The sequence below is a fragment of the Arachis hypogaea genome, chromosome 2, assembly GCF_003086295.3.
Source record: "Arachis hypogaea cultivar Tifrunner chromosome 2, arahy.Tifrunner.gnm2.J5K5, whole genome shotgun sequence".
Classification (NCBI taxonomy): Eukaryota; Viridiplantae; Streptophyta; class Magnoliopsida; order Fabales; family Fabaceae; genus Arachis; species Arachis hypogaea.
Window position 1 is genome coordinate 34,064,096 of NC_092037.1, and position 72,089 is coordinate 34,136,184.

Consider the following 72,089-nt stretch of genomic DNA (forward strand, 5'->3'; position numbering starts at 1 on the left):
CCATCCTCTCAGTGGAAATGTTCAACGCACCCTGTCACGGCACGGCTATCCATCTGTCGGTTCTCAATCAGGCCGGAATAGAATCCAGTGATTCTTTTGCGTCTGTCACTAACGCCCCGCCCTCAGGAGTTTGAAGCTCGTCACAGTCATTCAATCATTGAATCCTACTCAGAATACCACAGACAAGGTTAGACCTTCCGGATTCTCTTGAATGCCGCCATCAGTTCTAGCCTATACCACGAAGACTCTGATCTCACGGAATGGCTGGCTCGGTTGTCAGGCGAGCGCTCGGTTGTCAGGCGATCAACCATGCGTCGTGTATTAGGAATCCAAGAGATATTCACCCAATCTAAGGTAGAACGGAGGTGGTTGTCAGGCACATGTTCATAGGTGAGAATGATGATGAGTGTCACGGATCATCACATTCATCAAGTTGAAGAACAAGTGATATCTTAGAACAAGAACAAGCGGAATTGAATAGAAGAACAATAGTAATTGCATTAATACTCGAGGTACAGCAGAGCTCCACACCTTAATCTATGGTGTGTAGAAACTCCACCGTTGAAAATACATAAGAACAAGGTCTAGGCATGGCCGAATGGCCAGCCTCCCAATGATCAAAAGATCTAAAGAACAAATGATTCCAAAGATCCGAAGATTCTCAATACAATAGTAAAAGGTCCTACTTATAGAGAACTAGTAGCCTAGGGTTTACAGAGATGAGTAAATGACATAAAAATCCACTTCCGGGCCCACTTGGTGTGTGCTTGGGCTGAGCATTGAAGCATTTTCGTGTAGAGACTCTTCTTGGAGTTAAACGCCAGCTTTGGTGCCAGTTTGGGCGTTTAACTCCCATTCTTGTGCCAGTTCCGGCGTTTAACGCTGGGAATTCTAAGGGTGACTTTGAACGCCGGTTTGGGCCATCAAATCTTGGGCAAAGTATGGACTATCATATATTGCCGGAAAGCCCAGGATGTCTACTTTCCAACGCCGTTGAGAGCGTGCCAATTGGGCTTCTGTATCTCCAGAAAATTCACTTCGAGTGCAGGGAGGTCAGAATCCAACAGCATCTGCAATCCTTTTTAGTCTCTGAATCAGATTTTTGCTCAGGTCCCTCAATTTCAGCCAGAAAATACCTGAAATCACAGAAAATCACACAAACTCATAGTAAAGCCCAGAAAAGTGAATTTTAACTAAAAACTAATAGAAATATACTAAAAACTAACTAGAACATACAAAAAACATACTAAAAACAATGCCAAAAAGCGTACAAATTATCCGCTCATCAGCCTCCCAACACGAAACTTTGAGTTTGAATGTGGGGTCTTTTCAACACCAAACTTAGAGTTTGGTTGTGGCCTCCCAACACCAAACTTAGAGTTTGACTGTGGGGGCTCTTTTTGACTCTGTACTGAGAGAAGCTTTTCATGCTTTCTCTCCAGTGTTACAGAGGGATGGCCGTGTGCCTTAAACACAAGGTAGTCCCCATTCGATTGAAGGACTAATTCTCCTCTGTTAACATCAATCACAGCTCCTGCTGTGGCTAGGAAAGGTCTTCACAGGATAATGCATTCATCCTTCTCCTTCCTAGTGTCTAAGATGATGAAATCAGGAGGGATGTAAAGGCCCTCAACCGTTACTAACACGTCCTCTACTAATCCATAAGCTTGTCTTACTGACTTGTCTGCCAATTGTAATGAGAATAAGGCAAGATGTACCTCAATGATCCCCAGCTTCTCTATTACAGAGAGTGGCATAAGATTTATGCCTGACCCTAGGTCACACAGAGCCTTGTTAAAGGTCATGGTGCCTATGGTACAGGGTATTAAGAATTTACCAGGATCTTGTTTCTTTTGAGGTAAAGTTTGCTGAACCCATGTATCTAGTTCACTAATGAGCAAGGGAGGTTCATCTTCCTAAGTCTCATTACCAAACAACTTGGCATTCAGCTTCATGATAGCTCCTAAATATTGAGCAACTTGCTCTCCAGTTACATCTTCATCCTCTTCAGAGAAAGAATAGTCTTCAGAGCTCATGAATGGCAGAAGGAGATTTAATAGAATCTCTATGATCTCTATGTGAGCCTCAGAGTCCTTTAGGTCCTCAATAGGGAACTCCTTCTTGTTTGAGAGACGTCCCATGAGGTCTTCCTCATTGGGATTCACGTCCTCCCACTCCTCCTTAGGTTCGGCCGTGTTGACTATGTCAATGGCCTTGCACTCTCTTTTTGAATTCTCTTCAGTATTGCTTGGGAGAGTACTAGGAGGAGTTTCAGTGATTTTCTTACTCACCTGGCCCACTTGTGCCTCCAAATTTCTGATGGAGGATCTTGTTTCACTCATGAAACTTAAAATGGCTTTAGACAGATCAGAGACTAAGCTTGCTAAATTAGAGGAGCTCTGTTCAGAATTCTCTGTCTGTTGCTGAGAAGATGATGGAAAAGGTTTGCTATTGCTGAACCTGTTTCTTCCACCATTATTAAAGCCTTGTTGAGGCTTTTGTTGATCCTTCCATGAGAAATTTGGATGATTTCTCCATGATGAATTATAGGTGTTTCCTTAAGATTCACCCATGTAATTTACCTCTGCTATTGCAAGCTGTATGTAGGGCATCACCATTGTCAATGGCTACATCACATCCTCTCAGTGAAAAAGGTCCAAATGCTCTGTCACAGCATGGCTAATCATCTGTCGGTTCTCGATCATGTCAGAATAGAATCCATTGATTCTTTTGCGTTTGTCATCACCCCCAACAATCGCGAGTTTGAAGCTCGTCACAGTCATTCAATCCCTGAATCCTACTCGGAATACCACAGATAAGGTTTAGACTTTCCGGATTCTCATGAATGCCGCCATCAATTCTAGCTTATACCACGAAGATTCTGATTAAGAAATCCAAGAGATATGCGCTCGGTCTAAGGTAGAACGGAGGTGGTTGTCAGTCACGCGTTCATAGGTGAGAATGATGATGAGTGTCACGGATCATCACATTCATCATGGTGAAGTGAAACGAATATCTTAGAATAGGAATAAACTGAATTGAATAGAAAATAGTAGTAATTGCATTAAAACTTGAGGTACAACAGAGCTCCACACCCTTAATCTATGGTGTGTAGAAACTCCACTGTTGAAAATACATAAGTGATAGTGGTCCAGGCATAGCCAAATGGCCAGCCCCCAAAACGTGATCACAGGATCAAAAATATAATCCAGGATGTCTAATACGATAGTGAAATGTCCTATTTATACTAGACTAGCTACTAGGGTTTACATAAATAAGTATTTGATGCAGAAATCCACTTCCGGTGCCCACTTGGTGTGTGCTTGGGCTGAGCTTGAGCTTTGCACGTGCAGAGGCTTCTTTTGGAGTTGAATGCCAAGTTGTAATGTGTTTTTGGCGTTCAACTCTGGTTCGTGACATGTTTTTGGCGTTTGACTCCAGAATGCAGCATAGAACTGGCGTTGAGCGCCAGTTTGTGTCATCTAATCTCGAATAAAGTATGGATTATTATATATTGCTGGAAAGCTCTAGATGTCTACTTTCCAACGCCGTTAATAGCGCGCCATTTGAAGTTCTGTAGCTCCAAAAAATCCATTTCGAGTGTAGAGAGGTCAGAATCCAACAGCATCAGCAGTCCTTTGTCAGCCTGAATCAGATTTTTGCTCAGGTCCCTCAATTTCAGCCAAAAATTACCTGAAATTACAGAAAAACACAAAAACTCATAGTAAATTCCAGAAATGTAAATTTAGCATAAAAACTAATGAAAACTTCCCTAAAAGTAGCTAGATCCTACTAAAAATTATCTAAAACCAATGCCAAAAAGCGTATAAATTATACGCTCATCACAACACCAAACTTAAATTGTTGCTTGTCCCCAAGCAACTGGAAATCAAGTAGGATAAAAAGAAGAGAGTATACTATAAATCCCAAAACATCAATGAATATTAGTTTTAATTAGATGAGCGGGACTTGTAGCTTTTTGCCTCTGAACAGTTTTGGCATTGAAGTTTAGAATGATTGGCATCTCTAGGAGCTTAGAATTTCAGATAGTGTTATTGATTCTCCTAGTTAAGTATGTTGATTCTTGAACACAACTACTTTTATGAGTCTTGGCCGTGGCCCTAAGCACTTTGTTTTCCAGTATTACCACCGGATACATAAATGCCACAGACACATGACTGGGTGAACCTTTTCAGATTGTGACTCAGCTTTGCTAGAGTCTCCAGTTAGAGGTGTCCAGAGTTCTTAAGCACACTCTTTTTGCTTTGGATCACGACTTTAACCACTCAGTCTCAAGCTTTTCACTTGGACCTGCATGCCACAAGCTCATGGTTAGGGACAGCTTGATTTAGCCACTTAGGCCTGGATTTATTTCCTTGGGCCCTCCTATCCATTGATGCTCAAAGCCTTGGATCCTTTTTACCCTTGCCTTTTGGTTTTAAGGGCTATTGGCTTTTTCTGCTTGCTTTTTCTTTTTCTTTCTAATTTTTTTCGCCACTTTTTTTTCGCAAGCTTTTGCTTTTTCACTGCTTTTTCTTGCTTCAAGAATCAATTTCATGATTTTTCAGATTATCAATAGTATTTCTCTTTGTTCATCATTCTTTCAAGAGCCAACAATTTTAACATTCATAAACAACAAGATAAAAAATATGCACTGTTCAAGCATTCATTCATAAAATAAAAAGTATTGTCACCACATCAATATAATTAAACTAAATTCAAGGATAAATTCAAAACTTATGTACTTCTTGTTCTTTTGTATTAAAACATTTTTCATTTAAGAGAGGTGAAGGATTCATGGAATTATTCATAGCCTTAAGACATAGTTATTAAATACTAATGATCATGTAGTAAAGACACAAAACATAGATAAACATATAGCATAAAAATCGAAAAATAGAGAATTAAGAACAAGGAAGTTAAGGAATGAGTCCACCTTAGTAAGGGTGACACCTTCTTGAAGGACCAATCGTGCTTTTTGAGCTCCTCTATGTCTCTTCCTTGCCTCTGTTGCTTGATCCCTAGTGATTTTGGTGCTCCTATCCTTAGTTGCTCCCAATAATTGTGTGGAGGAAAATGTATCCCCTGAGGTATCTCAGGGATTTCTTGATGAGGGAATTTCTCATGCTCTTTATTGAGGTCCATGAGTGGGCTCTCTTGATGTGCAGTCAAATGCTCTACTACTAAGCTATGGACCCTTGAAATGAATTTCTCCATCTCTCATGGCTCAGGATTGGAAGCAATTGTCTTTCCTTTCCTCTTTCTAGAGGTTTCTTCGGCCTTAGGTGCCATTAATGGTCATGAAAAAACAAAAAGCTATGCTTTTACCACACCAAACTTAGAATATTGCTCGTCCTCAAGCAAAAGAAGAAAGAATAGAAGAAGAAGAAGAAGATATGGAGGAGAGGAATAGAGGTTTGTGTTTCGGCCATTTAGGGTGGGTTTGGCTGGGAAGGATGGATGGATGTGAGTAGTGAAGAGGTGATGAGGAAGAGAGATTGAGGTGATTGGTGACGAAGAGAGAAGGTGAGTTGAGGTAGGTGGAGATCCTGTGGGGTCCACAGATCCTGAGATGATCCTGTGGGATCCACAAATCCTGAGGTGTCAAGGATTATCATCCCTGCACCAATGAGGCATGTAAAACACCCTCTGCATGCAATCCTGGCGTTCAATGCCAGATTGATGCTTGTTTCTGGCGTTGAACGCCAGCTTCATGCTTGTTTTGGGTGTTCAACGCCCATTTGCAGCATGTTTCAGGCGTTGAACGCCAGTTCCATGCTTGTTTCTGGTGTTCAGCGCCAGCTCTCCTCAAGGTGTATTCCTGGTGTTTAAACGCCAGGATGCTGCTTGTTTCTGGCATTTAACGCCAGATCCATGATATGTTCTGGCGTTGAACGCCAGCCAGATGCTCCTTACTGGCGTTTAAACGCCAGTAAGCCCTTCCTCCAGGGTGTGCTTTTTCTTCTGCTGTTTTTGATTCTGTTTTTAATTTTAGTATTTATTTTATGACTCCACATGATCATGAACCTAATAAAACATAAAAGAATAATAAAAATAAAGATAAAAATAGATAAATAAAAACTGGGTTGCCTCTTAATAAGCGCTTCTTTAATGTCAATAGCTTGACATTGGGCTCTCATGGAGCCTCACAGGTGATCAGGTAAATGTTGTAAACTCCCAACACCAAACTTAGAGTTTGGATGTGGGGATTTAACATCAAACTTATAGTTTGGTTATGGCCTTCCAACACCAAACTTAGAGTTTGATTGTGGAGGCTTTGTTTGACTCTGTACTGAGAGAAGCTTTTCATGCTTCCTCTCCATTGTTATAGAAGAACACCCTTGGGTTTTAAACACAAGGTAGTCCCCATTCAATTGAAGGACTACTTCTCCTCTGTTAACATCTATCACAGCTCCTGCTGTGGCTAGAAAAGGTCTTCCAAGGATGATGCATTCATCCTCCTCCTTCCTAGTGTCTAAGATTATGAAATTAGCAGGGATGTAAAGGCCTTCAACCTTTAATAACACGTCCTCTACCAATCCATAAGCTTGTCTTACTGACTTGTCTGCTATTTGTAATGAGAATATGACAGGTTGTACTTCAATGATCCCCAGCTTCTCCATTACAGAGAGTGGCATAAGATTTATGCCTGACCCTAGGTCACACAGAGCTTTCTCAAAGGTCATGGTGCCTATGGTACAGGGAACTAAGAATTTGCCAGGATCTTGTCTCTTTTGAGGTAAATTTTGCTGAACCCATGTATCCAGTTCACTAATGAGTAAGGGAGGTTCACCTTCCCAAGTCTCATTACCAAACAACTTGGTATTCAACTTCATGATGGCTCCTAGATATTGAACAACTTGCTCTCCAGTTACATCTTCATCCTCTTCAGAGGAAGAATAGTCTTCAGAGCTCATGAATGGCAGAAGGAGATTTAATGGGATCTATATGGTCTCTATATGACCTTCGGATTCTTTTAGGTCCTCAATAGGGAGCTCCTTCTTGCTTGAGAGACGTCCCATGAGGTCTTTCTCATTGGGATTCACGTCCTCTCCTTCCTCTCTAGTTTCGGCTGTGTTGATTATGTCAATGGCCTTGCACTCTCTTTTTGGATTCTCTTCAGTATTGCTTGGGAGAGTACTAGGAGGAGTTTTAGTAACTTTCTTACTCAGCTAGCCCACTTGTGCCTCCAAAATTCTGATGGAGGACCTTGTTTCACTCATGAAACTTAAAGTGGCCTTAGACAGATCAGAGACTAAGTTTGCTAAATTAGAGGTGCTCTGCTCAGAATTCTCTGTCTGTTGCTGAGAAGATGATGGAAAAGGCTTGCTATTGCTAAACCTGTTTCTTCCACCATTATTAAAGCCTTATTGAGGCTTTTGTTGATCCTTCCATGAGAAATTTGGATGATTTCTTCATGATGAATTATAGGTGTTTCCATAAGGTTCACCCATATAATTTACCTCTGCTATTGCAGGGTTTTCAGGATCATAAGCTTTTTCTTCAAAAGATGCCTCTTTAGTACTATTGGATGCATTTTGCCATCCATTCAGACTTTGAGAAATCATGTTGACTTGCTGAGTCAATATTTTGTTCTGAGACAATATGGCATTCAAAGCATCAATTTCAAGAACTCCCTTCCTCTGAGGCATCCCATTATTCACGAAATTTCTCTCAGAAGTGTACATGAACTGGTTATTTACAACCATGTCAATAAGTTCTTGAGCTTCTGCAGGCGTTTTCTTTAGGTGAATAGATCCACCTGCAAAATGGTCCAGTGACATCTTAGAGAACTCAGATAGACCATAATAGAATATATCTACCATGGTCTACTCTGAAAACATGTCAAAAGGACACTTTTTGGTCATCTGCTTGTATCTTTCCCAAGCTTCATAGAGGGATTCACCAACTTTTTGCTTGAAGGTCTGAACATCCACTCTAAGCTTGCTCAGCTTTTGAGGAGGAAAGAACTTAGCCAAGAAGGCCGTGACCAGCTTATCCCAAGAGTCCAGGCTATCCTTAGGTTGTGAGTCCAACCATGTTCTAGCTCTGTCTCTTACAGCAAAAGGGAAAAGCATGAGCCTGTAGACTTCAGGATCTACTCCATTAGTCTTAACAGTCTCACAGATCTGTAAGAACTCAGTTAAAAACTGGTAGGGATCTTCTGATGGAAGTCCATAAAACTTGCAGTTCTGTTGCATTAGAGCAACTAATTGAGGTTTCAGCTCAAAATTGTTTGCTCTAATGGCAGGAATTGAGATGCTTCTTCCATCAAACTTGGACGTAGGTGTAATATAATCAGCAAGAATCCTTCTTTCATTATTGTTGTTGGGTTTGGCTGCCATCTCCTTTTCTTGTTCGAAAATTTCAGCAAGGTTGTCTCTAGATTGTTGTAATTTAGCTTCTCTTAGTTTCCTCTTCAGAGTCCTTTCAGGTTCCGGATCAGCTTCAACAAGAATGTCTTTTTCCTTGTTCCTGCTCATATGAGAAAGAATAGAACAGAAAAGGAAGAGAAATCCTCTATGTCACAGTATAGAGATTCCTTTATGTTAGTAGCAGAAGAAAGGGAATAAGAGTGAGGAAGAATGAAGAATCCAAACAAAAGGGTGAGGATAGGTTCAGATTCTTGAGATGAAGAGAAGTGTTAGTAAATAAAGAAATAAATAGAATAAGATGAGAGAGAGAAGTTTTCGAAAATAAATTTTGAAAAGGAGTTAATGATTTTCGAAAATTAAAGGGGAAATAAAATTAAAATTAAAAATTAAAACAATTAATTAATTAAAGAGAATTTTTGAAAAAGAGGGAGGTATTTTCGAAAATTAGAAAGAGAAAAGTTGTTAGGTGGTTTTGAAAAAGATAAGGGATAAACAAAAAGTCAAATAGTTAGTTGAAAAAGATTTGAAAATCAATTTTGAAAAGATAAGAAGATAAGAAGTTAGAAGGGATATTTTGGAATCGAATTTTTGAAAAAGATATGATTTAAAAAGATATGATAAAAAGATATGATTAAAAAGATAAGATTAAAAAGATTTAATTTTTAAAATTAAAATTAATTACTTGACTAACAAGAAACTAAAAGATATGATTCTAGAATTTAAAGATTGAACCTTTCTTAACAAGAAGGTAACAAACTTCAAATATTTGAATCAATCACATTACTTATTAGTTAAGTTTTGAAACAAAATTAAGAAAAAGATTTTGAAAATGTTTTCAAATTTTCGAAAACCATAAAAAAACGAAAAAGATATGATTTTTGACAAAGTTTTTGAAAAGATAAGATTTTTTTTTAAAATTGAAAATTTAGCTTGTTTATTTGTTTCTTCTTTTCCCCCTTATTTCTGATAACTACTATGAATTCTCACCCCTCTCACTTTGAGTTTGGTTCTACTTTTGTTGCAAGGAATGAAAGCTATAATAGGACTATGCATCATGGTCAAGGCAATCAAAGATGGATAGAGCCAAGAGGATCTGATCAACCCTTTAGGCAACAACACCCTCCTAGATATCATGGACAAAGACCATTCTATAATGCATACCAAGCTGATAGATATGGTGGACCACCTTGTAGCTACCAACAAGCCCCACCCTATGCTCAGAGATCATCCTCTCAACATAACTTTGAACCACCACACTCACAAGCCTCTCTTCATCATTCGCCACCGTATGATCCTTATCCGCCCCAACACCAATCCAATTACTCCCAAGACCCACCACTCCCCTATGCACCATGCACATATCTATCAAGCCAAGAATCACAGGTTCGCTTTGAAGAATTAGTAAACCAATTTAATGCAACCCTTCATCAACTAGAGTAAGCAATAAATCAATTATCTTCCAGACGTTCAGTCACTCAACAGACTCGTATGGCTTCATGTGGAGAATCTAATGAAGAACGTAGCATGAAGAAGCCACAAGAAACTCCAGTGGACAGCATAGAGCATAACTTCGTACTAGAACAAGTAGAGGACGCTGTCATAGTAGAAGAAGAAGAGTTGGTTGAAGATTTAGGAGATGCTGAACCTCCGCAGGAACCCAGAGTTGTGGAGAATTCCATCGAAGACGTTACAATTGATTCTAAGGAGGATAGTGCACAACCCCAAGGCAGATATCTTATGAAGAATTGGACGGAATAACACAAGACGCAAGTTTCCTGGATGATGATGATCACAAGTCGAGTTCTCTTAGCAATGAGCTTGCATCCGCAAGTGAATTCTTTGAGACAGAAGAACCTTCCCCAAGTGAATACGAAGATGATGCATAGGTCGACTTCTCTTAAACTCCCAATTATGACTCAAGTGATGAGGAAGATATCGAAGACTTTGATCAAGACATGGTTGAATTTGAAGAGATTTGCAAAGAAGTGGAGGAGTTCATTGAAGACCATAAGGGAGTAGAGCTTGCAAAACCATTGGAAACACCTATCCCAAGGCCACTACCACCCAATACAAACCTTAAGTGGGTAAAATCCTTAGCTTTTATCTTTACTTTTCCACTTGAATATGGTTTACTTGAAACAGATGGCCAGCTTAGAGCTCCTTGCGGCTTTAAGAGTAAAAGGGAAATGACTCGCACTCAGATTTGGTGTACAAGATTCAATGAGGCTTCGCACTTCAATTTAAGGTGCAAGGATTGGTGTCAAGCTTAATTGAAAGGATCTCGGAAGCTGTTTGGTCACTGCAGTGAGAATTTAGACTACTCACCACCCGGCTAAAAAAATGCAGATCAAGACAAAGACGGGTGTAGAAGAAAAGTTTGGGATCCTGGAGTCTGTTCTGACATTCAACACCCCGGGAACCTTGAAGCCTATTTGAACTCACCTAAAGGCTTTACTTGCCTCGTTTAGGACCCCAGAGGCTGTTGGAATTCCAAACATTGGTGGAGATTCCTGGATCGGTACAAGCATAAGCCACCATGACAGGAAGCTCATCAAATGTCCAACTTAAGGACTTTAACTAAAAGTGCTAGGTGGGAGACAACCCACCATGGTATAATCGTTCCTCTTTTTTTTCAGTTTAAATTTTAGCCTGTTTTTGAATTTTGACTGAACCTAAAAATTTTGCATAGCATTCATATTAAACATTGCATTCTGCATACTGCATCAAAAAAAATATTAAAAAAAGAAAAGAAAAGGGCATGTGACACGACATTGTTGCCAATGCGTCCGCATCCCCTGTGCCTTAGGAAGAAAAGAGACTTTACAAAGAGTCACACGAGAGCGTGGTTGGAGGCGTGCCTTTGGCACAACTTGATCTACGCGTCCGCGTCGCTAACGCGTCCGCGTCATGTCGGAAAAATGCCTACCACGCGTTCGCGTCACCAACGCGAACGCGTGCCCTATAAATCGACGTAAAAAGGGTGTATGGTCGAAAGTTGAGCTGGAATTGGGCTGGACTCGTGCTAGAAGCACAAGCCCTACTACGCGAACGCGTGCCCCACGCGTCTGCGTCGTTCTTTAAAATAGGCCAACCACGCGATCGCGTCACCCTAAAATTTGGCAATATGAGTTTCAAACAGAGAGTTGCGCGACCGCTAGGCAGCCCTCGCGCTAATGACATAAATCGATCCACGCGACCGCGTGGATGACACGTCCGCGTCGTTTCATAGAAGCGCTATCCGCGTAAATGCGTCACTCACGCGTCCGCGTCACATGCGGCACACAGCTTATCCAAATCAGCCAAATATCTTATCTTTTTCTTCCCCATATCTAAATCTTTTCCTTCCTTCTTATTTCTTTCTTCCTCCTTTCTTACTTTCTTTTTATTTTACATTGGTTTTAAATTTTCTCATTCAACTGTTACATCTTTTCTTGAATTATTTTGGTGCTTCATGACTTGTTTTATTCTGATTGGGTAATATTATTTAAATCAATGCCAATCTTTTATGATACTTGTACCCCTCTTGCATTGATATGCACTTACACTATCTTGCATTACCCACACTCTCCTCCCCATTGTTGCAACTTTTGCACTATTGATATGCCATTTGCTTCCACTATTTTCTCACTTGCATGTTGTAGCTACCATGTACTTGAGACCTTTATTATTTGGCATTAACACCCATATTTTCTTTATGTTCTTATCTTTATTTTTTTGTTACTTTCCTTCCTTTTTCTCTTCTTTCAGGATGGCCACCACGAAGAGAGAGAAAAAGATTCTTAATGGGAAGACAGGCAAGTCAATCTGCACAATCTACAGAGAAAAGCATCAGTTGGAGCAGCCGTCTACTTGTACATCTTAGCATGCACCGAGGACGGTGCAATCTTTAAGTGTGGGGAGTTCGATACTAATCTCCATGGGTTAGTTACTCTTTTATCTCAACACCAATGGTTTATTTTCCTTGTTAGTTGTTGCAGTTGCATGTTTGTTTGATTTTGTGCATATTTTACCACTTGGTTGAAGTAATATTTTCTTTTTCAAGAAAACTTTTTATAGTATTTCAGTAATTTAAATTAAAAACTTTTTGAAAAAATTGTATGAAGAAATATTATTTTGGAACATGGTTTAGAGCTCGAACACACAAAATCAGTGAGATTTTGAGCCTATTTGATTAGTTGCATCTTATCAACCAATATTTTATTTTTGGTTTGTGTTTTTCTCTCTAAAATTGTGATCTTTGTCTTGCTTGATTCTATATTCCCATTGTTTAATGTATGCATACACTTATATGATTGAGGCCTTGTTTCACTAAGCTTACATACCCATATGGCCTTACCTTTTATTATCCTTTGCAAACCAATGTTGAGCCTATTTTACCCCTTTGTTCCTTACTTTAGCTCATCACTAACTCTAAGCGAAAAACAATAATATCCTTAATTTGAATCCTTGATTAGCTTAGACTAGTGAAAGTGCTCATGAATTAAGTGTGGGGAAAGTGGGTTTGGAAACGTTTGGTTTGGGAATTGAGTATGTTAGACTTTGTGTGAAAATGTGAAAAATGTTAAGAACATGTTTATGCATTCAATACCTTAATCATATGCATTGAAAAAAAATTTATTAAGAAAAGAAAAATAAAAAAAGAGAAAAAAAGGAGTGTACTGTACTCAAAAACTTGGAATGCATAAATATGTAGTAAATGTAGTTAATGGGTAGTTATTGATTTTGTATTATGATTACATGGATTGTCCTAAGTTAGGTGGAAAGTTTAAGTTAATTAAGGATTCAGATTTTAGTTCACTTGGCCAAATACAATCCTACCTTGACCCTTTCCCATTACAACCCTTAAAAGACCTCTTGATATGTGTATCTGTGCATTAATTTTTGTTGATTGTTAGATGAAGAGCAAGCTATAGAAAGCAAGATTAGTAGAGAATTGAGAGAATTGACCCTAGACACTTGAGAGTTAGAATGATATACACTACCAGTAAGGGTTCAGTGCTTAATTCTATGTTCCCTGCTTTCATGAGCTATCTTCTTCTTGCAAGTTATTTGTATTGTATTTTGTGATTTGAATTAGTAAAATCCAGTTCATATTTGTTCTTAAAAGATTTATTTACTTTTTCACCAATTAGGTAGAAACATTTTGCATTTAGTTGCATTCATATAGATAGGTTGCATTTCATACATCCTACCATTCTTTCTTTACTCCTTTATAGCTTTTCTTGAGCTTAGTGGTGCACGAATTTGTAATCCGTACAATAACCAGCAAGTGCACTGGGTCGTCCAAGCAATACCTTACGTGAGTATGGGTCGATCCCACGGAGATTATTGGTTTGAAGCAATCTATGTTTATTTTATTAATCCTAGTCAGGATGCCAATAATATTAATTGGATTTAATTGTAAGAAGTCAAAGTATTTGGAATAAGGGATTGTTACTTTATTAATGAAGAATATGTTGGAGCTTTGGAGATGCTTTGTCCTCTGAATTTCTACAATGTAATATTCAACTCAATTGTTTGTAAAGTTCCATCCATGGCAAGCTGTATGTAGGGTGTCACCGTTATCAGTGGCTACTTCCCATCCTCTCAGTGAAAACGGTCCAGATGCTCTGTCACAGCACGGCTAATCAGCTGTCGGTTCTCGATCATGTTGGAATAGGATCCATTGATCCTTTTGCGTTTGTCATCACGCCCAGAAATCGCGAGTTTGAAGCTCGTCACAGCCATTCAATCCTTGAATCCTACTCGGAATACCACAGACAAGGTTTAGACTTTCCGGATCCTCAAGAATGGCCGCCATCAATTCTAGCTTATACCACAAAGATTCTGATTAAAGAAGCTAAGAGATGCTCATTCAGTCTGATGTAGAACAGTGGTGTTTGTCAGACACACGTTCATGGATTGAGGAAGGTGATGAGTGTCACGGATCATCACCTCCTTCACAATTAAGCGCGAATGAACATCTTAGATAGGAACACCCACACGTTTGAATGAAATAGAAACAATTGCATTAATTCATTGAGACGCTGCAGAGCTCTTCACCCCCAACAATGGAGTTTAAAGACTCATGCCGTCAAAGTGTATAAAATTCAGATCTGAAAATGTCATGAGGTACAAGATAAGTGTCTAAAAGTTGTTTAAATAGTAAACTAGTAACCAAGGTTTATAGAATATGAGTAAACTAAGATAATTGGTGCAGAAATCCACTTCTGGGGCCCACTTGATGTGTGCTGGGGCTGAGACTAAAGCTATCCACGAGCTGAGGCTTTACTTGGAGTTGCACGCCAAGTTATAACGTGTTTTGGGCATTCAACTCCGGATCATGACGTGTTTCTGACGTTTAACTCCAGACAGCAGCATGTACGTGGCGTGCAACACCAAGTTACATCGTCTATCTTCGCGCAAAGTATGAACTATTATATATTGCTGGAAAGCCCTGGATGTCTACTTTCCAACGCCGTTGAGAACGTGCCAATTGGACTCCTGTAGCTCCAAAAAATTCATTCCGAGTACAGGGAGGTCAGGATCCAACAACATCAGCAGTCCTTTTTCAGCCTAACTCGGATTTTTGCTCAGCTCCCTCAATTTCAGCCAGAAATTACCTGAAATCACAGAAAAGCACACAAACTCATAGTAAAGTCCAGAAATATGATTTTTGCCTAAAAACTAATAATATTCTACTAAAAACTAATTAAAACATACTAAAATCTACGTGAAATTACCCCCAAAAAGCGTATAAAATATCCGCTCATCACTTAGCATGAGGACATGCTAATGTTTAAGTGTGGGGAGGTTGATAAACCACTATTTTATGGTTCATCTTGTGGTCAATTGAGTAGATTTTATCAATCTTTCATACACTTATTCATACTAAATGCATGAGTTTACGTTTTCCTTCCGGATTTTGTGCTATGATTGAAAACATGATTCTTTGGCCTTATATTTGCTAATATTAATCCTCTCTTATTATCATTAGATGCTGTGATATGTATGTTAAGTGATTTTAGGAATTACAGGGCATGAATGGCTCAGAGGATGGAAAGGAAGCATGCAAAAGTGGAAGGAATACAAGAAGTTGAAGAAACTACTAAGCTGTCCAGCCTGACCTCTTTGCACTTAAATGGTCATAACTTGAGGTACAGAGGTCCAAAGGAGATGGTTCTAGTTGCGTTGGAAAGCTAACATTCGGGGCTTCACAACGATATATAATTTGCATAGCTTCCCCAAAGTTAGGCACACGAATGCGTGAATGACGCACTCGCGTCGCATCTACGAATCTCATTCCACGCAAATGTGTGGACGACGCTTCCGCGTCACTTTCCCACGACCTCTACGTACCAGATTTCGAAATCAGCGATTTCTGGGTTGTTTCTAACCCAGTTTTCAGCCCAGGAAGCACATATTAGAGGCTATAAAGTGGGGGAATGCATCCATACTTCTGACATATATCATTCATTCATAATACACTTTTTTTATAGTTTTAGATGTAGTTTTTAGAGAGAGAGGTTCTCTCCTCTCTCTTAGGATTAGGATTTATATTAGGATTAGGATTTATCTCATCTTCATATCAGGTTTAATATTCCTTTATTTTGAATTCTCTTATTTTTAATTACATATGTTGCCAATTTGGCTTAATGACATTCATGTTATGATTTTCTTAATTAATATTATTTGAGGTATTTCAGATTTAAGATTTCTTTCTTTTATTTATGTTACTGTTGCTGCCTATCTGAAGGCATTTTTATTCAAGTAGATTTTTTCTCTCTTTTAGCTTTGGTTTAGTGATTGGTAACACTTGAGTTATCAAAATCAGTAGTGGTTGAAATTGGCAGATTACTGATTGATCTGGATTGCTCTAAAGCTAGTCTCTCCATAGGAGTTGACTAGGACTTGAGGATCAAGCTAATCAGTCCATTTGACTTACCTTTGCTTTAGTGAACGTTAAATAAGTGGGATTAAAACCCAATTCTCATCACACATGATAAGGATAACAAGGACAGGATTTCCAGTTCTAATACCTTGCCAAAAGTTTATTTTATTATTACTATTTTAATTTTCTTATCATTCAACATACTTCTTTCTTACTTTCAAAACCCCCAATTTACAAGACTCATAACCAATAAATAGAACATACCTCCCTGCAATTCCTTGAGAAGACAACCCGAGGTTTGAATACTTCGGTTATCAATTTATTTAGGGGTTTGTTACTTGTGACAACCAAAATGTTTGTACGAAGGGATTTTCCGTCGGTTTAGAATCTATACTTGCAAACGTGTGCCTTATTATTGGTTATTGTAAATATTTTTCATTTATTTGTTTTTGTTTTCCCTTCTTATTTCTGATAACTACTATGAATTCGCACCCCTCTCGCTTTGAGTTTGGTTTTACTTTTGTTGCAAGGAATGGAAGCTATAATAGGGCTATGCATCACGGTCAAGGCAATCAAAGATGGATAGAGCCAAGAGGATCTGATCAACCCTTCAGGTAACAACACCTTCCAAGATATCATGGTCCGAGACCATTCTACAATGCATGCCAAACTGATAGATATGGTGGACCTATTGTAGTTACCAACAAGCGCCACCCTGTGCTTATAGATGATCCTCTGAACATAGCTTCGAACCACCACACTCACAACCTCCCTTTCACCATTCACCACCGCATGATCCTTATCCACCCCAACGCCAATCCAATTACTCCCAAGAACCACCACTTCCCTATATACCATGTCCATATCCATCAAGCCAAAAATCACAGGTTCGCTTCGAAGAATCAATAGACCAATTTCATGCAACCCTTCATCAACTGGAGCAAGCAATAAATCAATTATCTTCTAGATGTTCGGATACTCAACAAACTCCCATGGCTTCATGTGGAAAATCTAATGAAGAACACAGCACGAAGAAGACACTTGAAACTCCAGTGAACAGCATAGAGCATAACTTCATACTGGAACAATTAGAGGACGCTGTCATTGTAGAAGAAGAAGAGTTGGTTGAAGACTTAGGAGATGTTGAACCTCCGCCAGAATCCAGAATTATGGAGAATTCCGTCGAAGACGTTACAATTGCTGCTAAGGAGGATAGTGCACAACCCCCGAAGCAAGTATCTTATGAATAACCTAAGACATAAGTTTCCTTGATGATGATAATCACAAGTCAAGTCCTCTTAGTAATGAACTTGCACCTGCAAGTGAATTCTTTGAGATAGAAGAATCTTCCCCAAGTGAATGCGAAGATAATGCAGATGTAGACTTTTCTCAACCTCCTAATTATGACTCAAGTGATGAGGAAGATATCAATGACTTTGATCAAAACATGGTTGAAATGGGAGAAATTTGCAAAGAAGTGGAGGAATTCATTGAAGACCACAAGAGAGTAGAGCTTGCAGAACCACTGGAAACACTGATCCCAAAGCCATTACCACCCAACACAAACTTCAAGTGGGTAAAATCCTTGACTTTCATCTTTACTTTTCCACTTGAATATGGTTTACTTGAAATAGATGGCCAGCTGAGAGCTCTTTGCGGCTTTAAGAGCAAAAGGGAAATGACTTGCACTCAAAGCTGGTATGCAAGATTCAATGAGGCTTCGCACTTCAATTTGAGGTGCAAAGATTGGTGTCAAGCTTAATCGAAAGGATCCTGGAAGCTGTTTGGTCATTGTAGTGAGAATTCAGATCACTCATCACCCAACTCGAATAATGCAGATCAAGACAAAGATGGGTGTAAGAGTAGAGTTTGGGATCCTGGAATCCACTCCGACATTCAATGCTTCGGGAGCCTAGAAACCTGTTTGAAAATGCTCAACAGCTTTAAGTGCCTTATTTGGGACCCCGGAGGATGCTGACATTCCAAACATTGGTGGAGATTTCTGGACGAATTCAAGCACAAGCCACCATAGCAGGAAGCTCATTGAATGTCCAACTTAAGGACTTTAACTAAAAGTGCTAGGTGGTAGACAACCCACCATGGTATGATCGTTCCTTTTCCATTTTGCTTTATTTTCGAATTTTGTTTAAACCTGGTATTTCTGCATAACATTTATTGCATTTTGCATTCTACATACTGCAAAAAAAAAGAAAAGAAAAGAGAGAGCGACGCGACAGCATCAATGACGCATCCGCGTCACACGTGCATTAAAAAGAAAAGGAAAGTGAACAGAAAGTCGCGCTAAAGCAAGGCTGGAGGTGTGCCTTTGACACAATTGTCCACACGACCACGTACCCCATGCGATCGCGTCAGTTGCAAAAAAGGCCTCCCACGTGTCCGCGTCACTCACGCGAATGCGTGATCTGGATATCGATGTAAAGATTCAATGCCCAGAAAGTTGGGCTGGAATCGTGCGGCTATGGTGCGTATAGCCCCAAACAACCCATGCGTACGAGTCCTTGACGCGAACGCGTCACCTACATAACACCCACACCACGTGAAAGCGTGAGCGACGCGATCGCGTCGCGCGGATATTATGACCCCCAAACAAAATAGAGAGTTGTGCTGAAACGACGCTGGAATCATGCGTCTAGAACAAATATCAGCGACGCGTTCACGTGCTTCACGTGTCCGCGTCACCTATCTTATACTCAACCCACGCGATTGCGTCGACCACGTGCATCTGTGTCAACCCCATTTCATCCTAGTCACGTGATCGCGCGCCTCACGCATTCGCGTGGATTCGCGATCGCTAACCCCATGTCACGCGAACCCTTCCCCGTCGCGTCCCCAAACCCCAACCCCTCTCTCTCTAACCTCTGCAACTCTCTCTCTCAACCACCCCAACCACTACCTCCGACCACCAAGACCGCCGCCACGCTACCCCTGACCACCCAGACCCGCCGGGACACCCAACCCTCTCTTCTTTCCTCCTTCTTCTCCCCCTCTCTCACTCTCCTCCACTACCGCCCCCACCGCAGCCTACCTCCGATGGCCACTGCCCCACCGCCACGACGCCATGCTTCACTCAGCGCCACCGCATCATCACCCATCTGCCCTCATCTCTGCTCCATCTCATTGCTCTTTACGCACCAGGTTCCGCCATACAGCGATTCATACTTGCGACTCATTAGTTCGTTTTTCAATTTTTGTTCTGCATAGGTTAGATAGAGATACATGTTTGTAGTGGATTCTAGGTGGTTAGGTAGCTAGGATATGGTTAGTGGATTTAGGCCTGATAATTGCACCGTTCCTGTTACCTGTTTATCTGTTCTGCAATTTTATTCTGGCTGTGTTATTGGTGCACGAAATTGTGATCATCAATGGCGCCATCAAAATGGTACGCTCAATTGCAATCTCAACTCTTTATCACAACTTCGCACAACTAACCAGCAAGTGCACTGGGTCATCCAAATAATAAACCTTACGCGAGTAAGGGTCGATCCCACGGAGATTGTTGGTATGAAGCAAGCTATGGTCATCTTGTAAATCTCAGTCAGGCGAATTCAAATGGTTATAGAGGATTAATGATTAAAAGATAAATAAAACATAAAATAAAGATGGAGATACTTATGTAATTCATTGGTGAGAATTTCAGATAAGCGTATGGAGATGCTTTGTCCCTTTTGTCTCTCTGCTTTCCTACTGTCTTCATCCAATCCTTCTTACTCCTTTCCATGGCAAGCTGTATGTTGGGAATCACCGTTGTCAATGGCTACAGTCCTGTCCTCTCAATGAAAATGTTCAACGCGCTCTATCACAGCACGGCTATTCATCTGTCGGTTCTCGATCATGTCGGAATAGAATCTAGTGATTCTTTTGCGTCTGTCACTAACGCCCCACAATCGCGAGTTTGAAGCTCGTCACAGTCATTCAATCCCTGAATCCTACTCAGAATACCACAGACAGGGTTTAAACCTTCCGGATTCTCAAGAATGGCCGCCAATGGATTCTAGCTTATACCACGAAGATTCTGATTAAGGAATCCAAGAGATATCCACTCAATCTAAAGTAGAACGGAGGTGGTTGTCATGCACACATTCATAGGTGAGAATGATGATGAGTGTCACAGATCATCACATTCATCAAGTTGAGGAACAAGTGATATCTTAGAACGAGAATAAGCTGAATTGAATAGAAGAACAATAGTAATTGCATTAATACTCGAGGTACAGCAGAGCTCCACACCTTAATCTATGGTGTGTAGAAACTCTACCGTTGAAAATACATAAGAACAAGGTCTAGGCATGGCCGAATGGCCAGCCTCCCAAAGAGGGTTCAATCATAAAAACATGATCAAAAGATGATCTGAAGATTGAAAGATCCCCAAAATACAATAGCAAAAGGTCCTATTTATAGAGAACTAGTAGCCTAGGGTTTACAGAAATGAGTAAATGATGTAAAAATCCACTTCCGGGCCCACTTGGTGTGTGCTTGGGCTGAGCATTGATGCTTCCATGTGTAGAGACTTTTCTTGGAGTTAAACGCCAGTTTTTGTGCCAGTTTGGGTGTTTAACTCCCACTTTTGTGCCAGTTTCGGCGTTTAACGCTGGGAATTCTGAAGCTGACTTAGAGCGCCTGTTTGGGCCATCAAATCTCGGGCAAAGTATGAGCTATTATATATTGCTGGAAAGCCCTAGATGTCTACTTTCTAACGCAATTAAGAGCGTGCAAATTGGGCTTTTGTAGCTACAGAAAATCTACTTTGAGTGCAGGGAGGTCAAAATCCAACAGTATCTGCAGCCCTTTTCAGCCTCTGAATCAGATTTTTGCTCAGGTCCCTCAATTTCAGCCAGAAAATACCTGAAATCATAGAAAAACACACAAACTCATAGTAAAGTCCAGAAAAGTGAATTTTAAATAAAAACTAATAAAAATATAATAAAAACTAACTAAAACATACTAAAAGCATACTAAAAACAATGCCAAAAAGCGTATAAATTATCAGCTCATCAGTTATTCATACTGTTCATCTGCTATGTTCATGCTGCTAGACTATTCTTTACTATTCCTACTGTTTGTGACTATTTGCAGCATTTGTTAATCTCATATGAACTATTTTTCTTGATATCTATTTTCCGGGAACATCCAATTTTAACCGGAATGCTGCCCAATTTTCTCCAAATTACTTTTCCTTCTACATTCAAGTATTGGTTTTGGCAATTCTCATTTTTGAACTGCTCCACGAATACCAAACCAATTCTTGAATGCACGGGCCCGCATTCTTCTTATTTTTGATTTCCTGGTCAATAATTTGAATTCTTGATGATGTGATTTTACTTTTTACTACTCCTATATCTATATGAATCATCATCAATACCCTGTTATTCCTGCTTGAATATGAGTTGACTGTTGCTTAAATTTGTGATATCCTTCTTACTTAGAAACCAATCTTAATGCCACTTACTCTGACTCCCTTTTTACTAACTCACTGATTTTCACTTTCTAACCTCTTTTTCAATTTTACCCATTTTTAACTTTCTAACGTTCCCCTTTTACCTTTTCCCTACTTCTTTCAATTAATTTCACTCACAGCATGATTATTGTTTTTTCTATTTAACAAGCTTTCCACTTCTAACATATTTTGGACTGTGAATTCTCATCTCCGCTTTTCAACTCCAATACAATCCAACATATACATTTCCTTCACTCATTTTATTCTTCTACTGCTCCTTTGCCACTTACTGCCTATCTTGTAATTTGCCTTCTTGTTCTCCTGCTTTTACTCCTCAATTATATCTTGGAAATTTTGTTTTTCAGGATGTCTGACTTTCAAGGCAGAGGAAAGGGCAAAGTCACCACTGGCAAACGGAAAAGAGGTGAATCCTCTGGTTCTATCCTTGGCATCTTACATGATGATACCTGGCGGGAGAAGAACTTTATCCCGCAGGAAAAGGCTGATCAGTTGGTACCTTTAGCTGACCCGGTAAAATTTGCAAACAAATATTGTGAGCTGAAATACCCAACCTTTGCCACCGCCAGGAACTTACACCTGGAAAGGACCCTCAAAATTCCAGAAGAACTCCAGCAGTACACCTCAGATCAGATCAAACAGAGAGGCTGGTTCTTCCTGGAGAGGAACTTCACTGAGGTCAACTCATTCTGGGTTAGAGAATTTTACAGTAACTACTTTCTATCTTCCTTGGATAGAGTACAGCTCAGAGGCAAACAAATTCTGGTTACTGAGGAAGCAATTGAAGAAATCCTCCATCTTCCACCTAAATCAGATCAGCCAGATGGTTACCAGAAAGCTGAGGAAGATATGAGATTCATGAGGTTTGATTGGGATGCAGTAAAGAAGGACATCACTCTTGATCCTACTGTTCCTTGGGTCATGGGAACAAGCACATTGGTACCAAAGGGAATCAGGCTTATATATCTGAATGATGAGGCTCGACTATGGCAACAGATTCTAAGAAACTATGTGATGTCGAGCACTCATGAGACGGAGGTGCCAGCTGCTATGATTACCCTCATCTGGTGTGTGATGACGGGTAAGGACCTTTATCTACCTCGCTTCATTCGGCATTACATGGCCAGGGTCCATGTTAGAGGCACCCTCTCTTTTCCTTACCTGATTACTCAGTTGGGTCACTGGTGCGCGAAATTGTGAACAATACTTTTCACAACTCTCATAATCCCCGGTCATGAACCCCAAAAACTTGGTAGCTCAGTACCATGGCATTACACAACTTCGCACAACTAACCAGCAAGTGCACTGGGTCGTCCAAGTAATAAACCTTACGCGAGTAAAGGTCGATCCCACGGAGATTGTTAGTATGAAGCAAGATATGGTCATCTTGTAAATCTTAGTCAGGCAAACTCAAATGGATATGATGATGAACGAAATAAACATAAAGATAAAGATAGAGGTACTTATGTAATTCATTGGTAGGAACTTCAGACAAGCGCATGAAGATGCATTCCCTTCCGTCTCTCTGCTTTCCTACTGTCTTCATCCAATCCTTCTTACTCCTTTCCATGGCAAGCTTATGTAGGGTTTCACCGTTGTCAATGGCTACCTCCCATCCTCTCAGTGATTACGTTGCCTATGCTCTGTCACAGCATGGATAATCATCTGTCGGTTCTCGGTCAGGCCGGAATAGAATCCATTGATTCTTTTGCGTCTGTCACTAACGCCCCGCCTGTTAGGAGTTTGAAGCACGTCACAGTCATTCAATCATTGAATCCTACTCAGAATACCACAGACAAGGTTAGACCTTCCGGATTCTCTTGAATGCCGCCATCAGTTCTAGCCTATACCATGAAGACTCTGATCTCACGGAATGGTTGGCTCGGTTGTCAGGCGAGCACTCGGTTGTCAGGCGATCAACCATGCATCGTGCAATCAGGAATCCAAGAGATATTCACCCAATCGAAGGTAGAACAGAGGTGGTTGTCAGTCACAGATCATCACATTCATCAAGTTGAAGAACAAGTGATATCTTAGAACAAGAACAAGTGGAATTGAATGGAAGAACAATAGTAATTGCATTAATACTCGAGGTACAGCAGAGCTCCACACCTTAATCTATGGTGTGTAGAAGCTCCACCGTTGAAAATACATAAGAACAAGGTCTAGGCATGGCCGAATGGCCAGCCTCCCAATGATCTAAGATAGCATAAAAATGAAGATAGCTACCAAAGTCTACAAATACAATAGTAAAAGGTCCTACTTATAGAGAACTAGTAGCCTAAGGTTTACAGAAATGAGTAAATGACATAAAAATCCACTTCCGGGCCCACTTGGTGTGTGCTTGGGCTGAGCAATGAAGCATTTTCGTGTAGAGACTCTTCTTGGAGTTAAACGCCAGCTTTAGTGCCAGTTTGGGCATTTAACTCCCATTTGGGTGCCAGTTCCAGCGTTTAACGCTGGGATTTCTGAGGGTGACTTTGAACGCCGGTTTGGGCCATCAAATCTTGGGCAAAGTATGAACTATCATATATTGCTGGAAAGCCCAGGATGTCTACTTTTCAACGCCGTTGAGAGCGCGCCAATTGGGCTTCTGTAGCTCCAGAAAATCCACTTCGAGTGCAGGGAGGTCAGAATCCAACAGCATCTGCAGTCCTTTTTAGTCTCTGAATCAGATTTTTGCTCAGGTCCCTCAATTTCAGCCAGAAAATACCTGAAATCACAGAAAAACACACAAACTCATAGTAAAGTCCAGAAAAGTGAATTTTAACTAAAAACTAATAAAAATATACTAAAAACTAACTATATCATACCAAAAACATACTAAAAACAATGCCAAAAAGCGTACAAATTATCCGCTCATCACAACACCAAACTTAAATTGTTGCTTGTCCTCAAGCAACTGAAAATCGAATAAGATAAAAAGAAGAGAATATGCAATGAATTCCAAAAACATCTATGAAGATCAGTATTAATTAGATGAGCGGGGCTTTTAGTTTTTTTTTTTTTGCCTCTGAATAGTTTTGGCATCTCACTCTATCCTTTGAAATTCAGAATGATTGGCTTCTTTAGGAACATAGAATCCAGATAGTGTTATTGATTCTCCTAGTAGAGTATGATGATTCTTGAACATAGCTATTTATTGAGTCTTGGCTGTGGCCCAAAGCACTCTGTCTTCCAGTATTACCACCGGATACATACATGCCACAGACACATAATTGGGTGAACCTTTTCAGATTGTGACTCAGCTTTGCTAGAGTCCCCAATTAAAGGTGTCCAGGGTTCTTAAGCACACTCTTATTGCCTTGGATCACAACTTTATTTTTCTTTCTTTTCTTTCTCTTTTTCTTTTTTTTTTTCGTTTTTTTTTTTAATAGTAATGCTTTTTCTTGCTTCAAGAATTATTGTAATGATTTTTCAGATCGTCAGTAACATGTCTCCTTTTTTATCATTCTTTCAAGAGCAAACATTCATGAACCACAAATTCAAGATACATATGCACTGTTTAAGCATACATTCAGAAAACAAAAATATTGCCACCACATCAAAATAATTAAACTGTTATAAAATTCAAAATTCATGCAATTCTTTCCTTTTCAATTTAAGCACGTTTTTATTCAAGAAAGGTGATGGATTCATAGGACATTCATAACTTTAAGGCATAGACACTAAGACACTAATGATCACAAGACACAAACATAGATAAACATAAGCATAAAATTCAAAAAACAGAAGAATAAAGAACAAGGAAATCAAAGAACGGGTCCACCTTAGTGATGGCGGCTCTTTCTTCCTCTTGAAGATCCTATGAAGTGCTTGAGCTCCTCAATGTCTCTTCCTTGTCTTTGTTGCTCCTCTCTCATGATCCTTTGATCTTCTCTAATTTCATGGAGGATGATGGAGTGTTCTTGATGCTCCACCCTTAGTTGTCCCATGTTGGAACTCAATTCTCCTAGGGAGGTGTTTAATTGCTCCCAATAGTTTTGTGGAGGAAAGTGCATCCCTTGAGGAATCTCAGGGATCTCATGATGAGTGGGGTCTCTTGTGTGCTCCATCCTCTTCTTGGTGATGGGCTTGTCCTCATCAATAGGGATGTCTCCCTCTTGAATCTCTCTTCCATTGGGCGCCCCTCTTCACATATGACTGTGAGGACTTGGTCCAACCTTTGATCAAAGTTGACCCTTCTAGTGTAAGGGTGTTCATCTCCTTGCATCATGGGCAAGTTGAATGCCAACCTTACATTTTCCGGACTAAAAACCAAGTATTTCCCCCGAACCATAGTAAGCCAATTCTTTGGATCCGGGTTCATACTTTAGTCATGGTTCTTAGTGATCCATGCATTGGCATAGAACTCTTGAACCATCAAGATTCCGACTTGTTGAATGGGGTTGGTAAGAACTTCCCAACCTCTTCTTCGGATCTCATGTCGGATCTCTGGATATTCACCCTTTTTGAGTGAAAAAGGGACCTTGGGGATCACCTTTTTCAAGGCCACAACTTCATAGAAGTGGTCTTGATGCACCCTTGAGATGAATCTCTCCATCTCCCATGACTCGGAAGTGGAAGCTTTTGCCTTCCCTTTCCTCTTTCTAGAGGTTTCTCCGGCCTTGGATGCCATAAATGGTTATGGAAAAACAAAAAGCAATGCTTTTACCACACCAAACATAAAAGGTTTGCTCGTCCTCGAGCAAAAGAAGAAAGAAGAGAGTAGAAGAAGAAGAAATGAGGAAGAAGGGAATGGCTTTGTGTTCGGCCAAAAAGGGGAGAAGTGGTGTGTATGTTGGGTGGGAAAGTGGTTTGAATTTTGAATGGTGAGGTAGGTGGGGTTTTATGAAGGATGGATGTGAGTGGTGAAGAGAAAGATGGAATTTGATAGGTGAAGGGTTTTTGGGGAAGAGGTGTTGAGGTGATTGGTGAATGGGTGAAGAAGAGAGAGAGAGTGGTAGGGTAGGTGGGGATCCTGTGGGGTCCACAGATCATGAGGTGTCAAGGAAAAGTCATCCCTGCACCAAATGGCAAGCAAAATCTCGATTTGTGCCAATTCTGGCGTTAAACGCCGGGCTGGTGCCCATTTCTGGCGTTTAACGCCAGCTTCTTGCCCCTTTCTGGCGTTTAACGCCAGTCTGGTGCCCCTTTCTGGCGTTAAACGCCCAGAATGGTGCCAGACTGGGCGTTAAACGCCCAACAGCTAACCTCACTGGCGTTTAAACGCCAGTGGGTGCATCCTCCAGGGTGTGCTATTTTTCTTCCTATTTTTCATTCTGTTTTTGCTTTTTTCATTAATTTTGTGACTTCTCATGATCATCAACCTACAAAAATATAAAATAACAAAAGAAAATAGTTAATTATAAAACATTGGGTTGCCTCCCAACAAGCGCTTCTTTAATGTCATTAGCTTGACAGAGGGCTCTCATGGAGCCTCAGAAATGCTCAGAGCTATGTTGGAACCTCCCAACACCAAACTTAGAGTTTGAATATGGGGGTTCAACACCAAACTTAGAGTTTGGTTGTGGCCTCCCAACACCAAACTTAGAGTTTGACTGTGGGGGCTCTGTTTGGCTCTGTTTTGAGAGAAGCTCTTCATGCTTCCTCTCCATGATGATAGAGGGGTATCCTTGGGCCTTAAACACCAAGGATTCTTCATTCACTTGAATGATCAACTCTCCTCTATCAACATCAATCACAGCCTTTGCTGTGGCTAGGAAGGGTCTGCCAAGGATGATGGATTCATCCATGCACTTCCCAGTCTCTAGGACTATAAAATCAGTAGGGATGTAATGATCTTCAATTTTAACCAGAACATCCTCTACAAGTCCATGGGCTTGTTTTCTTGAGTTGTCTGCCATCTCTAGTGAGATTTTTGCAGCTTGCACCTCAGAGATCCCTAACTTCTCCATTACAGAGAGAGGCATGAGGTTTACACTTGACCCTAAGTCACACAAGGCCTTCTTGAAGGTCATGGTGCCTATGGTACAAGGTATTGAAAACTTCCCAGGATCCTGTCTCTTTTGAGGCAGTTTCTGCCTAGACAAGTCATCTAGTTCCTTGGTGAGCAAAGGAGGTTCACCCTCCCAAGTCTCATTTCCAAATAACTTGTCATTCAGCTTCATGATTGCCCCAAGGTATTTAGCAACTTGCTCCTCAGTGACATACTCATCCTCTTCAGAGGAAGAATACTCATCAGAGCTCACGAATGGCAGAAGTAAGTCCAATGGAATCTCTATGGTCTCAGTTTGAGCCTCAGATTCCCATGATTCCTCATTGGGGAACTTATTGGAGGTCAGTGGACGTCCAGTGAGGCCTTCCTCAGTGGCGTTCACTGCCTCTTCTTCCTCCCAAAATTCGGCCATGTTGATGGCCTTGCATTCTCCTTTTGGATTTTCTTCTGTATTGCTTGGAAGAGTGCTAGGAGGGAGTTCAGTAATTTTCTTGCTCAGCTGACCCACTTGTGCCTCCAAATTTCTGATGGAGGACCTTGTTTCAGTCATGAAACTTTGAGTGGTTTTGATTAGATCAGAGACCATGGTTGCTAAGTCAGAGGTATTCTGCTTAGAACTCTCTGTCTGTTGCTGAGAAGATGATGGAAAAGGCTTGCTATTGCTAAACCTGTTTCTTCCACCATTATTGTTATTGAAACCTTGTTGAGGTCTCTGTTGATCCTTCCATGAGAGATTTGGATGATTCCTCCATGAAGGATTGTAGGTGTTTCCATAGGGTTCTCCCATGTAATTCACCTCTTCCATTGAAGGGTTCTCAGGATCATAAGCTTCTTCCTCAGATGAAGCTTCCTTAGTACTGCTTGGTGCATTTTGCATTCCAGACAGACTTTGAGAAATCATATTGACTTGCTGAGTCAATATTTTGTTCTGAGCCAGTATGGCATTCAGAGTGTCAATCTCAAGAACTCCTTTCTTCTAATTTGTCCCATTGTTCACAGGATTCCTTTCAGAAGTGTACATGAATTGGTTATTTGCAACCATTTCAATTAGTTCTTGAGCTTCTGTAGGCATCTTCTTCAAATGAAGAGATCCTCCAGCAGAGCTATCCAAAGACATCTTGGACAGTTCAGAGAGACCATCATAGAAAATACCTATGATGCTCCATTCAGAAAGCATATCAGAAGGACACTTTCTGATTAATTGTTTGTATCTTTCCCAAGCTTCATAGAGGGATTCTCCTTCCTTCTGTCTGAAGGTTTGGACTTCCACTCTAAGCTTACTCAATTTTTGAGGTGGAAAGAACTTTGCCAAGAAGGCATTGACTAGCTTTTCCCAAGAGTCCAGGCTTTCTTTAGGTTGAGAGTCCAACCATGTTCTAGCTCTGTCTCTTACAGCAAAAGGGAATAGCATAAGTCTGTAAACCTCAGGGTCAACCCCATTAGTCTTGACAGTGTCACAGATTTGCAAGAACTCAGCTAAGAACTGATGAGGATCTTCCAATGGATGTCCATGGAACTTGCAATTCTGTTGCATTAGAGAAACTAATTGAGGCTTAAGCTCAAAGTTGTTTGCTCCAATGGCAGGGATAGAGATGCGTCTCCCATAGAAATTGGGAGTAGGTGCAGTAAAGTCACCCAGCACCTTCCTTGCATTGTTGGCATTGTTGTTTTCGGCTGCCATGTGTTCTTCCTCTTTGGAGAATTCGGTCAGGTCCTCTAAAGAGAGTTGTGCTTTGGCTTCTCTTAGCTTTCTCTTCAAGGTCCTTTCAGGTTCAGGATCAGCCTCAACAAGAATGCCTTTGTCTTTGCTCCTGCTCATATGAGAGAGAAAAGAACAAGAAATGTGGAATCCTCTATGTCACAGTATAGAGATTCTTTGAAGTGTCAGAGGAAAAGAAGAGTAGAAGACAAAAGTAGAAAATTCAAACTTATCAAAGGAGATGGAGTTCGAATTTTGCATTAAGGAATAGTGTTAATCCATAAATAGAAGGATGTGAGAAGAAGGGAAGTGATTTTCGAAAATTAAGTAAAAATTTTGAAAACATTTTTGAAAAACATTACTTAATTTTCGAAAATGAAAGTGGGAGAGAAATAAAGTGATTTTTGAAAAAGATTTTGAAATTAGAAATCAAAAAGATTTGATTGAAGACTATTTTGAAAAAGATGTGGTTAAGAAAATATGATTGGTTTTAAAAAGATGTGATTGAGAAGATATGATTTGAAAAATATTTTTAAAAAAGATTTGAGTTTGAAAATTAAAAACTTGACTAACAAGAAAGGATATGATTCAAATATTAAACCTTTCTCAACAGAAAAGGCAGCATAATTGAAATGTTGAATCAAATCATTAATTGATAGTAAGTATCTTTGAAAATGGAAATAAATTGATTTTGAAAAAGATTTTGATTGAAAAATTGATTTGAAAAAGATTTGATTTTGAAAAAGTTTGAAAATCTGAAAAAAATTGCATTGAAAAACAAAATCTTCCCCCTTGTGCCATCCTGGCGTTAAACGCCCAGAATGGTGCACATTCTGGCGTTTAACGCCCAAAACTATACCTTTTTGGGCGTTAAACGCCCAACCAGGTACCCTGGCTGGCGTTTAAACGCCAGTCTGTCCTTCTTCACTGGGCGTTTTGAACGCCCAGCTTTTTCTGTGCAATTCCTCTGCTGTATGTTCTGAATCTTCAATTCTCTGTATTATTGACTTGAGAAGACACAAATTAAAAATATTTTTGGATTTTTAATAATAAGGAAAAATCAAAATGCACAAAGAATCAAATAACAATGCATGCAAGACACCAAACTTAGCCGTTTGTATACTACTGACACTAATGAGAATGCACACAAAACACTCAAGTCAAGAGAATTTAAAGATTAGAGTAAGAAATCATCAAGAACATCTTGAAGATCACTAAGACACATGAATGAATGCATGCAATTAACACCAAACTTAAGATGAGACATTAGACTCAAACAAGAAATTTTTGGGTTTTATGATTTTGTAATTTTTTTTGTGATTTTCGAAAATTTAGTGGAAAAAGGTATCAAAATTCTTAATGAGAATTCCAGGAATCAGTGCAATGCTAGTCTAAGACTCCGGTCCAGGAATTAGACATGGCTTCACAGCCAGCCAAGCTTTCAAAGAAAGCTTCGGTCCAAAACACTAGACATGGCCAAAGGCCAGCCAAGCCTTAGCAGATCACTGCTCCAGAAGCAAGATTGATAAAAATCAACAAGCTTTTGTGATGATAAGTTGAAACCTCGGTCCAATGAGTTTAGACATGGCTTCTCAGCCAGCCAGACTTCAACAGATCATCATGAAACTCTAGAATTCATCTTCAAGATTTTCGAAAAAAATAAATACCTAATCTAAGCAACAAGATGATCCGTCAGTTGTCCAAACTGAACAATCCCCGGCAACGGCGCCAAAAACTTGGTGCGGTTGCCGGATCTTGGCACTGATGTTACCGGACAAAAAGCTTGCTCAAAACTTGAACAATCCCCGGCAACGGCGCCAAAAACTTGGTGCGCGAAATTGTGAACAATACTTTTCACAACTCTCATAATCCCCGGTCATGAACCCCAAAAACTTGGTAGCTCAGTACCATGGCATTACACAACTTCGCACAACTAACCAGCAAGTGCACTGGGTCGTCCAAGTAATAAACCTTACGCGAGTAAGGGTCGATCCTACGGAGATTGTTAGTATGAAGCAAGCTATGGTCATCTTGTAAATCTTAGTCAGGCAAACTCAAATGGATATGATGATGAACGAAATAAACATAAAGATAAAGATAGAGGTACTTATGTAATTCATTGGTAGGAACTTCAGACAAGCGCATGAAGATGCCTTCCCTTCCGTCTCTCTGCTTTCCTACTGTCTTCATCCAATCCTTCTTACTCCTTTCCATGGCAAGCTTATGTAGGGTTTCACCGTTGTCAATGGCTACCTCCCATCCTCTCAGTGATTACGTTGCCTATGCTCTGTCACAGCATGGATAATCATCTGTCGGTTCTCGGTCAGGCCGGAATAGAATCCATCGATTCTTTTGCGTCTGTCACTAACGCCCCACCTGCTAGGAGTTTGAAGCACGTCACAGTCATTCAATCATTGAATCCTACTCAGAATACCACAGACAAGGTTAGACCTTCCGGATTCTCTTGAATGCCGCCATCAGTTCTAGCCTATACCACGAAGACTCTGATCTCACGGAATGGTTGGCTCGGTTGTCAGGCGAGCACTCGGTTGTCAGGCGATCAACCATGCATCGTGCAATCAGGAATCCAAGAGATATTCACCCAATCGAAGGTAGAACAGAGGTGGTTGTCAGTCACATGTTCATAGGTGAGAATGATGATGAGTGTCACGGATCATCACATTCATCAAGTTGAAGAACAAGTGATATCTTAGAACAAGAACAAGCGGAATTGAATGGAAGAACAATAGTAATTGCATTAATACTCGAGGTACAGCAGAGCTCCACACCTTAATCTATGGTGTGTAGAAGCTCCACCATTGAAAATACATAAGAACAAGGTCTAGGCATGACCAAATGGCCAGCCTCCCAATGATCTAAGATAGCATAAAAATGAAGATAGCTACCAAAGTCTACAAATACAATAGTAAAAGGTCCTACTTATAGAGAACTAGTAGCCTAAGGTTTACAGAAATGAGTAAATGACATAAAAATCCACTTCCGGGCCCACTTGGTGTGTGCTTGGGCTGAGCAATGAAGCATTTTCGTGTAGAGACTCTTCTTGGAGTTAAACGCCAGCTTTAGTGCCAGTTTGGGCGTTTAACTCCCATTTGGGTGCCAGTTCCAGCGTTTAACGCTGGGATTTCTGAGGGTGACTTTGAACGCCGGTTTGGGCCATCACATTTTGGGCAAAGTATGGACTATCATATATTGCTGGAAAGCCCAGGATGTCTACTTTCCAACGCCGTTGAGAGCGCGCCAATTGAGCTTCTGTAGCTCCAGAAAATCCACGTCGAGTGCAGGGAGGTCAGAATCCAACAGCATCTGCAGTCCTTTTTAGTCTCTGAATCAGATTTTTGCTCAGGTCCCTCAATTTCAGCCAGAAAATACCTGAAATCACAGAAAAACACACAAACTCATAGTAAAGTCCAGAAAAGTGAATTTTAACTAAAAACTAATAAAAATATACTAAAAACTAACTATATCATACCAAAAACATACTAAAAACAATGCCAAAAAGCGTACAAATTATCCGCTCATCAGTCACCGAGCTGAGGTACCTTGGGAGGCTGTTGATGAAAAGCCCCCCGCCGCAGAGTGCCGAAAGATCATCCCTCACAGTCGGAAGTTCCTGGCTTTCGGCTACCGCCCTCAATTTCTCACTGACACTACTGAGGCAGCCACCTCTTCAGCTACCCCTTCTGCTTCCACTGACCCATCACCACCCACTGCACCCCCACCTGCTCCTGAGCCCGTCTATTGTCTGGTGCACCGACTCTTTGACCGCCTAGATCAGATGGAGCGCCATCACCAGCAGCAGTTTGAAAGATCTGACCGTCGCACTAGGCAACTTTTTGAGAGGTCTGAGCATCGCCACACGCGACGCTATGAGCACCTCAAGCTAATGATCCGCTCTGGTGGTGTCATTCCCTTCGAGCCCGAGACGCCCTCCGACACATCTGAGGAGGAGGTGAGCGATCACGAGAAGGAGGCACCTACTCAGGCTGAGCAGGGAAGTCCCAGCCACACTGCACCACATCATGAGGAGCACCACAAGCTACAGACCGCAGATCCAGAGGTTCCTTTACAGATAGAGCCCCTACTTCAGCAGACCACTCCTTCGATCCTCACAGCGACTGCAGACCCTCAGCCTACCATCGAGACACCAGCAGCCCATCCTTCCAGAGATGACACTTCGTCACACCCTGCTTGACTGAGCATCGAGGACGATGCTATTATTTAAGTGTGGGGAGGTCGCCATCTCTGACATCTATTTATTTTGGTGAACCACTACAAACTCTTATCTTATTTTAGCTATTTTCTGTATTTTTGCACATTTTTCTTTCTTTCGCTTTTGACTGTATTTTTGCATTACGCACTTTGGGCTGTATAATATCTTGGATATTTTAGCTTGATTTGCACCTTAGTTTACTAGTTATATATTAAGTGGATTAATTGGTATAGTTTACCCTTTTTAGCATATGGTAGTTGATTTGATTGAAAATAAAAAGGAAGTAAGCTAGAGACTTTAACATAATCAATCCACACCCCTTGTATATATAGCATTACATGTTAGTTAGTTAACAACATTTCATCAAGGAGGAACACTAAAACTTTAAAGCCATCCAATATATTTTACATCGAGAATAATGGAAACTCTTAAATTCTACTTGCATGACATACATAACTGATATATGATTTATGAGCTTGAGAACACACAGCCTGTGAGTTTTGAGCTCAATTGTATGGTTACATTCAGACCATAATTTTTATTCCTGTGTGTTTTGCCCTTCTTTTTTATTCTAGTGTTCCTTACTTTGCTTTAATCTATATGTCCAATATAGAATATTGATATATACCAAGATAGGATTGAGGCCATGTTTGATTATTAACTCACTTATCCCAAATAAAGCCTACCTTGTATGCCATCCTTGTTAGCCCCCTTGAGCTTTTAATCCCCTTTTGTTTTATAACCACATTACTAGCCTTAAGCAGAAAAACAAAATAAAAATCCCAAGTTGAATCCTTGGTTAGCTTAAGATAGATATTGTGTAAAATTTAAGTGTGGGGAATTTTATGGGAACATGGATAATAGAAAAAAGTAGAAAATTAAATTAAATAAGTTATGTAAAAAAAATTTGGAAAGCATGCTCATGTGAAATTAGAAAAAAAATTGAATTACCTTGTGCATAAAAAAAATATTTTCAACAAGGGGACACAAAAATCCCCCAAACGCAAAATAAGAAGAATCAATGCACATAGGATAAAGTTTAAAATCAATGCATGAGTTTGAAATATAAAGTGAGAAAAATGTGGGCAATTAGGTTGAGAAGTTTAAATTGCAAAATATGTATGTTAGGTGAGATCTTAGACTAATCAAGGATTCAATTATTAGCTCACTTAGCCTTATACATATACTCTTACCTCTGCCTTGGTCCCATTACAACCTTGAAAAAGACCTCATGATCTTTGTATGTCTGTATTCTATAATTGTTGATTGGTTAGGTGAAGAACAAAGTTATAGAAAGTAAGGATAAAAAGAAGGATAGAGTGATTAACCCAATAAACATTGAGTAACTAGAGAAGTAAACACAAAAATCCAGTGAGGGTTCAATAGCTCATCACCATATATCTCTACTTCTATTGTTAATCGTCTTGCAAGTTTGAAAAATATTTTTTTCCCATCTCAATTGTAAAAGTGCTTTAACATTATCTAAGGTTGGCTATGCGTATATGATCCCTTGAGAATGTGACTTAATTTAACTACATATAAGTTTTATATACAAGTGAATAATAACTAGATTTGTATGACTCATTTAGGTAGTTGCATCTAGGATAGATTGCATCGCATGAGATCCCACCATTTCACCTTCATTCTTTTCTCTTTGATTTAGCATGAGGACATGCTATTGTTTAAGTGTGGGGAGGTTGATAAACCACTATTTTATGATAAATATTGTACTCAATTTAAGTGATTTATCAACTCTTCACCTACTTATTCATATGAATTTGCACGGTTTTACCTTCCCTTCCTTATTATGTGATATAAGTGAAATACATGTTTCCTATACTTTAAAAGTAATTATTTTAATTACCCTTTGTTACCATTCGATGCCGTGATTTGTGTGTTGAGTAATTGCAGAACTTCTAGGGCAGGAATGACTTAAAGGATAGAAAGGAAACATATAGAAATGGAAGGAAAGCACAAATTAGAGTCCTTGGAGAAACTGGCAGTGACGCGTCCGCATGGACGACGCGAACGCATAGTTCGCGCAAAAGAGAATCGACGCGAGCGCATAATTGAGGCGAACGCGTAACGTGCGAAACACATCTGACGCGGGTGGTGGACGAAATTGTGATTCTTAATTAATGGCTCTTTGGCATGTGCCAAAGAGAACTAATTTAACTAACTGATCACTTTCTTTTCACAACTCCGTTCAACTAACCAGCAAGTGCACTGGGTCGTCCAAGTAATACCTTACGTGAGTAAGGGTCGATCCCACGGAGATTATTGGCTTGAAGCAATCAATGTTATTTTATTGATCTTAGTCAGGAGGCTAATAAAGTTAATTGGATTTATTTGTAAAAAGCCAAACTACAAACTACTTAAAATTGTAAGTTAAAATAATAGAGAATAATAGCGTTACTTGTTGTGCAGTAATGGGAGATATGTTGGAGTTTTAGAGATGCTTTGTCCTTTGAACTTCAACTCTTCCTTGAAATCCTCTTCTCACACGCAAGTTCCTTCCATGGCAAGCTCTATGTAGGGTGTCACCGTTGTCAGTGGCTACTTCCCATCCTCTCAGTGAAAACGTTCCTATGCTCTGTCACAGCACGGCTAATCATCTGTCGGTTCTCAATCAGGTTGGAATAGAATCCATTGATTCTTTTGCGTCTGTCACTAACGCCCAGCCCTCAGGAGTTTGAAGCACGTCACAGTCATTCAATCCCAGAATCCTACTCGGAATACCACAGACAAGGTTTAGACTTTCCGGATTCTCATGAATGCTGCCATCAATCCGGCTTATACCACGAAGATTCTGTTGAGGAATCTAAGAGATATTCATTCAATCTGATGTAGAACGGAGGTGGTTGTCAGGCACACGTTCATAGACTGAGGAAGGTGATGAGTGTCACGGATCATCACCTTCTTCACAATTAAGCGTGAATAAACATCTTAGATAAGAACAAGCGTGTTTGAATGGAAAACAAAGGAATTGTATTAAATCATCGAGACGCTGCAGAGCTCCTCACCCCCAACAATGGAGTTTAGAGACTCATGCCGTCACAAAGTATGTAATTCAGATCTGAAAATGTCATGAGGTCCAAGAAATGTCTGTAAAAGTTGTTTAAATAGTAAACTAGTAACCTAGGTTTACAGAAAATGAATAAACTAAGATAATTGGTGCAGAAATCCACTTCTGGGGCCCACTTGGTGTGTGCTGGGGCTGAGACTAAAGCTTTCCACGTGTGAAGGCCTTTCTTGGCGTTAAACTCCAGGTTATGACGTGTTTTGGGCGTTCAACTCCGGATCATGACGTTTTTCTGGCGTTTAACTCCAGACAGCAGCATGAACTTGGCGTTTAACGCCAAGTTACGTCGTCTATCCTTGCGCAAAGTATGGACTATTATATATTTCTGGAAAGCCCTGGATGTCTACTTTCCAACGCCGTTGAGAGCGCGCCAATTGGACTCCTGTAGCTCCAGAAAATCCATTTCGAGTGCAGGGAGGTCAGGATCCAACAACATCAGCAGTCCTTTTTCAGCCTAAGTCAGATTTTTGCTAAGCTCCCTCAATTTCAGTCAGAAAATACCTGAAATCACAGAAAAACACACAAACTCATAGTAAAGTCCAGAAATATGATTTTTGCCTAAAAACTAATATTATTTTACTAAAAACTAAATGAAACATGCTAAAATCTACATGAAATTAGCCCCAAAAAGCGTACAAAATATCCGCTCATCACAACACCAAACTTAAACTGCTGCTTGTCCTCAAGCAACTAGATAAATAAAATAGGTTTTAACAGAAATAAAGAAGCAATAATATTCTCGAGTTTTAAATGAAGCTCAGATTCTTATTAGATGAGCGGGGCTTGTAGCTTTTTGTCTCTGAACAGTTTTGGCATCTCCCTGTATCTTTAAAATTTCAGAATGATTGGCATCCTTAGGAACTCAGAATTCAGATAGTATTATTGACTCTCCTAGTGTAGTATGTTGATTCTTGAACACAGTTATTTTATGAGTCTTGGCCGTGGCCCTAAGCACTTTGTCTTCCAGTATTACCACCGGATACATAAATGCCACAGATACATAACTGGGTGAACCTTTTCAGATTATGACTCAGCTTTGCTAGAGTCCCCAGTCAGTGGTGTCCAGAGCTCTTAAGCACACTCTTTTGCTTTGGATCACGACTTTAACCACTCAGTCTCAAGCTTTTCACTTGGACCTTCATGACACAAGCACATGGCTAGGGACAGCTTGGTTTAGCCGCTTAGGCCTGGAATTTATTTCCTTGGGCCCTCCTATCCATTGATGCTCAAAGCCTTGGATCCTTTTTACTCTTGGCTAGTGCCCATGGCTTGTGAATATTGTGTTTTTTTTTTACTGCTTTTTCTTGCTTCAAGAATCAATTTTATGATTTTTCAGATCATCAATAATATTTTTCGTGTTCCTCATCCTTTCAGGAGCCAATATTCATCAAATTCAAAGTACAAATTATGCACTGTTCAAGCATTCATTCAGAGAACAAAAAGTATTGCCACCACATATAATTAATTATAAATTTTATTATTAAGAACTCGAAAAATATAGATTACTTCTTTATTCTGAAAAAAATCTACTACTTTATTCATGCCTAATGATGATGAAAAAAATAAATTATAGCTTAATTGGAAATAAAATCAAAATAGATATACTAATTACTACTAAATATATAACTTCTAAGGTCAATTTCTAATAAGAATAATTATCACAGAGTTAAGGCAAAGATTAGAACTCAACGACCTGTGTTTTGGGAAGTGGATGTTCCTCTAGTCTGTGGGGTGCCTTTAAGAATTGATTTCTGACGCTTCAGCTCCCTTAAGTTCACATCCTTGCTCTTCCTGTTCCCTTAGGTGCCATGATCTTAATGAGTTTTAGCTCAGTGATCATGGCACATCACACCAAACTTAGAGGTTTGCATGTCCTCAAGCAAAAGAAAGGAAAGGAGAGGAATAGAAGGAGAGGCAGTTTAAAGAAAATAAGATGAGTTGAGAAAGATATGAGAAGAAATTAAAAAGATTTGAAAAAGAATTGGATTGGAAAAAGATTTGTGTTTATGAATTAAGATATATTTAATATTTTTGAAAAAGGGATTTTAGAAATTAGGATTTTTAGAAAACTAATTTGATTTGAGGGATGACAATTTGAAACATGTTTATGCAAGAAATCATGAATTAAAACATAAAAATTTAGAAAAATTATAAAGAAAAACGAGTTTTACCTCCTCCCACCATCCTGGCGTTAAACGCCCAACTGGTGCATGTTTTGGGCGTTTAACGCCCAATTGTTGCTTCTCCTGGGCGTTCAACGCCCAGATGATGCTTCTTTCTGGCGTTGAACGCCAGGAAGTCCTTTGTTACTGGGCGTTTTTCTGAACGCCCAGGATGCTAGCAGACTGGCGTTAAACGCCCAGAAGGTGCTTCTTTCTGGCGTTTAATGCCCAGAAGATGCTCCTTTCTGGCGTTTAACGCCCAGATGGCTACCCTTACTGGCGTTAAACGCCCAGTGGGTGCTTCTTTTGGGCGTTTAACGCCCATAGTGTTTCTTACTGGCTTTCTCACGCCAGTGAGCTTCCAAATTTCCCTGTAACTCTGTGACTTCAACCAATTGCTATTTCACCTTTGAAGATACTTGGACTCAAACCTGTAAAGAAAAGAAAATTTATTTTAATTAGTAAATAAACTTTGCAAATGGCTGGGTTGCCTCCCAGCAAGCGCTTCTTTATTGTCTTTAGCTGGACTACCACTGAGCTCTAATCAAGTCTCAGTTTTGAGCATTCTTGCTCGAGGTTGCCTTCAAGATAATGTTTAACTCTCTGTCCATTAACAATGAACTTTTTGTTAGATTCATTATCCTGAAGCTCTACGTATCCATATGGTGACACACTTGTAATTACATATGGACCTCTCCACCTGGATTTTAATTTCCCAGGGAATAATTTGAGCCTAGAATTGAATAGCAGAACTTTCTGCCCTGGCTCAAAGACTCTGGATGAAAATTTCTTATCATGCCATCTTTTTGCTTTCTCCTTGTAAATTTTTGCATTCTCGAAAGCATTGAGTCTAAATTCCTCTAGCTCATTTAACTGGAGCAATCGTTTTTCTCCAGCTAACTTGGCATCAAGGTTTAGGAATCTGGTTGCCCAATAGGCCTTGTGTTCCAGTTCCACTGGCAAGTGACATGCCTTTCCATACACAAGCTGGTATGGAGAGGTCCCTATAGGGGTCTTAAATGCTGTTCTGTATGCCCACAGAGCATCATCCAAGCTTCTTGCCCAATCCTTTCTACGGTTAATTACAGTCCGTTCCAGGATTCTTTTAAGTTCTCTATTTGAGACTTCAGCCTGCCCATTAGTTTGTGGGTGATATGGAGTAGCCACCCTGTGGTTGACTCCATAACGTACTAGAGTAGAGTAGAGCTGTTTATTACAGAAATGAGTGCCCCCATCACTGATTAACACTCTAGGGATACCAAATCTGCTGAAGATATGTTTCTGGAGGAATTTTAACACTGTTTTAGTGTCATTAGTGGGTGTTGCAATGGCCTCCACCCATTTGGATACATAATCCACTGCCACCAGAATATAAGTGTTTGAGTATGATGGTGGGAAAACACCAAGGAACACCAAACTTAAAAATTTTAAGATCAAGACACAGGAAAAACTCAAGAACACCTTGAAGATTCACAAGAACACCAAGAACAAAAGAAAGAACACCAAACTTAAAATTTTTAGAAAACTTTAAGAAAATTTTCGAAAATTATAAAAAGATTAACAATAAAACACCAAACTTGGAGTTTGGCACAAGATTAAATCAAGAAAAATTATTTTTGAAAAAGATCTTCAAAAGTATTGGTGCTCCCTTATCAAGAATACAAACCAATGCTTTAGCCAATTGGGAATAAATATGACACTTGATGCAGATATTCCAATTAGTGCTTTAAAAGGAACACAAGTCGAAAAATTTTAAAGAAAAATATGAGATATGCAATTGACACCAAACTTAGAACAAGACACTAAAAATCACGAAAAATCAACAATTAATTAAGAAAAATAATATTTTTGAAAAGAAATTTTTGAAAAGAAACTATCCTATCAAAATTTAATGACTCTGTAACAACAAAAATAAATTATTCCTGATCTAAGAAATAAAATATGCCTTCAATTGTTCAAACTCAATAATCCCCGGCAACGGCGCCAAAAACTTGGTGGACGAAATTGTGATTCTTAATTAATGGCTCTTTGGCATGTGCCAAAGAGAACTAATTTAACTAACTGATCACTTTCTTTTCACAACTCCGTTCAACTAACCAGCAAGTGCACTGGGTCGTCCAAGTAATACCTTACGTGAGTAAGGGTCGATCCCACGGAGATTATTGGCTTGAAGCAATCAATGTTATTTTATTGATCTTAGTCAGGAGGCTAATAAAGTTAATTGGATTTATTTGTAAAAAGCCAAACTACAAACTACTTAAAATTGTAAGTTAAAATAATAGAGAATAATAGCGTTACTTGTTGTGCAGTAATGGGAGATATGTTGGAGTTTTGGAGATGCTTTGTCCTTTGAACTTCAACTCTTCCTTGAAATTCTCTTCTCACACGCAAGTTCCTTCCATGGCAAGCTCTATGTAGGGTGTCACCGTTGTCAGTGGCTACTTCCCATCCTCTCAGTGAAAACGTTCCTATGCTCTGTCACAGCACGGCTAATCATCTGTCGGTTCTCAATCAGGTTGGAATAGAATCCATTGATTCTTTTGCGTCTGTCACTAACGCCCAGCCCTCAGGAGTTTGAAGCACGTCACAGTCATTCAATCCCGGAATCCTACTCGGAATACCACAGACAAGGTTTAGACTTTCCGGATTCTCATGAATGCCGCCATCAATCCGGCTTATACCACGAAGATTCTGTTGAGGAATCTAAGAGATATTCATTCAATCTGATGTAGAACGGAGGTGGTTGTCAGGCACAGTTCATAGACTGAGGAAGGTGATGAGTGTCACGGATCATCACCTTCTTCACAATTAAGCGTGAATAAACATCTTAGATAAGAACAAGCGTGTTTGAATGGAAAACAAAGGAATTGTATTAAATCATCGAGACGCTGCAGAGCTCCTCACCCCCAACAATGGAGTTTAGAGACTCATGCCGTCACAAAGTATGTAATTCAGATCTGAAAATGTCATGAGGTCCAAGAAATGTCTGTAAAAGTTGTTTAAATAGTAAACTAGTAACCTAGGTTTACAGAAAATGAATAAACTAAGATAATTGGTGCAGAAATCCACTTCTGGGGCCCACTTGGTGTGTGCTGGGGCTGAGACTAAAGCTTTCCACGTGTGAAGGCCTTTCTTGGCGTTAAACTCCAGGTTATGACGTGTTTTGGGCGTTCAACTCCGGATCATGACGTTTTTCTGGCGTTTAACTCCAGACAGCAGCATGAACTTGGCGTTTAACGCCAAGTTACGTCGTCTATCCTTGCGCAAAGTATGGACTATTATATATTTCTGGAAAGCCCTGGATGTCTACTTTCCAACGCCGTTGAGAGCGTGCCAATTGGACTCCTGTAGCTCCAGAAAATCCATTTCGAGTGCAGGGAGGTCAGGATCCAACAGCATCAGCAGTCCTTTTTCAGCCTAAGTCAGATTTTTGCTCAGCTCCCTCAATTTCAGTCAGAAAATACCTGAAATCACAGAAAAACACACAAACTCATAGTAAAGTCCAGAAATATGATTTTTGCCTAAAAACTAATATTATTTTACTAAAAACTAAATGAAACATGCTAAAATCTACATGAAATTAGCCCCAAAAAGCGTACAAAATATCCGCTCATCAGCGGGCGCATGACTGACATAAGCTCGTGGAAGAGGAACACTCCAGATGACACGACCGCGTGACTCACGCGGACGCGTGACATGCGCGATCTGCAGAAATTGCAGAAGTCATCCTCAACGATTTCTGGGCCCTTTTTGGCCTAGATCCAAACCCAGAGAACATAGATTGAAGGATTATAAATGGAGGAATCCACCCATTCATGAAACATATAGAGAATACACACTTTTTAGGATTTAGATGTAGTTTTTAGTGAGAGAGGTTCCCTCCTCTCTCTTAGGATTAGGATTTTTAGAATTTAGGAATATTTTTATCTCATCTTTCTATCAAGTTCAATATCTTTTTATTTCGACTTCTCTTATTTGTTGATTACTTATGTTGTCTATTTGGTTTATGACTCTTGATGTTCAGGATTGATTTTATTTTATTAATGCAATTGAGGTATTTTAGAATTACAATTTTTCATTTAGCTTTTTATATTCTTGGCTTTAATTGATTAATTGGAGACTCTTGAGTTATCAAACTCATTGTGATCGATAATTGTTATTTTTGCTAATCAAATCGTATTCCAATAACTCTAGTCTTTCCTTAGGAACTGATTAGGACCTGAGGATCAAACTGATTAGCCCACTTGACCTTCCTTTATTTAGTAAAGGTTATCCAAGTGGGATTTAAACTCAATTCTCATCACCATTGATAAGGATAACTAGGATAGGACTTCCAGTTTTCGTACCTTGCCAAGAGTTTCATTAATTATTAATTTATTAATTCCCTGCAATCTATTTTCCTCTTGCTTAAATCTTTTCAAAACCCAAAACTTTATTTTCCATAATCAATAATAAAACACACCTCCCTGCAATTCCTTGAGAAGACGACCCGAGGTTTAAATACTCGGTTATCAATTTAAAAAGGGTTTGTTATTTGTGACAACCAAAACATTTGCATGAAAGGATTTCTGTTGGTTTAGGAACTATATCTACAACGCGATTATTTTTATAAAATTCTTTACTAGCAAAAATCCTAACGTCAGTGAGGTACAGGAGCTGAAGCGCCAGAAGCTCTCCCTTGAGGGACCAGACACCCTACAGATTGAAAGAGCATTCATCTTCCAAAATAAAGGTTGTTGAGTCCTAATCTTAAATCTGTGATAACTTTATTATTAGAAACCTATCTTAAGAATTACATGAGTATTAGTAATTAGGGTCTTTATTTTTATTTTTATTTTTATTTTTGTTATCTCCAAGTAAGCTATAATTATTCTTCTCATCATTACTGAACATGAATAAAATAGTAGATTTTCTTTAGAGTAAGGAGGCAATTATTTCAAGTTTTCAACGAGAAAAATTCTAATTATTTTTATGTGGTGGAAACACTTTTTGTCTTCTGAATGAATGCTTGAACAATGCATATTTTTATAGTGAAGTTTATGAATGTTAAAATTATTGGCTCTTGAAAGAATGATGAAAAGAAAGAGAAATTTTATTGATAATCTAAAAAATCATAAAATTGATTCTTGAAGCAAGAAAAAGCAGTGAAAAATACAAAGCTTGCAAAAAAAATAAAAAAATAAAGAAAAAGTCAATAGCCCTTTAAACCAAAAGGCAAGGTTAAAAATGATCCAACGCTTTGAGCATTAATGGATAGGAGGGCCCAAGAGAATAAAATCCTGACCTAAGCGGATAAATCAAGATGTCCCTAACCATGTGCTTGTGTCATGAAGGTCCAAGTGAAATGCTTGAGACTGAGTGGTTAAAGTCGTGATCCAAAGCAAAAGAGTGTGCCTAAGAACTCTGGGCACCTCTAACTGGGGACTCTAGCAAAGCTGAGTCACAATCTGAAAGGTTCACTCAGTTATGTGTCTATGGCATTTATGTATCCAGTAGTACTACTGAAAAACAAGATGCTTAGGGTCACAGCAAAGACTTATAGAGTAGCTATGTTCAAGAATCAACATATTAAACTAGGAGAATCAATAACACTATCCGAATTCTGAGTTCCAATGGATGCCAATTATTTTGAACTTCAAAGGATAAATTGAGATGCCAAAACTGTTCAGGAGCAAAAAGCTACTACTCCCGCTCATCTAATTAGAATCTGAGCTTCACTTAAAACTCTGAGATGTACTACCTCTTGATTTTCTTTCTACCCTATTTTATTTATCTAGTTGCTTGGGGACAAGCAACAGTTTAAGTTTGGTGTTGTGATGATGGGATATTTTATACGTTTTTTGGTGGTATTTTCATGTAGTTTTAGTATGCTTTAGTCGCTTTTAGTATATTTTTATTCGTTTTTATACAAAAATAACATTTCTAGACTTCACTATGAGTTTGTGTGTTTTTTTGTGATTTTAGGTAATTTCTGGTTGAAATTGAGGGACCTGAGCAAAAATCTGATTCAGAGGCTGAGAAAGGACTGCAGATGTTGTTGGATTCTGACCTCCTTGCATTCGGAATGAATTTTCCGGAGATACAGAAGTCCAATTGACGCGCTTTCAATTTCTTTGGAAAGTAGACCTCTTGGGCTTTCCAGCAATATATAATAGTCCATACTTTAATCGCAATTTGATAGTGCAAACTGGCATTTAAACGCCAGCTTTTTACCCTTTCCTGGCGTTAAACGCCAGAACTGGCATAAAAGTTGGAGTTAAACGCCCAAACTGGCACCAAAGGTGGCGTTTAATGCCAGGAATAGCCTATGCACATGAAAGCTTAAATGCTCAGCCCAAACACACACCAAGTGGGTCCCGGAAGTGGATTTCTGCACTATCTATCTTAGTTTACCCATTCTCTGTAAACCTAGGTTACTAGTTTTAGTATAAAAACTACTTTTAGAGATTCATTTTGTACCTCATGACATTTTACATCTGAATTTGTATCTTCTACGGCATGAGTCTCTAAACCCCATGGTTGGGGGTGAGGAGCTCTGCTGTGTCTCGATGGATTAATGCAATTATTTCTGTTTTCTATTCAATCACACTTGTTTCTACTCTAAGATATTCATTCGCACTTCAACATGATGAATGTGATGATCCGTGACACTCATCACCATTCTCAACTTATGAACGTGTGCCTGACAAACACTTCTGTTCTACCTTAGATTGAGTGTGTATCTCTTGGGTTCCTGGTTCACAAGTTTGATTGCCTCTCCTGACAACAGAGTGTTCAAATCCGTGAAACCAGAGTCTTCGTGGTATAAGCTAGAATCAATTGGCAGCACTCTTGAGATCCGGAAAGTCTAAACCTTGTCTGTGGTATTTTGAGTAGAATCTGGGAAGGGGTGACTGTGACGAGCTTCAAACTCACAAATGTTGGGCGCAGTGACAGTGTGCAAAATGATCAATGGATCCTATTCCAGCACGAGTGAGAACCGACAAATGATTAGCCGTACAGAATCCGTAGTTGGACCATTTTCACTGAGAAGACAGATGGTAGCCATTTACAACGGTGAATATCCACCAACATATAGCTTGCCATGGAAGGAGCCTTGCGTGCGTGAAGAAGACAACAGTAAGAAAGCAGAGATTCAGAAGACAGAGCATCTCCAAAACCTCAACCTATTCTCCATTATTGCATAACAAGTATTATTCATTTTATGTTCTTTTACTTTTTACAAACAAAACTCTTTTCATTATTAATCTCCTGACTAAGGTTCACAAGATAACCATAGATTGCTTCAAGCCGACAATCTCCGTGGGATCGACCCTTACTCACGTAAGGTACTACTTGGACGATCCAGTGCACTTGCTGGTTAGTGGCACCAGAGTTGTGAAAAGTGTGAATCACAATTCTGTGCACCAAAGAGTATTAGAGGGTCTCTGCAGTTTCTGAGAAAGGTTCCTCTGAATGACTACACTGCACTCCTTAGTAAGCACCATTGTCTTTACTTCCCTCCAATCCCTATTGTTATTTAGTATTTTCTTCATGAACTTAGCATATGAAGGCATTTGTTCAAGAACCTCTACAAAGGAGATCCTGATCTCCAGCTTCTTGAAAGCTTATAAGAATTTGGCAAATTGCCTATCCTTTTCTGCTTTCTAGAGTTTTTGAGGGTATGGTAAGTTGGTCTTGTACTCAAGTGCCATGAGTGGTGCAGGGTGAGTGTTCATAGTACCTATAGAAGGACTACCAGCTTTCTTAAGAGAGGTGTTCCCCGCACTTACATGTGTCTGGCCTCCCCTAGACTGGCGTTCAACACCTGGGCTGCTACTTTCTGGGCATTGGTCGCCCATGCCATCCATTTCTGGGCGTTCAATGCCCCTGATAGTACCCTGGGCTGCAGCTTGTTCATCTTCTGCCATTTCTTCCTCTCCCTACCTCTTATTGTTCTGAGGCTGGGTGTTTAGGGTACTCCCTAATTGGATAGCTTGGCACTCTTTTCTTATCTGTTTAGACAAGAGCTGTTTAGCCTGGTTCAACCGTGCTTCCATATTTTTGCTGGAGGCTCGGGTCTTTTGCACTGCTTCTTGCAAGCTTAGCACTTGTTGTGTGAGAAAGTACAGCTATTGGCTTAACGACTCACTCTGCTTAGGAGGGTTTGATTCAGTGGACACTGTCTTGACCTCTCCCGTCATTCAAGTCTCACTAGATGAGTACAGATGCTGATTGCTAGCAACTATCTCAATGAGCTCTTTAGCTTCCTCAATTTTCTTTCTCATGTGGATTGAACCACCAGAAGAATGGTCTAAAGAGATCTTAGCCATATCTGTGAGTCCATAATAGAAGATGTCTAACTTTACCCATTCTGAAAATATTTCAGTAGGGCATTTTCATAGCATCATCTTGTATCTCACCCAAGTATCATAAAGGGATTTATTATCTCCTTGTTTGAAGCCTTGAATGTCCAGTCTTAGCTAGGTCAGCTTCTTTGGGGGAAAGTATTGATTCAAAAACTTATCCACCAGCTGACTCCATGTTTTCAAACTTGATTTGGGTTGATTATCTAACCACCTTGGTGCGCGGAATTACATTTCGCATAACTAAACCAGCAAGTGCAGTGGGTGATGCCAAGGCATCTTAGGCTAGTTTCACTAGCATTTTCTGTTAGTTTTAGTTGTTTTATGCATTTTCTTGAGCTTAAAGTAACCAAGAATGGTTAAATGAACAACAAAGCAATGAACCATCCAAAACATTATGATTTTGATGCAAATTCCATGAGTTTTTAGTGATATTACTTGAATGCTATGAATGGATGAATTCTCATGAAATTTTGCAAGACTTTGATGCAATTGTTTGGATGATTTCAGGGAAGAGAGGCTAGGCAAGGAAGAAACAAAATCAATGAAGGAAGCTTGAAATTCAAATGGGACGTTTAAGCTCCAGTTTAAGCCTAAACTGGAGCTTAAACGCCAAAATTATGAGAAGAGAGGAAATGCTGTAACTGGCGTTTAACCTCCAGTTTGACCTTAAACTGGAAGTTAAACGCCAGAATGAGAAAGGGCACTAAGAAGCATTCCACGTTTAACCTCCAGTTTGACCTCAAACTGGAGGTTAAACGCCAGAATGATGATTTGAACCAAGAGAGCATTCCACGTTTAACCTCTAGTTTAACCTTAAACTAGAGGTTAAACGTGTTCGACACTTTCTCCTCACCAAGAAGCATTTCCACGTTTAACCTCCAGTTTGACGCCAGAAGTAAGAAAGGCAGCAGGAGCATTTCCACGTTTAAGCTCCAGTTTAAGCCTAAACTGGAGCTTAAACGTGTTATATGGAACAGCTTGACCATGCCTTCTTCAAACATAAATAACTTGAGCTACAAAACTCCAAATGAGGTGATTCAAAATGCATTGGAAAGAAGACATCTAGAGCTTTCCAAGCATATATGGCATGCATGGTGGATACTAAAAATTGAGGGAGAAAACAGCCCCGTAATGTGCATAGAAGAGCATAGTACCAACATGCAATCAGGCCAGCTGACCTCTTCACCTTCCATGGAGTATAACTCGAGTTGTAGAACTCCAAATGATGCGCTTCCAGTTGCATTGGAAAGTAGACATCCATAGCTTTCCAACGAGGTATAATAGTCCATATTTTGCATCAAATTGGCAAGGTTGACAAGAGAACAAAGTGACGACTCAAGAAAGGGAAGTGTTTCCACGTTTAACCTCCAGTTTGACCTCAAACTGGAGGTTAAACGTGTTCGATGGCTTTTCTCCTCCAGGGTGTTTTCTTCATTTCCAAGTTTAACCTTCCGTTTAACCTCAAACTGGAGGTTAAACGTGGTCAACCCAAATTGCCTCCAGGGTGTGCTTTCTTCATTTCCAAGTTTAACCTCCAGTTTAACCTTAAACTGGAGGTTAAACGTGCTCGACAATGAACACCCCTGGGTTGCTTTCTTCCAATTCCACGTTTAAGTTTTAGTTTGACCTTAAACTGAAACTTAAACTTAAACTTAAACACCACCATTTGAAAAGGTTTCTGGGCCAATTATATTGAAGTTCAAGTTAGCAATTGAGCACAAAGATTAACTTAAACTGATTATGGCATGAAACCCAATTGAATATCATGGTTTATGGGATTGGGCCTGAAAAATTGATGAGTCTGGAACTTCAAATTGTTGAGTCTTGTGTCATTACTTGTTTATCACTAAGTTTGCTCAATGAATGTTACAGAATTGGATCACAGCCTCATCAAGATTATGGACCATAAGCCTAAAGCAAAAGGAAATCAAGGAAAGGCCTCAAAGCCCAAGAAACACAACAGAAGCTCAATTTAGAAAGTGTATAAATAGGATAGAATTGAAGTTAGTTAGAACCTTTTGACACTTTAGAACTTTTCCTATTGTGTAATTGAATTCTGAGCTATGACTCACTAAACCCCTTTCATTGGGTTAGGGAGCTCTATTGTAATTCAATGAATCAATAATAGTTTTATCTTCTTCTTCAATCTTTTCTCTTGAATTTTGTTAGAAAGCTTCTCGATCTAATTCCATTGGGTAGTTGTCTTGGGAAAGAAATTACCCATAATTGGAATCCTTCGGAACCTTGGGAAAGGAATGATGGATTCATGCTAGAGAAGCTTTCTCACAGTGAATTGGATTGGGGTTTGGATGGATATTGTGACATGTAATCCTACCAGATTGTGGTCCATGAAATTGTGTGGTATAATCAGTGATCGAGCTTCATCTCTTCTTATGAACATTTAAACCAAGGGATTGGGAATTTGTTTGTTTTTAGAGAGAATTGGTGAGCCAAGGGATTGGGATCCAATCATATAAGATTGCCAAGCAAAATTCAATGAATGCATTGGTTGAGGAAGAGATAAAATGTTTTGATTCGGAGATCTCAATATCTCCTAACACCCAATGAACTCCCCATCTCTGATTGGTGGACGAAATTGTGATCACTTGTTCTTTTTACTTGTAGGATGTATACTCTGAGGGCATTGTTTATTTTCACAACTCCGTTCAACTAACCAGCAAGTGTACTGGGTCGTCCAAGTAATAAACCTTACGTGAGTAAGGGTCGAATCCACAGAGATTGTTGGTATGAAGCAAGCTATGGTCACCTTGCAAATCTCAGTCAGGCAGATTAAAATAGTTTATGGGTTTTTGAAAAACAGAAATAATGAAAGGGATAAAGATACTTATGCAGGTTCATTGGTAGGAATTTCAGATAAGCATGTGGAGATGCTGTAGAGCTCTTGGACGCCTGCTCTCCTACTGCTCTTATTCAATCCTTCTTACTCTTTTCCATGGCAAGCTTTGTATAGGGGTTCACCATCAACTGTGGCTACTTTCTTCCTCTCGGGGAAATACCCTGTGCGGCTGTTACTCGCACAGCTAACCAGTCTGGAGGCATCACCCATGGCTGATGGCTACATCCCATCCTCGCAGTGACAACTAATGCTACGCACTCTGTCACAGTACGGCTAATCACCGGTTGGTTCCCGCTCCTACTGGAATAGAATCCCTCTTTTGCGTCTGTCACTAACGCCCAGCAGGTTAAAGTTTGAAGCACGTCACAGTCATTCATTACCGGAATCCTACTCGGAATACCACAGACAAGGTTAGACTTTCCGGATTCCCAGGATCCTACTCGGAATACCACAGACAAGGTGAGACTTTCCGGATCCTCATAAATGCCGCCATCCATCTAGCTTATACCACGAAGATTCTGTTGGGGAATCTAAGAGATACACATTCAAGCTCTGTTGCATGTAGAACGGAAGTGGTTGTCAATCACACGCGTTCATAAGTGAGAATGATAATGAGGGTAATCTAACTCATTACATTCATCATGTTCTTGGGTACGAATGAATATCTTGGAATAAGAATAAGAGAGATTTGAATAAAAGATAATAGAATTTCATTAATACTTGAGGTACAGCAGAGCTCCACACCCTTAATCTATGGTGTGCAGAAACTCCACCGTTGAAAATACATAAGCAAAAAGTTCAGGCATGGCCGAATGGCCATCCCTCTCCTAACGTGATCACAGGATTCAAAATACAATCCAGGATGTCTAATACAATAGATAAATGTCCTATATATACTAGACTAGCTACTAGGGTTTACATGAGTAAGTAATTGATGCATAAATCCACTTCCGGGGCCCACTTGGTGTATGCTTGGGCTGAGCTTGATCATTCCACGAGCTAAGGCATTTCTTGGCGTTAAACTTTGAGTTATGACGTGTTTTGGGCGTTTAACTCCGGATCATGACGTTTTTCTGGCGTTTAACTCCAGACAGCAGCGTGTACTTGGCGTTTAACGCCAAGTTACGTCGTCATTCTTCGAATAAGGTATGGACTATTATATATTTCTGGAAAGCCCTGGATGTCTACTTTCCAACGCCGTTGAGAGCGCGCCAATTGGAGTTCTGTAGCTCCAGAAAATCCATTTCGAGTGCAGGGAGGTCAGATTCCAACAGCATCAGCAGTCCTTTTGTCAGCCTTCTTCAGAGTTTTGCTCAAATCCCTCAATTTCAGTCAGAATTTACCTGAAATCACAGAAAAACACACAAACTCATAGTAAAGTCCAGAAATGTGAATTTAACATAAAAACTAATGAAAACATCCCTAAAAGTAGCTTAAACTTACTAAAAACTATATGAAAACAATGCCAAAAAGCGTATAAATTATCCGCTGATCACAACACCAAACTTAAATTGTTGCTTGTCCCCAAGCAACTGAAAATTAAATAGGATAAAAAGAAGAGAATATACTATAAAGTCCAAAATATCAATGAATATTAATTTAATTACATGAGCGGGACTTGTAGCTTTTTGCTTCTGAACAGTTTTGGCATCTCACTTTTTCCTTTGTAGTTCAGAGTGATTGGCTTCTCTAGGAACTTAGAATTTCAGATAGTGTTATTGACTTTCCTAGTTAGGCATGTTGATTCTTGAACACAGCTACTTATGAGTCTTGGTTGTGGCCCTAATCACTTTGTCTTCCAGTATTACCACCGGATACACAAATGCCACAGACACATAACTGGGTGAACCTTTTCAGATTGTGACTCAGCTTTGCTAAAGTCCCCAGTTAGTGGTGTCCAGAGCTCTTAAGCACACTCTTTAGCTTTGGATCACGACTTTAACCATTCAGTCTCAAGCTTTTCACTTGGACCTTCATGACACAAGCACATGGTTAGGGACAGCTTGATTTAGCCGCTTAGGCCTGGATTTTTAATTTCCTTGGGCCCTCCTATCCATTAATGCTCAAAGCCTTGGATCCTTGCTAAAATTTTCGCCATTTTTTTTCACTGCTTTTTCTTGCTTCAAGAATCAATTTCATGATGTTTTTCAGATCATCAATAACATTTCTCTTTGTTCATCATTCTTTCAAGAACCAACAATTTTAACACTCATAAACAACAAGATCAAAAGACATATGCACTGTTCATTCATTCATTCAGAAAACAAAAATTATTGCCACCACATCAATATAATTAAATTAAATTCACTAATAATTTCGAAAATTATGTACTTCTTGTTCTTTTGAATTAAAACATTTTTCTTTTAAGAGAGGTGAAGGACTAATGGATTTTTTTCATAGCTTTAAGGCATGGTTTTACACTAATGATCATGAAGTAGAGACACAAAAACATAGATAAACATAATACTTAAAAACCGAAAACAGAAAGAAATAAAGAACAAGGAATGAATCCACCTCTAGTGGCGTCTTCTTCTTGAAGGACCAATGATGTTCTTCAACTCTTCTATGTCCCTTCCTTGCCTTTGTTGCTCCTCCCTCATTGCTCTTTGATCTTCTCTTATTTCTTGGAGAGTAAGGGCGTGTTCATGGTGTTCCACCCTTAATTGTTCAACATTATGGCTCAAGTCTTCCAAGGAGGTACTAAGTTGCTCCCAATAGTTGTTGGGAGGAAAGTGCATTCCTTGAGGCATTTGTTGATGATGAACTTCCTCATGTTCTTCTTGAGGGCCGTGAGGAACTTCCCTTGTTTGCTCCATCCTTTTCTTGGTGATGGGCTTGTCTTCTTCAATGGAGACATCTCCATCTATGATAACTCCGGCTGAATAACATAGATGGCATATGAGGTGGGGGAAGGCTAGCCGTGCCATGTATGAAGGCTTGTCAGCTATTTTGTAGAGTTCATTAGAGATGACTTCATGAACCTCTACTTCCTCTCCAATCATGATGCTATGAATCATGATGGCCCGATCCACAGTAACTTCAGATCGGTTGCTTGTAGGGATGATGGATCTTTGGATGAACTCCAACCATCCTCTAGCTACAGGCTTGAGGTCCAGTCTTCTTAGTTGGACCGGTTTGCCTTTGGAGTCTACTCTCCATTGGGCGCCTTCCACACAAATGTCCATTAGGACTTGGTCCAACCTTTGATTGAAGTTGACCCTTCTTGTGTAGGGGCGTTCATCACCTTGCATCATGGGTAGATGAAACGCCAACCTCACATTTTCCGGACTGAAATCTAAGTATTTCCCCCGAACCATTGTGAGATAGTTCTTTGGATTCGGGTTCATACTTTGATCATGGTTCCTAGTGATCCATTCATTAGCATAGAACTCTTGAACCATCAGTATTCCGACTTGTTGCATGGGGTTGGTTATGACTTCCCACCCTCTTTTTTGAATTTCATGTCGGATTTCCGGATACTCATTCTTTTTGAGCTTGAAAGGGACCTCGGGGATCACCTTTTTCTTAGCCACAACATCATAGAAGTGGTCTTGGTGGCTTTTGGAGATGAATCTCTCTTTCTCCCATGACTCGGAAGTGGAAGCTCTTGCCTTCCCTTTTCCTTTTCTTGAGGAAACTCCGGTCTTGGGTGCCATTGATGGTGAATGAAAAATAAAAAGCTTTAGGCTTTTTACCACACCAAACTTAAGATTTGCTCGTCCTCGAGCAAAAAGAAAAGAAGAGTAGAAGAAGAAGAAGAGAATGTGGAAGAGGGGGAGAGAAGTGGGTTCGGCTATATGAGAGAAGAATGGGTAGTGTTGTGTGAAAATGAAGAAGAAAGGAGAGGTATTTATAGGGAGGGGGGGAGGGTTAGGTGTCGGCCATTTTGGGTGGGAAAGGGTGGGAAATTGAAGTTAAATTGTAAAGGTAGGTGGGGTGTATGGGGTAGAATGGGTAGCAGCAGGTGGTGAATGAAAAACAGAAGGGATGATCATGAATGGAAAGAGAGAGGGCGAGGTAGGTGGGGATCCTGTGAGGTCCACAGATCCTGAGGTGTCAAGGAATTCCATCCCTGCACCAAATAGGCATGTAAAATGCCTTGGCACACCATTCTGGCGTTTAAACGCCCATTGGTGCATGTTCTGGGCGTTCAACGCCCATGTGATGCATGTTTCTGGCGTTGAACGCCAGTTTCATGCTTGTTCCTGGCGTTCAGCGCCAGTTTGTCCTCTCTGTGCACCATCCTGGCGTTTAACGCCAGGTTGTTGCTTGTTTTGGGCGTTCAGCGCCAGAATGGTGCTCTGTTCTGGCGTTGAACGCCGGCCAGATGCACCTTCTGGGCGTTGAACGCCAGCCCGTGCATCCTCCAGGGTGAAAAATTTTTTTCTTCTGTTTTTGACTCTGTTTTTAATTTTTTTGATTTTTTCGTGACTCCTCATGATCATGTACCTAATTAAACACAAAAATAACAAAGAAAAAAAATAAAATAAAATTAGATAAATAAAATTGGGTTGCCTCCCAACAAGCGCTTCTTTAATGTCAATAGCTTGACAGTGGCCCTCATGGAGCTAAAAGGTGATCAGGTCAATGTAGTGTGTTGTCTCCACACCAAACTTAGAGTTTGGATATGGAATTTGAACACCAAACTTAGAGTTTGGTTGTGGCCTCACAACACCAAACTTAGAGTTTGACTGTGTGGGCTCTTCTTGACCTTGAACTGAGAGAAGCTCTTCATGCTTACTCTCTTTTGTCACAGAGGGATGGCCATGTGTTTGAAACACAAGGTATTCCCCATTCAATTGAAGGACTAACTCTCCTCTGTTGACATCTATCACAGCTTCTGCTGTGGCTAGGAAAGGTCTTCCTAGGATGATGCATTCATCATCTTCCTTCCTAGTATCTAGGACTATGAAATCAGCAGGGATGTAAAGGCCTTCAACCTTTACTAGAACGTCCTCCACTATTCCATAAGCTTGTCTAACTGACTTGTCTGCCAATTGTAATGAGAAGAAGGCAGGTTGTACCTCAATGATTCCTAGCTTCTCCATTACAGAGAGTGGCATCAGATTTATCCCTGACCCAAGATCACATAGAGCTTTTTCAAAGCTCATAGTGCCAATGGTGCAAGGTATTAAGAACTTGCCAGGATCTTGTTTCTTTTGAGGTAGAGTTTTCTGAATCCAAGTATCCAGTTCACTAATGAGCAAGGGAGGTTCACTTTCCCAAGTCTCATTACCAAACAGCTTGGCATTCAGCTTCATGATAGCTCCTAAGTATTGAGCAACTTGCTCTCCAGTCACATCTTCATCCTCTTCAGAGGATGAATAGTCTTCAGAGCTCATGAATGGCAGAAGGAGGTTTAATGGAATCTCTATGGTCTCTGTATGAGCCTCAGATTCCCTTGGATCCTTAATAGGACACTCCTTCTTGCTTGAAGGACGTCCCAGGAGGTCTTCCTCACTAGGATTTTCGTCCTCCTCCTCCTCTATGCATTCGGCCACTTTGATCAAATCAATGGCCTTGCACTCTCCTTTTGGATTCTCTTCTGTATTACTTGGGAGAATACTGGGAGGAGTTTCAATAACTCTCTTACTCAGCTGGCCCACTTGTGCCTCCAAATTTCTAATGGAGGATCTGGTTTCATTCATGAAACTGAAAGTGGCTTTTGACAGATCAGAGACTATATTAGCTAAATTAGAATTATTTTGTTCAGAGTTCTCTGTCTGTTGCTGAGAAGATGATGGATATGGCTTACTATTATTCAGCCTATTGCGTCCACCATTGTTAAAGCCTTGTTGAGGCTTTTGTTGATCCTTCCAGGAGAAATTTGGATGATTTCTCCATGATGGGTTATAGGTATTTCCATATGGTTCACCCATGTAATTAACCTCTGCCATGGCAGGGTTCTCAGGATCATAAGCTTCTTCAGAAGCTGCCTCTCTAGTACTGTTGGATGCATGTTGCAATCCATTCAGATTTTGAGAGATCATGTTGACCTGTTGAGTCAACACTTTGTTCTGAGCCAATATGGCATTCAGAGCATCAATTTCAAGAACTCCTTTCTTCTGAGGTATCCCATTATTCACGGAATTCCTCTCAGATGTGTACATGAACTGGTTGTTTGCAACCATGTCAATGAGTTCTTGAGCCTCTTCAGGCGTTTTCTTCAGGTGAATAGATCCACCTGCAGAATGGTCCAATGACATTTTCGAAAATTCAGAGAGACCATAATAGAAGATATCTAATAGGGTCCATTCTGAAAACATGTCAGATGGACATCTCTTGGTCAGCTGCTTGTATCTTTCCCAAGCTTCATAGAGGGATTCACCATCTTTTTGCTTGAAGGTTTGAACATCCACTCTCAGCTTGCTCAGCTTTTGAGGAGGAAAGAATTTATCCAAGAAGGCAATGACCAGCTTATCCCAGGAGTCCAGGCTATCCTTAGGTTGTGAATCCAACCATATTCTAGCTCTGTCTCTTACAGCAAAAGGGAAAAGCATGAGTCTGTAGACTTCAGGATTAACTCCATTCGTCTTTACAGTATCACAGACCTGCAAGAACTCAGTTAAGAACTGATAAGGATCTTCAGATGGAAGTCCATAAAACTTGCAGTTTTGTTGCATTAATGCAACTAGTTGAGGCTTAAGCTCAAAGTTATTGGCTCCAATGGCAGGAATGGAGATGCTTCTTCCATCAAACTTGGACGTTGGCTTTGTGAAGTCACCAAGCATTCTCCTTGCATTATTATTATTATTATTATTTTCGGCTGCCATCTCCTTCTCTTGTTCGAAAGTTTCTGAAAGGTTATTTCTGGATTGTTGTAATTTAGCTTCTCTTAATTTTCTCTTCAGAGTCCTTTCAGGTTCTGGATCAACTTCAACAAGAGTGCCTTTTTCCCTGTTCCTGCTCATATGAAAGAGAAGAAAACAAGAAAAGAAAAAGGAATCCTCTATGTCACAGTATAGAGATTCCCTTATGTTAGTAGAAGAAGAAAGAGGTAGAAGAATGAAGAAGGAAATTCGGATTTGTGGATGAAGAGAGGTGAAGAGAAGTGTTAGTAATTAAATAATTAAATAGAGAAAGAGAGGAGAGGGAGAGGATTTTCGAAAATAATTTTTTTGAAAAAGAAGTTAGTAATTTCGAAAATTAAAAATAAAATAAGTTTAAAATTAAAATGTAAAACAATTAAAAAGAATTTTTGAAAAAGAGAGGGAGAATTTTCGAAAATTAGAAAGAGATAGGTAGTTAGTTGATTTTGAAAAAGGTAAGAGACAAACAAAAAAAGTTAGTTAGTTGATTGAAAAAGATTTGAAATCAAATTTTGAAAAAGATAAGAGGATAAGAAGTTAGATAGGATATTTTGAAATCAAATTTTGAAAAAGATAAAATTTTGAAAAAGATAAGATAAAAGATAAAAAGATATATTTGAAAAAGATATTTTGAAAAAGATTTAATTTTAAAAATTACTTAACTAACAAGAAACTACAAGATAAGATTCTAGAATTTAAAGATTGAACCTTTCTTAACAAGAAAGTAACAAACTTCAAATTTTTGAACCAATCACATTAATTGTTAGCATATTTTCGAAAATTTGATATAAAGATAAGAAGAAGATTTTTGAAAATATTTTGAAAAATAATTTTGAAATTTACGAAAATTATAAAAAAAATGAAAAAGATATGATTTTTGAAAAAGATTTTAAAAAGATAAGATTTTTAAAATTGAAATTTTGACTTGACTTGTAAGAAACAACTAATTTTAAAAATTTTTTTGACCAAGTCAACCCAAAATTTCGAAATTTTGGAGAAAAGTAAGGAAAAGATATTTTTGATTTTTGAATTTTAAAGAAAAACACAAAAATGACCCAAAACATGAAAATTTTGGATCAAGACACAAGATACATGCAAGAATGCTATGAATGTCAAGATGAACACCAAGAACACTATGAAGATCATGATGAACATCAAGAACATAATTTTGAAAAATTTTTGATGCAAAGAAAACATGCAAGACACCAAACTTAGAAATCTTTAATGCATGAAAAATATGAATGCAAAAATGCACATGAAAAACAACAAAAGACACCAAACAAGAAATCATCAAGATCAAACAAGAGGACTTGTCAAGAACAACTTGAAGATCATGAAGAATACTATGAATGCATGGATTTTCGAAAAATGCAAGAAAAATTTTAAAAGCATGCAATTGACACCAAACTTAAAAATTAACACAAGACTCAAACAAGAAACACAAAATATTTTTGATTTTTATGATTTTCTAATTTTTTTGTATTTTTATTATTATTTTCGAAAATAAAGTTTAGAAAAACGAAAAATAAAGGAAAAATTTTGAAAAAGATTTTTGAAAAGAAAATTACCTTAATCTGAGCAACAAGATGAACCGTCAGTTGTCCATACTCGAACAATCTCCGGCAACGGCGCCAAAAACTTGGTGGACGAAATTGTGATCACTTGTTCTTTTTACTTGTAGGATGTATACTCTGAGGGCATTGTTTATTTTCACAACTCCGTTCAACTAACCAGCAAGTGTACTGGGTCGTCCAAGTAATAAACCTTACGTGAGTAAGGGTCGAATCCACAGAGATTGTTGGTATGAAGCAAGCTATGGTCACCTTGCAAATCTCAGTCAGGCAGATTAAAATAGTTTATGGGTTTTTGAAAAACAGAAATAATGAAACGGATAAAGATACTTATGCAGGTTCATTGGTAGGAATTTCAGATAAGCATGTGGAGATGCTGTAGAGCTCTTGGACGCCTGCTCTCCTACTGCTCCTATTCAATCCTTCTTACTCTTTTCCATGGCAAGCTTTGTATAGGGGTTCACCATCAACTGTGGCTACTTTCTTCCTCTCAGGGAAATACCCTGTGCGGCTGTCACTCGCACAGCTAACCAGTCTGGAGGCATCACCCATGGCTGATGGCTACATCCCATCCTCGCAGTGAAAACTAATGCTACGCACTCTGTCACAGTACGGCTAATCACCGGTTGGTTCCCGCTCCTACTGGAATAGAATCCCTCTTTTGCGTCTGTCACTAACGCCCAGCAGGTTAAAGTTTGAAGCACGTCACAGTCATTCATTACCGGAATCCTACTCGGAATACCACAGACAAGGTTAGACTTTCCGGATTCCCAGGATCCTACTCGGAATACCACAGACAAGGTGAGACTTTCCGGATCCTCATAAATGCCGCCATCCATCTAGTTTATACCACGAAGATTCTGTTGGGGAATCTAAGAGATACACATTCAAGCTCTGTTGCATGTAGAACGGAAGTGGTTGTCAATCACACGCGTTCATAAGTGAGAATGATAATGAGGGTAATCTAACTCATTACATTCATCATGTTCTTGGGTACGAATGAATATCTTGGAATAAGAATAAGAGAGATTTGAATAAAAGATAATAGAATTTCATTAATACTTGAGGTACAGCAGAGCTCCACACCCTTAATCTATGGTGTGCAAAAACTCCACCGTTGAAAATACATAAGCAAAAAGTTCAGGCATGGCCGAATGGCCAGCCCTCTCCTAACGTGATCACAGGATTCAAAATACAATCCAGGATGTCTAATACAATAGATAAATGTCCTATATATACTAGACTAGCTACTAGGGTTTACATGAGTAAGTAATTGATGCATAAATCCACTTCCGGGGCCCACTTGGTGTATGCTTCGGCTGAGCTTGATCATTCCACGAGCTAAGGCATTTCTTGGCGTTAAACTTTGAGTTATGACGTGTTTTGGGCGTTTAACTCCGGATCATGACGTTTTTCTGGCGTTTAACTCCAGACAGCAGCGTGTACTTGGCGTTTAACGCCAAGTTACGTCGTCATTCGTCGAATAAGGTATGGACTATTATATATTGCTGGAAAGCCCTGGATGTCTACTTTCCAACGCCGTTGAGAGCGCGCCAATTGAAGTTCTGTAGCTCCAGAAAATCCATTTCGAGTGCAGGGAGGTCAGATTCCAACAGCATCAGCAGTCCTTTTGTCAGCCTTCTTCAGAGTTTTGCTCAAATCCCTCAATTTCAGTCAGAATTTACCTGAAATCACAGAAAAACACACAAACTCATAGTAAAGTCCAGAAATGTGAATTTAACATAAAAACTAATGAAAACATCCCTAAAAGTAGCTTAAACTTACTAAAACCTATATGAAAACAATGCCAAAAAGCGTATAAATTATCCGCTCATCACTGATCTACACTTTCTATTTACATTCAGCAATTTCAATTTATGCAATCACCCCAATTCCCTTTTAATTTCAGCAATTTAACTTCTCGCACTTTAATTCTCGCAATTTAAGATTCAGTCATTTCAATTCCTTGCAATTTACATTTCCCGCCAATTTACTTTATGCAATTCACACCCAATTCTTGATTCCGCTCAACTAATCAAACTTCTAATTCGAATTGCTCACTCAACCAATCCTTGTGGGATTCGACCTCACTCTATTGTGAGTTTTTACTTAACGATAACCGGTGCACTTGCCGGAAGGAATTTTGCCGTTTGTGCAATTTCCCTTAATCGTAGCTATACCCAGTTATAGCGCATCAAGTTTATGGCGCCGTTGTCGGGGATTGGTTTTCGATTGACAATTCTCAAATTGGAAGTTAACTAGATTGAGCATTTTTTTTCCTTGTTTTGTTAATTCAGTTACTTGTTGAATTTGACTTCTGCACTCTGTGATTTGCTTTTTCTTTCTTTATGCCTTTAAATTCAAGCAACTAACTCACTAACCCACTAACTATTTGAATTAATTCCTCACTGCTCTAACCAATACTCTTCCAGTAACCAAGAGTATTCAACTTGTTTGTTACTTATAGTGTGTTCTTGTATGACAGGTAGGAGGGGAGAGACATCAACCCCTCCATATACCGAACCAGAGAGGACCCTTCATAGACTTAGAAGGGAAGCAAGAAGGAAGAGGGTACTGGGAGAAGAAGAATCTGAAGGAGAATCTGAGGACAACTTTGAGGAAGCTCTAGATCTCAACATGGATAGAGAATTTCACAACCATGAGAGGGATGATGGAAACAATGCCATTCCTGGGAGGAGGGTTCTTGGTTCATACATAAACCCAACCTCTGGGAATTGTGGTAGTAGCATTCAGAAACCACCCATTCAGGCCAACAATTTTGAACTCAAACCCCAGCTAATATCATTGGTGGAGAATCATTGCTCATTTGGTGGGAGTGCTAATGAAGATCCAAACCAACATCTCACCAAATTCCTTAGAATTTGCGACACTGTGAAGTCCAATGGAGTTCAGGAAGATGCCTATAAACTGCTCTTGTTCCCATTTTCACTTAGGGACAAAGCAGCTAAGTGGCTGGAATCATTCCCAAGGGACAGCCTAACAACCTGGGATGAGGTGGAGAGCAAGTTTCTGGCACGTTTCTACCCCCCACAAAAGGTCAATAGGCTTCGATCTGAGGTTCAGACTTTTAGACAACAAGATGGTGAGACGCTCTACGAGGCATGGGAGAGGTTCAAAGAGTTGACAAGGAAATGCCCACCAAACATGTTCCCTGACTGGGTGCAATTGCATATTTTCTATGATGGGCTTTCCTATGAATCCAGGAAGGCTGTAAACCATTCATCAGGAGGTTCATTGAACAGGAAAAAGACTGTGGAAGAAGCCATTGAAGTGATTGAGACAGTGGCTAAGAATGAGTACTACTATGCTTCAGAGAGACACAACACTAAGGGAGTCATGGAGCTGAACCATGTTGATGCAATTCTAGCCCAAAACAAGGTGTTTGCCAAGCAACTAGTAGAGCTTACCAGGAAGTTAGACACAAAGCAAGTGGCTGCAATACACACACAAGATCAAGAGGAAGCAAATACTGAAGGAGGTGATTGGGAAGAGGCCAATTATGTGGGAAACCAACAAAGGCAATCATATGATCCACACTCCAACACTTACAACCCAGGATGGAAAAACCACCCAAACTTTGGGTGGGGAAACCAGCAAACCCAACCACAAAACCACAAACCTTACAACCACAACCAACATAATAATTCCACATACCAAAACTCCAACCAAAGATCATACCAAGCCACACAAAACACTTACTCCCAACCACCATATCATGGCCAAAATAACCAATCTGCCCAATCCGATTCGCACCAACAATTTCAAGATCAATTAAACAGGATAGAAGGAAGGTTAGTAAACATGGGTCAGGACATAAGTGAGTTGAAAAGCTTTAGGGACGATGTGAGATCGACCTTAAGGAACCATGGCGAAAAACTCAAGTGGATGGAGGCTCGCGTAGGAGAACTTTCTCAACAGGCCCCTAAGTCAACTGCAGTGTTCCCTAGTGACACAAAAAAGAATCCTAAAGGGGAACAAAAGGGAGTGAGATGGGAAGAATGCAAGGCCATCACCACATTGAAGGAAGTCTCAGAAGAAGAAGGAATCAGATCCTCAGAAAAGGAGTCAGAAATCTTGAAAGAAGGTGTGGAAGAAGCTAAGCAGGAAGGTGAAAATGAGCAAGCTAAGGATATGCAAAAGGAAGGCACACTGGAAACATACCAACCAAAAGCACCATTTCCTCAGAGGTTAGGAGGAGGTGAAAAAGGGAAAACATATTCAAGGTTCCTAGAGACATTTAAGTCTCTCCATATCAATATTCCATTTCTTGATATCCTCCAGCAGATGCCTACACATATCAAGTATTTGAAAGAATTGCTGAGCAAGAAAAGAGTTTTGAAGGGAGGACAAACTGTAATCATGAACAAAGAATGCAGTGCACTCATCAAGAAGGATATGATCTCTAAGAAAGCAGATCCAGGAAGTTTTCATATTCCTTGCATCATAGGGGAAACAACAATTGACAGAGGATTCTGTGATCTAGGAGCTAGCATAAATGTGATGCCTCTGACTCTTATGAGGAAGCTACAACTGAATGAGGTGAGATCCACGGATGTAATCATACAATTAGCTGACAAAACTCAAAAGCAAGCTGAAGGGGTAGCTGAGAATGTGTTGGTGAAAGTGGGAAATTATTTTATCCCCACAGACTTTGTCATTTTGGACATGGAGGAAAGCTATCTACACCCTATAATTCTGGGAAGACCTTTCCTGGCTACTGCTGGAGCCATCATAGATGTCCAAAAGGGTGAACTCACTCTTAGATTACATGATGAAAAATTGGTGTATAACGTATTCAAGGCAATGAGCTATCCATCAGAATCACTAAAGGAATGCATGAGGGTGGATGTAGTGGATATTGTAATACAAGAAACCTTTGAGGAAACAACAAAGGAAGTGGCAGAGGAGGAGTTCACCAAGGAGATTGAAGTTAGTGACATGAAGGCTGCTGAGACAACCATGCCAAGCATGCCTGAGAAAGTGAAAGAAGAGAAGGAAGCACCAAAACCTGAGCTCAAAGCATTGCCTCCTAATCTCAAATATGCATACTTGGGTAGTGATGAGAGCCATCCTGTTATCATTAGCTCTGCCTTGAGCCAAGAACAGGAAGAAGAATTGATCAAGGTGCTACAAGCTCATCAAGATGCCATTGGGTGGACCCTAGCTGATTTGAAGGGGATAAGTTCATCCATATGCATGCACAAAATTTTGTTAGAAGAGGATGCTAGACCCTCCATTCAAGCTCAGAGAAGATTGAATCCCACCATGAAAGAAGTGGTACAAAAGGAGGTCATGAAGTTATGGCAGGCAGGGGTAATATACCCCATTTCTGATAGCCCGTGGGTTAGTCCCATACATGTAGTTCCCAAGAAAGGTGGCATAACTGTGGTGCCAAATGAGAGGAACGAACTCATACCCACAAGAACTGTCACTGGGTGGAGGATGTGCATAGACTATAGGAAGCTCAATGAAGCCACCAGAAAAGATCATTTTCCACTCCCATTTATGGATCAGATGCTTGAAAGGCTTGCAGGACATGCTTATTATTGCTTTCTGGATGGATACTCAGGCTATAATCAGATAGTAGTTGATCCAAGAGATCAAGAGAAAACATCATTTGTTTGTCCATATGGAGTTTTTGCGTATAGACGCATGCCCTTTGGATTGTGCAATGCACCTGCAACTTTCCAAAGGTGCATGCTGTCCATCTTTTCGGACATGATCGAAAAGTTTATTGAAGTTTTCATGGATGATTTTTCTGTATTTGGAGATTCTTTTCCTAGCTGCCTACACCACCTTGCCTTGGTGCTTAAGAGATGCCAAGAGACCAACCTAGTATTAAACTGGGAAAAATGTCATTTCATGGTCACAGAAGGAATAGTCCTTGGCCATAAAATCTCAAATAGAGGCATTGAGGTGGACAGAGCTAAGGTGGAACTCATTGAAAAACTACCTCCACCAAGTAATGTCAAGGCAGTTAGGAGTTTTTTGGGACACGCTGGCTTTTACAGAAGGTTTATTAGAGACTTTTCTAAAATAGCCAAACCTTTGAGTAACTTGCTTGTCTCTGATACACCCTTTGTATTTGATAAAAATTGCATGCTAGCCTATAAACTTTTGAAGCAAAAACTTTCCTCTGCACCTATCATTGCCCCACCTGATTGGAACTTACCTTTTGAACTGATGTGTGATGCATCAGACCTTGCTATTGGGGCAGTGTTAGGACAAAGGAAAGACAATTTGGTACATGTGATTTATTATGCCAGTAAAGTCTTGAATGATAACCAAAGGAATTACACAACCACTGAAAAAGAACTCTTGGCAATAGTCTTTGCATTTGACAAATTTAGATCCTATCTCATTGGGTCTAAAGTCATTGTCTTCACTAATCACTCAGCTTTAAAATACTTACTTGCTAAACAAGAATCCAAACCAAGACTTATTAGATGGGTTCTTTTGTTGCAGGAATTTGACATTGAAATCAAAGACAAGAAGGGTGTAGAGAACAAAGTGGCTGACCATTTATCAAGGATACCATATGAAGAAGGAAGCACACAAAGCACACATATAAATGAGTGCTTCCCTGATGAACAACTCATGGTGATTCACAAAGCACCATGGTTTGCAGACATAGCAAACTTCAAGGCCACTGGGAGTCTGCCGTTGGAATTTAACAAGCATCAAAGGAAGAAATTGGTAAATGATGCCAAATACTTCATCTGGGACGAACCTTACTTGTTCAAAAAATGTTCGGATGGCATACTCAGAAGATGCATATCAGAGGAAGAAGGAAGGGAAGTCTTATGGGACTGCCATGGCTCCACTTATGGAGGACATTTCGCTGGAGAAAGAAGGATGTTGCAAATTCAAGAGTTAGAAGAATTCAGAGCTGAAGCTTATGAGAATGCCAAAATTTACAAAGAAAGAGCAAAGAAGAAGCATGACAGCAACATAGCCCCAAGGAAATTTGAAGCGGGACAAAAAGTATTCCTCTACAATTCTAGGCTGAAGCTATTTCCAGGGAAGCTAAAATCAAGGTGGTCTGGACCATTCCTTGTCACCAAGGTCTCCCAATATGGACAAGTAGAAATCATGGAAGAAAAGTCAAAAAGAACCTTCACTGTGAATGGTCAAAGACTCAAACATTACTTGGGAGATGTAGAGGAGAAGGACAAGGTTAAATATCACCTCAACTAAGGAAACTGACCGTCAAGCTAATGACGTTAAAAGAGCGCTTGTTGGGAGGCAACCCAACCTGAGGTAACACTCTTTTGCTGTGTCTTTTATTTGTTTCAATAAAGGGTAAAGTAGTTTCTGTGCATTGCAAAGAATTAAGTTTGGTGTTTCACACCAAACAATGAATTTGTGGATCAATAATTCAAAGGGGAATGTGTAACTCTAAGTTTGGTGTTCCACCGTAAAGATCAATTGAACACAACAACCTTTGAATTATAGAAAGGAATAACCATTCTAAGCAATCACAGAAATGCTTAAAATCCTTAGCAGCAACTTCACGCCAAGGAGAATTCAAGAATTCAAAGAACAGAGGAGTAAGTAGGAGATTAAGTTTGGTGTTCACACACCAACTTAAGACTCAGACACTTGCCCATACATCATTGAGCTAACCACTCAAGTGCTTGAGAAGCAAGCAACTTCATCACTAATTGCAGGAAAGGAAACAAGGATCTTAGAAAGAACATGAAGCAACAACTGGGAGAAGAAGGAGAAATCAAATTGTTTCCTGGCAACAAGGAGAAAACAAGAAATTTCACAAGGTGGTGTTGTTCCTTGACTATCCTTTAAAAGGCAAACAAAAGCATGCTTGTTCTGGTTTAAACTGTAATTGTTGAATCTTTCTGGAATGTGAAGTTTTTAGTATGTTTGTTGATTTACTGCTTTAAATAAAGTGAATTGCCTAGATTGTTTGGATATAACTTCACCTACTTAAACAAATGCTTGCCATGATTGTTCTCTTTCCAAAAATAAAAGAAAAGTGTGAACAAAGGTAACTTGGCTCATTTAGTGACAAATCAAGTAGAATTAAGTGGTGGTATGCATGCTTGATTGTTTAGTCAGATCACTGGTATATAGAGTGTAGAATTATCATTTTTTTGTAGAAGTTGAGTATTGTCTATGGATCTTGATGAATAAATGTCTTTGGCCATGAAAAAGAAAGAAAAAGAAGAAGAAAAGCCACTGAAAAAGGGCAACCAAAAAGCAAAAGAATTAAAAAAATAAAGCTAGGCACCAATGGTTTGAACTCTTGAGACATATGCCTGTGGTGTTTATGTACTAGGATCTGCTTGGATGAATAGGTTCTGTGGAGTGTTTCAACACTTGGTAACTTGGGTTAACTAACCCGGGATTATCAACCAAAAGTCCATTATCAAGAGCAACCTAGCTACAAAACAGTTAGTTACACAAAGAGGTGCTGGGCACCAATGTCTCAAGAAGAAATGTGAACTAAAATGCCTGTAGTAGATATGTGTAATGCACTGATAAGAAAAAGAAAATTGCCAAAGGCTTGTGCTACACATGACACTGAGCAAACAAGGAGCAAAGAGCTCTAAGAAAAAGAAAAACAAAGAAAGGAAAAAGTGCCAAGGACATAAGAATAACAAGAGGCCATAACAGTGTTTGATGGATGCAATGAAAAAGTGATAATCCTGCTTGATAAGTATGAAAAAGTGATGCTGCAACTTTCTGCATAAAACCCTTCTAATGAGCTTCAAATGCTTGCTAATATAGCCAATGTAATTGCCTTTTGTTTCATACTTTCTTCTCAAATAACTCAGGACTTGCTTAGGGACAAGCAAGTATTAAGTTTGGTGTTGTGATGCCAATGCATCTTAGGCTAGTTTCACTAGCATTTTCTGTTAGTTTTAGTTGTTTTATGCATTTTCTTGAGCTTAAAGTAACCAAGAATGGTTAAATGAACAACAAAGCAATGAACCATCCAAAACATTATGATTTTGATGCAAATTCCATGAGTTTTTAGTGATATTACTTGAATGCTATGAATGGATGAATTCTCATGAAATCTTGCAAGACTTTGATGCAATTGTTTGGATGATTTCAGGGAAGAGAGGCTAGGCAAGGAAGAAACAAAATCAATGAAGGAAGCTTGAAATTCAAATGGGACGTTTAAGCTCCAGTTTAAGCCTAAACTGGAGCTTAAACGCCAAAATCATGAGAAGAGAGGAAATGCTGTAACTGGCGTTTAACCTCCAGTTTGACCTTAAACTGGAAGTTAAACGCCAGAATGAGAAAGGGCACTAAGAATCATTCCACGTTTAACCTCCAGTTTGACCTCAAACTGGAGGTTAAACGCCAGAATGATGATTTGAACCAAGAGAGCATTCCACGTTTAACCTCTAGTTTAACCTTAAACTAGAGGTTAAACGTGTTCGACACTTTCTCCTCACCAAGAAGCATTTCCACGTTTAACCTCCAGTTTGACCTCAAACTGGAGGTTAAACGTGTTCGATGGCTTTTCTCCTCCAGGGTGTTTTCTTCATTTCCAAGTTTAACCTTCAGTTTAACCTCAAACTGGAGGTTAAACGTGGTCAACCCAAATTGCCTCCAGGGTGTGCTTTCTTCATTTCCAAGTTTATCCTCCAGTTTAACCTTAAACTGGAGGTTAAACGTGCTCGACAATGAACACCCCTGGGTTGCTTTCTTCCAATTCCACGTTTAAGTTTTAGTTTGACCTTAAACTGAAACTTAAACTTAAACTTAAACACCACCATTTGAAAAGGTTTCTGGGCCAATTATATTGAAGTTCAAGTTAGCAATTGAGCACAAAGATTAACTTAAACTGATTATGGCATGAAACCCAATTGAATATCATGGTTTATGGGATTGGGCCTGAAAAATTGATGAGTCTGGAACTTCAAATTGTTGAGTCTTGTGTCATTACTTGTTTATCACTAAGTTTGCTCAATGAATGTTACAGAATTGGATCACAGCCTCATCAAGATTATGGACCATAAGACTAAAGCAAAAGGAAATCAAGGAAAGGCCTCAAAGCCCAAGAAACACAACAGAAGCTCAATTTAGAAAGTTTATAAATAGGATAAAATTGAAGTTAGTTAGAACCTTTTGACACTTTAGAACTTTTCCTATTGTGTAATTGAATTCTGAGCTATGACTCACTAAACCCCTTTCATTGGGTTAGGGAGCTCTATTGTAATTCAATGAATCAATAATAGTTTTATCTTCTTCTTCAATCTTTTCTCTTGAATTTTGTTAGAAAGCTTCTCGATCTAATTCCATTGGGTAGTTGTCTTGGGAAAGAAATTACCCATAATTGGAATCCTTCGGAACCTTGGGAAAGGAATGATGGATTCATGCTAGAGAAGCTTTCTCACAGTGAATTGGATTGGGGTTTGGATGGATATTGTGACATGTAATCCTACCAGATTGTGGTCCATGAAATTGTGTGGTATAATCAGTGATCGAGCTTCATCTCTTCTTATGAACATTTAAACCAAGGGATTGGGAATTTGTTTGTTTTTAGAGAGAATTGGTGAGCCAAGGGATTGGGATCCAATCATATAAGATTGCCAAGCAAAATTCAATGAATGCATTGGTTGAGGAAGAGATAAAATATTTTGATTCGGAGATCTCAATATCTCCTAACACCCAATGAACTCCCCATCTCTGATCTACACTTTCTATTTACATTCAGCAATTTCAATTTATGCAATCACCCCAATTCCCTTTTAATTTCAGCAATTTAACTTCTTGCACTTTAATTCTCGCAATTTAAGATTCAGTCATTTCAATTCCTTGCAATTTACATTTCCCGCCAATTTACTTTATGCAATTCACACCCAATTCTTGATTCCGCTCAACTAATCAAACTTCTAATTCGAATTGCTCACTCAACCAATCCTTGTGGGATTCGACCTCACTCTATTGTGAGTTTTTACTTGACGATAACCGGTGCACTTGCCGGAAGGAATTTTGCCGTTCGTGCAATTTCCCTTAATCGTAGCTATACCCAGTTATAGCGCATCAGTGGGCCATCCAAGTAATATCTGAGTGAGTCAAAGTCGATCCCACAAGGATTGTTGGCTTGAATCAAGCTGTGGTTATCTTGTAGATCTTAGTTAGGTGGATAGAAAAGTTGTTTGTTTGTTTAAAGCGCATAAAAGTAAATTAAAGATAACGTTACTCTATTGATGATGAATGCAATGATAAGAAGATGGTTAAGGCTTTAGAGATGCTTTGTTCTTCTGGATTAATTCGATCTCACTATCTATGCCAACTGTGAATGATTTCTTCTATGGCAGGCTATATGTGATCAATGCCTTTCTTGAGAGGTCACCAATCTTCCTCCAGGCTGAACACCAGGGTTAGTGCGCATCCAGTCTGATCGAGGGTGAAACTCCTGCTGTCCATTCCCCTTGATGATCCTACTCAAAATGCCACAAACAAGGTCAAATCTTCTGGATCAGAGAATGTTGCGCCTTTGATTCTAGCCTTTACCACAAAGACCTTAATCTCCCCATACCTCGGCTGAACTGGTGTCTTGAGAAGTCCCCAACAAAGTTGTGGATTAGCTGTCTAAGAGATGTATAATTAAGCTAATGGTTCATTGATATCCGATGAAAGACACTCGCTAAACTCATGTAGAATAGAGATAACCTTGTGCCAGTTCAAGTCATTCATAAGGTTGAAGAACGAAGATACATCTTAGAAAAGAGAATCAAACACGAATTGAGATAGAACGGTAATAGTTTTATTAATCCATAAAACTCAGAAGAGATCCTAACCTTAACCTAGGAGGTTTAGTGGCTCATACTGTACATAATAGTGTTAAAAAATAATGGGGGAGGAAGAAGATCAAGTGTCTCTAACAAAAGGGTGATCTTCTCCTTTAAATACTAAACAAAGGATTACAGAAATATGATAGGCTTAGGCTTGTAGCGTGAAAATCAACTTCTGGGGCTCATTTGGTGAGTGTTTGGGCTGAGTTTGAGTGGTCTCCACGTGCTAGGATGCTCTTTGGGCATTGAACGTTGGCTAGGGACACCTTTATAGGCATTGGACGCTGGCCACTCCTCTGTGGGCGTTGGACGCCTGGACTGGGGTAGATGGCTGGCATTGAATGCCAGTTTTGAGCCTTTAATTCTGAAGCAAAATATAGACTATTATATATTTTGGGAAAACCCTGGATGTTAGCTTTACAAAGCCATTGAGAACGCTCCATTTGGACTTCTGTAGCTCCAGAGAAGCTATTTGGAGTGCAAGGAGGTCAGATCCTGACAGCATCTGCAGTGCTTTCTCTACCTCTGAATCAGACTTTTGCTCCAACTTCTCAATTTCAGCCAGAAAATACCTGAAATTGCATAAAAATACACAAACTCATAGTATAATCCAAAAATGTGAATTTTCCACTAAAACCTATGAAAATATAATAAAAATTAAACAAAACATGCTAAAAACTATATGAAAATGATGCCAAAAAGTGTATAAAATATCCGCTCATCACAACACCAAACTTAAACTGTTGCTTGTCCCCAAGCAACTAAAAACAATGAAGGATAAAAAGAAGAGTAAGATACAATAAATCTTAGAGTTTTCAGTGAAGTTCAGTTTCAATCAGATGAGCGGGACTTAGTAGCTTTTTGCTTCTGAATAGTTTTAGCATATCACTATCCATTGAAACTCAGAAGTATTAGTCTCTTTAGGAACTTAGAATCCAGATGATATTATTGACTCTCCTAGTTCAGTTCTTTTTTATTCTTTAACACATCTTTTTAGATTCTTGGCCGTGGCCCTAAGAACTTTGTTTTCCAGTATTACCACCTGATACATAAATGCCACAGACACTTAACTGTGTGAACCCTTTCAGATTATGATTCAGCTTTGCTAGAATCCCCAGATAGAGGTGTCCAGAGTTCTTAAGCACACTCTGTTTGCTTTGGATCACAACTTTAACTGCTCAGTCTCAAGCTTTTTGCTGGACACCTTCACACCACAAGCATATAGTTAGATACACTGTTCATTTGAAGTGCTTAGGCCATGATTTTGTTTCTTTTAGGCCCTCCTAACCATTGATGCTCAAAGTCTTGGATCCTTTTACCCTTGCCTTTTGGTTTAAAGGGTTATTGGTTTTTTGCTATTGCCTTTTGGTTTAAAAAGCTTATTGGCTTTTCAAATTTAGGATAAAAAAACTCGTTTTTATAGCATGTCAGCTTTTTCCCATTCTGATATGCCATGCGTACACAGAACCCATCGTGCATACTGGTGGACAAAATTGTGATACAAGAGTTCCAGGCACTGTTAGAGAAGCTTTTTCTTTCCACAACTTCATTCAACTTAACCAGCAAGTGTACTGGGTCATCCAAGTAATACCTTACGTGAGTAAGGGTCGATCCCACAGAGATTGTTGGTATGAAGCAAGCTATGGTCACCTTGTAAATCTCAGTTAGGCAGATTAAATTGGTTTATGATGAGTTCGAAAATTAATAATAAATAGAAAATAAAAAGGGATAAAAATACTTATGTAAATCAATAGTGGAAATTTCAGATAGGCGTATGGAGATGCTGTGCGCCTCTTGAATATCTACCTTCTTATTACATTCATCCAATCCTTCTTACTCCTTTCCATGGCAAGCTGTATGTAGGGCATCACCATTGTCA

General features: G+C 39.5%; 3 non-coding genes across 3 annotated transcripts; 2 read left to right on the forward strand and 1 right to left on the reverse strand.

The window, feature by feature from the left end:
- The first annotated feature begins 7,842 nt into the window (after nucleotides 1-7,842).
- On the forward strand, nucleotides 7,843-7,946 carry LOC112764502 (small nucleolar RNA R71). The gene has a single exon (XR_003183221.1). It is a non-coding gene; the product is annotated as a small nucleolar RNA R71 (small nucleolar RNA).
- A 20,881-nt stretch (nucleotides 7,947-28,827) lies between these two features.
- Nucleotides 28,828-28,935, forward strand: LOC112766576 (small nucleolar RNA R71). Its single transcript, XR_003184434.1, has one exon. It is a non-coding gene; the product is annotated as a small nucleolar RNA R71 (small nucleolar RNA).
- Nucleotides 28,936-61,478: 32,543 nt separating this feature from the next.
- On the reverse strand, nucleotides 61,479-61,582 carry LOC112768339 (small nucleolar RNA R71). The gene has a single exon (XR_003185780.1). It is a non-coding gene; the product is annotated as a small nucleolar RNA R71 (small nucleolar RNA).
- Between the last annotated feature and the right edge of the window lie 10,507 nt (nucleotides 61,583-72,089).